General features: G+C 40.7%; 1 protein-coding gene across 2 annotated transcripts; it reads right to left on the bottom strand.

Moving 5' to 3' along the window:
- Positions 1–3448: 3448 nt before the first annotated feature.
- Positions 3449–44138, bottom strand: Sp1 (Sp1 transcription factor). Of its 2 annotated transcripts, none has more exons than XM_026398719.2 (6): positions 44091–44138; positions 42884–43047; positions 40952–42320; positions 14184–14352; positions 8418–8617; positions 3449–7391 (listed from the first exon to the last, which is right to left on the bottom strand). In XM_026398719.2, the coding sequence occupies exons 1-6, from the start codon at positions 44095–44097 to the stop codon at positions 7078–7080; spliced, it is 2223 nt and encodes a 740-aa protein (XP_026254504.1). In that variant the 5' UTR covers positions 44098–44138; the 3' UTR covers positions 3449–7077. The 2 variants fall into 2 exon arrangements, with proteins under 2 accessions (XP_026254504.1, XP_026254503.1); XM_026398718.2 differs by having other exon boundaries at positions 40952–42464.
- Between the last annotated feature and the right edge of the window lie 16049 nt (positions 44139–60187).

Below are 60187 nucleotides of genomic sequence, written 5' to 3' on the forward strand. Positions count from 1 at the left end.
CAGGGTACAAGAAATGCAAAGTATATCAGGTCTAGATCTTGGTTTCCAAATGACATTCTCCAATACAAGGAACCTTAGAGGATTAGGTGATCAGAAGGCAGGGGCAGGAAAAATACAAGATAAGCCTGAAGCATCTTATGTATCTGAAAGCAATAAAGTGGCAGGCAATGTGGCACACACCTATAATCTCAACAACTCTGTAGGCTGAGGCATGAGAATCCCAAATTCAAAGCCAACCTCAGCAACTTAGTGAGGCCCTGTCTCTAAATAAAATATAAAAAAGGGTTGAGGATGAGGCTTAGTGGTTAAGTGCCCCTGGGTTCAATCCCTGGTACAAAAAAATAAAAAGGAAAGGGAATGTAGCTCAGTGGTAAAACAACCTTCAATTCAATCCCCAGTGCCCCCCCCCCCAAAAAAAGCAATAAAATTAAAAAAAAATTGTTTACAAAAAAATATGATCAACATGAATTCCCAGAGGCCAAAGTTGGGTTAATTGAGAAATTAAGTAATGTAGTATTAAATTATAATCCAAGTATAAGATAAATATACATGAATCCACACTAATATAAATGATGGTCTAATAAAAGAAGATGAAAATTCCTTACAGAATTCCAAATAACAGATACAGATAATGCCCCCTCTGAGGTAAAGCTTAATTTCCACCAACCCATTCAAGTTGGGCTAGTCTTAGTGATTCACTTACTAAGAGTAGGCAGAGAAAAAAGTTAACTTTATCATGCAGAAATCTGGCAAATATTAACATTGGTAATGTTACTTGCATACCATAGACACTATCATTGTGTTATGAGAATGGTATTTTACCTGTGGTATTCATTCAAAAACCATAAACTGGGGCTGGGATTGTGGCTCAGTGATAGAGCACTTGCCTAGCACATGTGAAACACTAGGTTTAATCTCAGTACCACATAAAAAAATAGCTATTGTGTCCATCAACAACTAAAACCAACCAACCAACCCCCATAAGCTAACAATGAGCAAAACATCAGACAAACCCAGATTGGGGGCTACATATAGGCTATCTGGCCAATATTTCTCAAGACAGACCAAGTTATGAAAAACAAGGAAAGACTGTCACAGAGGATACAAAGGATATGTGATAAGTAAATGCAATGTGTTACCCTAGAATGGATCCTGGAATAGAAAGAGGATATCAGTGGAAAAACTAATGAAACCCATAGTAAGAAGTTCAGTTCACATAATGTACCAATGTTAGCGTCTAAGTTTTGACAACATACCATGGTAAAATATCAGGAGGAGGAAAACTGGATAAGGGTAAAACTCTGTACTCCCTTTGCAACTTTTCTATATTTTTTTATTCTTTCCAATATTGAGGATTTAACCCAGGGACATTTTACCACTGAGCTACAACCCCAGTGCTTTTTATTGAGATAGGGTCTCACTAAATTGCTGAGGCTAGCCTGGAACTTGCAATCTTCCTGCCTCAGCCTCCTCAGCTGCTGGGATTATTGGTGTGCACCACGTTCTGTAAACCTAAAATTACCCCTTTCCCAATGAAAAGAAAATTGTTCCAAAATAAAGACCATATTAAAAAAAAAAAAAAAAAAGAGGAGGAGGAAGAGTTGGGGCTGCCCGTTTCTTTTGGCCAGCCTTGTTTTCCTTTTTTGCTTTTTGGAGTACTGGGATCAAACCCAGGACCTGGCACAGGTGTTAGGCAAGAGCTCTACAACTGAACTATACTCCCAGCCCTTAGTTCTCCACTCTTCTGGGAAGTTGTGGAACAGTGACCTGATCATGAAACTTTACCTGGGATTGAAGTAGGGTAAACTTCACTAATTAACACATTCAGGTACACAACTGTTGTATATCTGGAAACATTTGCAGAGTTCAGAATATGAAGTTGTAACCATATTCTCCCCATTCCCCACCCTCTCAATACACCAGAGACATGGCTTTTTTTATTAAAAAAAACTTTTTTTAATTGGTTTACAAAGGAGCTACAGACTACATTGAAACTAATCTTTGTACAAAAGGAGGGGGAAGAGCCCCAAAACACCCAGACAAAAGGTAGGGGAAAAACAAGAAAGAAGATACAAAAGGAGCAGGAAGAAACTGAAAAACAAGAAATTAGCATCATACATACACAAGAGTAGGCTGGAAAAGAGCAAGATGATAGAGCATTAAAAGTATTCACCCACACAGCCCTGGTGATAATTGGTTTGGAATCAACAACGAACACACAGCATGAGATTATTAAGAAGTTTAAAAGGCAACAGTGGTATGGAGACTGGTTATTGCCAGTGTTAAGAGAGAGAAACTTGTTTTAGGCACCAGAGATTGAAGCACCACCCCTCGCCCCAGGATGATGACAGACTTGGGAAGAGGAGCAGGCCCTGGGACAGCTGCCACTGGTGTATAGAATATCAGATATTCTCCTCATATTCTTTTTTCCCTAGACTGTAGGTAAGGGCCATGCATGGGATGCCACTGGGAGAAAGGGATGATCAGAAATATGAATAGCTGCCCCTGTTGACATTTTTCAAGAGCAGTTAGTTACTGGCAAAGCTGGGTAGAGGAAGCCCAATCCTCCTCTGTGGAGAAGGCACAGAGTGATTCCTGAAGGCAAGAAATAGGAAAGCACACACCCAAAAACAGTGCCAGCTGGGAGGTCCCAAGGGGAGGTATCAACAAAGTCCTCACTACCTGCACCCCCAGCCAAACCCGACTTTTTTATTTTTTATACTGAGCTGGGACTTCAGAGAATTAAAGGACAGATCATGGTTAACTAAATGAAGGATAATCCCTTCATTTAGACAAGGAAAGCTGGGCTGTTTGAAGGAGCAAATGGGAAAATACTCCTTTCTTGCAAATGAATGTTGTGGAGAAAATCTTTTTGGGTTTGTTAAAATCAAAGTGGAGAAGGCCTAGGGGAGGAATGAAGCCAGGAACTTCCCTTCTTTTCCTTTCCTGGTCTTCAATCTAAGGCAAGTGATCCAAGTGTGGAAGAGGGAGTATAAATTTAAGCTTAAGGCTGCTTAATGTCTTCCTGGGGGCTGGTATTTACGGAAGGCAGACAAAGAAAAGAAATAGGTCAACCTCAAAGCTGGTCTGCTCATCCTCCTAGGTCTGCACCCCCGGAGTAGAGCCAAGACAGGCACCAGAAAGAACACAGTCTCCCAAACAAAAGTAATAACATGCCCATATTTTATCAGCAGTTCTAAAAAACAATGTTTTCCGGGGTTGGAGAAGTGCCATATCCTCCTCCCTTCCCCCAAAGCTACTGCTGCCACCTTTCATCATTGCACATAAATTACTGGCTCTCTTCTACGGGAAGATGAACTCTTGAGATTTCACATTTCTCCTCCCAACCCCAAGAGGCTACACAGCTTTGGCTAAGGGGAAGGAAAGTTATGCAAAGAGCCCCTTATCATTTGAGGCAGCCAAACTGTCCTCATTTCCTTGGTACCTGATCTCCAAAACTCTTTTGATCTGATCCCAAGGTCCAAAAGGCATCAGGGTACTTACAACTGAATGAAAACTTTAAGCATATAGCACCAGGGCTCCCCCAAAGCATAATAGGGGCCTGATTAGCACCCCAGGAAAAAAACCTCAAAAAGTGTATAAATTTATTGCGTCCTAGCAAAGATCTGCAGCTTCCAGTATTCACACAATGTGAAGATATTTAACAATACAAAATATATTCTGAAAGTCAAACACCTGCAGTTCATAGTGCTTTCTCAGATTTGTTAAAAAAATACAATGCTTAGTTTCCTATATAGGATATACAAAAGCAAAAAATATATATATATGTATATAGTAGAAATAAATCAGCCATAGTAATTTACAGCTTTTGTCTCCAACCCTCCCCCAATCATAATCTTTACCCCATACTTCAGTCTATACTTTTTGGGATCAAAGGTTCTATTTATTCTGAAACCAGGCTGAGAAATATCCATTAAACTGCATTCTGCATAGCACCCAAAAACAGAGTGCCAGCTGGGAGGTCCCTGAAGGAAGATGGTGTGGGTTGTTACTTCTCTGGGTAAAAAGTGAGACAGTTAAGTGATAAGCAGATCAATGTGAATGGGCAACCTGAAAGAACAAGACAATGCGTGCTTTCATTTTACTAGTCCTGGTCATGCCCAACCCTGCAAGGTTTGGTCATCAAAAAAAAATTTTTTTTTAAATCATGAAAATATGTTCGGAATATGCATGTCAGTTACATTAATTTCTGCTGGCCTAAAGTTCAGGAAAGGGGAATTTTCAATAAAGAGCTCCTGACTCAAGGAATGTAACCACCTAACTTTTCCTGGAAAAGACTAAATGGCTTGCTGCTGCTGGGAGACAGAAGCAGAAGCTAATTCCATTTGTGGGCCAAACAAGATGCTGGATCTGAAGCTTCCTCTGTGGGAAAGGAATAGGATAAGTACAATGAATTGGATATAAATTCACTCATGGTAATGATAATGAACCAGCAACTTTTCACCCAAGAGAGAAACACCATTAAATAACCTCATCTAAAAGCTTGTAGTTCTCAGCATCAGTAAGCTAGTTTGCAACTAATAATTTCATACTGGAGAAGATTCCATTCCTGGAAATGCTCTATGGAGTAAAATACTGTATACTCCAGCATGTTAATTTGTCCCTTTCCTCCAAAAGATGCCAAAGAACATGATTACAGACATAAAATAACTGACTCTAAGTTCTGCCTTTCAGTGGGAATAAAGTGTGTGATGATGAACAGTCATGGATGACTTTTACTTCAGGATTCTTAATCCAATCTGGGTAAAGTTCCTTACAATAGTTCCTGAGGGTTGATAACAGTATTGTCTTCAGAGAAAGGACCAAATGGAGTGAACTATTGTTTAGAGTATTAACAGCTATTATATTTCAATTTAACAACAGCATAAAGTTACCCAAAACTTAATTTGAATGGATTTTATATAAAATGTATAGTAGAATCATAGCATCATCTATTGATAGCCAAGATAAAAAGATTTAAGTACAAGGACTCTGCCATAGAGCTGGATGATGGGTTTCACTTTCACACAAAAATAGTTTCTTCTTTAGAAAGTGCAGAATATCCCCCAGTCATAATTATAACTGATTTAGCAAAAGCAGAGAAATGACTTCAGGAACATACCCAGGTTTTAAGACAGATTTCTAGGTAATGGGCCTGAAAGGCATTTTGATCTGAATTTATTTTCCAACAATTTCAAATATAATTTCTCCTCTGTATGTAGATATATACAGGCACAAACACACAGTCATACACACAGTCATACACAAACACTTCTCTATCAGATCAGGGTAGTTTTTTATTGTAGGTCTCTTTTAATATTGGCTAACAGAAAACCTATCCCCAACCTAACAGATAACACTCATACACACAGCCATTTCCACACTTCCTCACAGTGAAAAGCTCTCTAACAAGATACCAGAAGGTCAAGAGAGACAATGCTTTAATGGCTGGGCTTTGAGGACAATTCTGGTTGCATTTAAATCTCAGTGCCAAATGCACCAAGAGTTCCCTGCCGCTATAATTTTTGGATCAGTCTCTTCTGGAATCAGTCCATGGAGAAAGCAGGATGATTTCTCCCAATCTCTCCTATAAACCACAGTGGTAAGACAAGATTTCTTTTTGTTCTGGGCTATCATTCCCATGATCATGTGCTTCCCTTTCCCTTAGGAACCACCCAAGTACATATAAGGAAGAATTAAGGGAAAAAAATCATAAGAGCCACTGTCTTGCCACTAGCACATGCTCCGGAGTTCTGCAGAATGGAAACCTGAACACATTTATTGGCTGATGTTCTTTAACAACACAAAGGGAAAGAAACTACAGGAATGTTCAGAAGAGGAAGTGTACTTCCTTTCAGAGTATGAACTCAGAAGCCCATACATCAAGGCTTAGAGCTACCTTGGAAGACAATGGTATCAAAGTCCAAATAACTCCCAACTATTCGTCACTTCCTCTTCTGAGCACATCTTTTTCCTATTGGAATTCCCTATTTATTTATTTGACTACTTTTTGACAATTTATATAAACAGATCACAGATTATCCTGTTTAAATGGTCTCTTGTACAATTCCACAGAAAGACTTGCTTGATTCTTGATGCTTAGAGGAGCTAATGAAGGGAGATGCCTTTGACTCTCCAGCACCATGAAGGTGCCTGCATCAGGAGTATTTTGAACATGCCCTCCATAGCTATCTCAAGCATCATACTAGGCTTCAAGGTTTTTCCATTCTGCTGCTGGGACTAAGGCTTTTAAAAGATTGACAGAAGTGCCTCATCCAGGGACCATTACCAAAAACAAAACATGAAGTGATTAGGTGAGAAGGGGAGATAGAAAGGGTTGAGTCAAGAAAGGAGTGCAAGAAGCTGATCCCAAATAAAAAGATAAAATTAAGAAAGGAAAAACATTATGTATGTATATATAAACTAAAAGCAGAGCATATAAATGCTTACTCTGGTGGGAAGCCAAGACAACATCTACAGAAAAGCTTGATGTGTCACAATAAGGCTCAGCCCTAAGGAAATAAGGCAATATATATATATAAAAAAAAAATGACCAAGGTATTTTGGTCACAGAATGGTCTCCTTCCTCCTCCCAGCCAACCCCTGTGAATGCATCTCTATATATCTTTATATATATATGTATATATATATATATATAATATAGAATCTGTTTTTTGTTAAAAAGTATTTCAATGATCATATATATTTATCAAGGCATGATGGCTTTAGGTAAGGGGGGGGATCCATCATGGGAGAGCTGAGAAGGGGAAATGAAGGAATGGGAGACTGGGGTAAGAAGTATAAGAAGAAACTGGGATCAAACAAATGCTCATCAAAGGGTGGCACCAACAGAATTTTCACTGATGTTTCCCACCTATAAGGAGGCACTGATGATACGGGTGGGTGTCAGAACCCCGTCTCTTCTTTGTATACATCCCCAAACTCTTCCCACCACCATGCATTTTAATGCCTCATGGCTCTCTCTCTCCCACATGTCTCTTGGACCCATGCTAACTTGCATCCCGGGGGTTGATGGGTATTATTGGCCCATAGGTCTCTTGCCCCGGGTGCCTGATCTCAGAAGCCATTGCCACTGATATTAATGGACTGCAGATCCGCCACCTGCATGACGTTGATGCCACTGTTGGCAAGACGGGCAATACCCTCAGGACAGATGGCCTCCATGGCTACCATATTGGTGGTAATAAGGGCTGAAGGGGTGGCAGTGCCGCTGCCTTCTGAACCTGCCCCACTGTCCAGGGGCAAAGTGCCCACACTCAGGGCTACACCTGGGCCTCCCTTCTTATTCTGGTGGGTCTTGATATGCTTTGACAGGTGATCACTCCTCATGAAGCGCTTAGGACACTCAGGGCAGGCAAATTTCTTCTCACCTAGATAAAGGAAGAGACAAAAGGTAAGAAGCTGACATGTCAGGAAGTGGAGATATCTTGCCTAATTTACCACCTTCAAATTATATCAGGTGCGGTGGCTCACACCGACAATTCAAGTAACTCAGGGGGCTGAGGCAGGGGGAAGGTCAACCTCAGCAATTCAGGCCCTAAGCAATTTAGCAAAAGCCTGTCTCAAAAAACAAGCTGAGCACGGTAGGGCACACCTGTAATCGCAGGTGCTAGGAAGGCTGAGGCAGAAGGATCCCAGGTTCAAAGCCAGCCTCCATAACAGTGAGACCCTGTCTCTAAAAATACAAAACAGGGCTGGAGATGTGGCTTGGTAGTTGAGTGCCCCTAAGTTCAATACCTAGTACCCATTCCAAAATTAAATAAATAACAAAAGGACTGGAGATGTAGCTGCATGGTAAAATGCTCCTGGGGTGATCCTCAGAACCATAAATATATAAATAAACAAACAGATAAATAAATAATTACATGAGATAGAATAAAGTCAGCCTTGGAAGGTGACAAGAACATGAGCAACCTAGCAAGTATAGATTCCTTTCTTGGGGAAGAAAAATAGATAAAGGTTGGTTAATACTGAGTAAAGCAAGGCAGAACTTAGCAGGAAAGTAGGCAGGACAAAGACCAAGAAGAGCAATGGGGGAGGTTGGGGATGTGGCTCAATGGCAGAGTGCTTGCCTAGCATGCAGGATGCACTGGGTTTGATCCTCAGCCCCACATAGAAATAAAATAAAGATATCATGTTCACCTAAAACTAAAAAATAATTATTAAAAAGAAAAAAAAAAACAAGAGCAATGGGGGGTCAGTGCTTCTCTTCAAAGTCAACTTGAAACCTAGTTTCTTCCATCTTCAAATGTTTTAGATCAATTCCAATTCCATTTATAGTCTACATATTCACTTTCACACATAAGTTGCTTGGAAATTTTAGCTATTTCACAGACATATCTTCTGTCTTTCCATTCTGTCCTATTACTATTTTTTTTCCCTAGGCTCTAGCTTACCTGTGTGAGTGCGTTTATGTCTCTGCAGCTCATCCGAACGTGTAAAACGTTTCCCGCAATATGACCAGGTACACATGAATGGCCTCTCGCCTGTGTGCCAGCGCAAATGTGCCCGTAGGTGTGAGGTCTTGCCATATACTTTGCCACAGCCTTGAATGTGGCAAATATGCTGTTTCTTTTTGCCAGGATCACCAGAACCCCTGAAATTGAGAACACAACTATTATCATTCACTCTGAAGACTGAAATTAAAGAAGCATAAAATATTAACAGCAATAGCTATATTGCAAACCCCTTTTTTTCATTTTCTTTTTTTTTTTTTAAGTATGGGGATTGAACCCAGGGCACTTAACTCCTGAGCCACAACCCCAGCCCATTTTATATTTTATTTAGAGATAGGATTCTGATTAGTTGCTTAGAGCCTTGCTAAATTGCTGAGGCTGGTTTTGAATTCTCAATCCTCCTGCCTCAGCCTTCTGAGCCACTAAGATTATAGGCATGTGCCACCATGCCTAGCCCCAAGCCCTTTTATTTATTTATTTATTTTTATTTCTTTTAATATTTTTTTTTCAAGAGAGAGTGAGAGAGGAGAGAGAGAGAGAGAGAGAGAGAGAGAGAGAATTTTTTAATATTTATTTTTTAGTTCTCAGCGGACACAACATCTTTGTTGGTATGTGGTGCTGAGGATCGAACCCGGGCCGAACACATGCCAGGCGAGCGCGCTACCACTTGAGCCACATCCCCAGCCCTTCTTTTAATATTTATTTTTTAGTTGTAGTTGAACAGATTACCTTTATTTATTTATTTATTTTTATGTGGTGCTGAGGATCAAACCCAGCACCTTACACATGCTAGGCAAGTGCTCTACCACTGAGCCACAACCGCAGCGCCCCTTTTTATTTTTTATTTATTTATTTTTTGGTACCAGGGATTGAACTCAAGGGCACTTAATCACTGAACCACATCCCCAGTCCTTTTTTGTATTTTGTTTTTAGAGACGGGGTCTCACTGAGTTGCTTAGAGCCTTGCTAAATTGCTGAGGCTAGCTTTGAACTTGGGAACCTCCTGCCTCAGCCTCCAGAGCCACTGAGATTATAGGCATTCACCACCATGCCTGGCCCTTTTTATTTTTTGAGATGGGATCTCACTAGGTTGCCCAGGCTGGCCTCAAACTTGTAACCCTCCTGCTTCTGTCTCCAAAGTCCCTGAGGTTATAGGCATGCAACAGGACATCTGGTTTTAACCCAAATTTTTCTTCCTTCCTTCCTTCCTTTCTCTCTTTTGCAGTGCTGGGGCTTGAACCTAGAGCCTCCTGCATGCTCCACAGGTACTTAGTACTGAGCTTTAACCCTAACCTCTAAACTTTTATTTTTAAAAAAGATAAATCTAGACAGGTATAGCAGAGCATGCACGTAATTTTAGTTATTAGGGAGGCTGAGGCAGAAGGATCACAAGTTTAAGACCAGACTGGGCAACCCAAAAAGACCCTATCTCAGGAAAAAAAAAAGGGGGGGGGCGGTGCTGGGGATGTAGTTTAGTGGTAAAGCATGCCTATGTTCAATCTCCAGTATTTAAAAAATAATCAATCTAGCAGATTCTGCTTCTTTTTGTTGTTATTTATTTTTTGGTACTGGAGATTGAAGCCAGAGGTGCTTTACAAATGATCTACATTTCCAGTCCTTTTCTTTTCTTTTTTTTTTTTTAATTTTTTAAATATTTATTTCTTTTTTAGTTCTTGGCAGACACAACATCTTTGTTTGTACATGGTGCTGAGGATCGAACCCGGGCCGCACGCATGCCAGGCAAGCGCGCTACCACTTGAGCCACATCCCCAGCCCCTTATTTTCTTATTTTAAGACAGTGTCTAGCTAAGTTGCTTAGGGCCTCCCTAAGTTGCTGAGTTTGGCCTTGAACTTGTGATCCTCCTGCCTCAGTCCCCTTTAGGAATACAGGTGTGTGCCATCATGTACAGTTGATTCTGGTTCTTCATTGCCAAAATTCAAGTTTCCTCTCTACTGAATATTTGTTCTTTCCTGCTTTCTTGTTCCTTAATCAACTTTGTTGTCTATATTTTTTGAAAGAGATGATCATTTGCTTGATGAAGCTGAGTCAGAAGGATTACAAACTCCAGGCCAGCCTCTATAATTTAATGAGACCCTGTTTCAAAATAGAGTTGGGGGTATAGTTCAGTGGTAGCTCCTAGGTTAAACCCTCAGTACCACCAAAAAAAGAGAGAGAGATGATCACTATTACAGTGATTTGTGATGTCTGAAGACATTTTCTTGTCTTCTAGAACTTAAGTCTCAGACCAAGCATTACCCATGGGAAATATTATTATAGTGGTATTTTTGGTTATGGACTCACCTAATGAGCAAAAAAGGGTCTGCTCATTTAAACACTTGGAGGGAACTTTAAAGAAAATGTATGGTTGGAGGCTGGGGATATAGCTCAGTTGGTAGAGTGCTTGCCTTGCATGCATAAGGGCCTGGGTTCAATCCCCAGAACCATACACAAAAAAAGAAAATGTACAATCGGACACAGTGGCCCACATCTGTCATCCCAACAGTTGGGGAGGCTGAGGCAAAAAGCTGAGGCAAGTTCAAAGCCAGCCTTAACAACTTAGTAAGACCCTATCTCAAAATAAAATACAAAAGTAGAACTAGAGTTGTGACTCAGCGGTTGAGCACCCCTAGGTTCAAACTCCAGTACCAAAAAAAAGTAGTGGGGCTGGAGATGTGGCTCAGCGGTAGCGTGCTCGCCTGGCATGCGTGCGGCCCGGGTTCGATCCTCAGCACCACATACCAACAAGCATGTTGTGTCCGCCGAGAACTAAAAAATAAAATATTAAAAATTCTCTCTCTCACTCTCTCTCCTCTCTCACTCTCTCTTTAAAAAAAAAAAAAAAAAAAAGTAGTATTTTACAATTACAAAATTTTTCTTGTAGAACAGGAATCAAGAGCCAAATGGTAAAAAAATGAAACCCCAAAAAGGTAACACAATATCACAGACTCAGCGGAAAAGGTGGATAGACTGAATAAAAGTTAAAACAGAAGAGAACAGCCAGATGTAGTACCATGTACCTATAGTCTTATCCACTTAGAAGCCTGGAGTAGGAGGCCTGCTTGAGCCCCGAAGTTTGAGGCCAGACTGGGCAATATAAGAAGACCCTATCTTAAAAAAGGGGAGGGCAGGAATAGTGACACACACCTGTAATCCCATTGGCTTGGGAGAGTTCAAAGCAAGCCTCAGTAACTTAGCGAGGCCCTAGCTCTAAACAAAAACTTTAAAAAGGACTGGGGATGTGGCTCTGTGGTTAAACGTCCCTTGTTTCAATCTTTGGTAACAAATAATTAAAATTTTTTTAAAAAAGAGGGGGAGGCATGAGGGATCAATGATCCCAATTAGTGCAATGTATGTTAAAACAAAAATGTAATTTTTCCTCCTATATGAAGTAGATCCCCTGTTCCTCTCAGGAAACAGTTCTGAGGCATTTTTTCCCCAAAATCAATTTATGACATATTCGATCCATTAGTGGGCACTGAGGAGATTTTCAAGAGGGAATTTTCTTGTGTTTTAACAGCACATATTATTACTAACAAAGGAAAAAAAAAATAACAGAAATAAAATCACATTTAGGAGCAAATTAGAGAATTTCCTTCAAAAAATGTAAGTAAGCCATGTGAAACTTTGTTAGAAAACTGTGCTCTACTCATTGTTTCTGACTTAGGCACATATGGCCCACTTTTCTATAATGCAGGATAAACAAGAAAAAACTATTTTCTGTTTTGGTACTTAAAAAAAAAGAAGTTTTATTGCTTTGCTACCAAAGGAGAAACACAGGGACTCCTGTCCCAGAGGCTGTGATTCTCCCCCATCAGGGGCTAACAGATTTTTAATTTGTTAATTTTTTTTTTTTTTTACTTTAATACTAGGGATTGAACCCAGGGGCACTCGAGACCTAAGCCACATCCCTAGCCCTTTTTAATTTTTATTTATTTTTTTTTAAAGAGAGAGTGAGAGAGGTGTGTGAGAGAGAGAGAGAGAGAGAGAGAGAGAGAGAGAGAGAGAGAATTTTTTTTTTTTTTTAGACAGAGTGAGAGAGGAGAGAGAGAGAGAGAGAGAGAGAGAAAGAGAATTTTTAATATTTATTTTTTAGTTCTCGGCGGACACAACATCTTTGTTGGTATGTGGTGCTGAGGATCAAACCCGGGTCGCACACATGCCAGGCAAGCGCGCTACCGCTTGAGCCACATCCCCAGCCCCGAGAGAGAATTTTTTTAATATTTATTTTTTAGTTTTCGGCGGGCACAACATCTTTGTTTGTATGTGGTGCTGAGGATCGAACCCGGGCCACACGCATGTCAGGCCAGCGCGCTACTGCTTGAGCCACATCCCCAGCCCACCCTTTTTATTTTTTATTTTGATGCAGGATCTCACTATATTGCGGAGGCTAGCTTTGAACTTTCGATCTTCCTGCCTCAGCTTTTCAAGCTGCTGAGATTACAGACATGTGCCACCACACCTGGTTGGGAATAGAATTTTAAAGAGCATTTAAAAGATACTACTTTCTGGGCTGGGGTTGTGGCTCAGTGGTAGAGCACTCGCCTCACACATGCAAGACTCTGGGTTCGATCCTCAGCACCACATAAAAATAAATAAGTGAAATAAAGTTATTGTGTCCAACTATAACTAAAAAATAAATTTAAAAAAAAAAGAGAGATAGATACTACTTTCTGTTCTTTTTCAAAAACAGTGACTTCAAGGAAAAGAATACCAGAGGTAAATAATAGGTGCTACTGATGAAAAAATTTGTCAGAACTTTGCAGGATCTTTTAGATTCCCTGATGGAAGAATTTTCTATCTGAAGTAAGCATTTTTTATTTTCAGTGAAAGCAATAGTCTGGGAATCTCATGATATTCACAAAACCACTGTAAGAAATCATTACAGGGTTGGGGTTGTGGCTCAGTGGCAGAGCGCTTGCCTAGCATGCGTGAGGCACTGGGTTTGAGCCCCCATACTACATAAAAATAAGTAAATAAATAAATAAAGGTACTATATCCATCTACAACTAAAAATGTTTAAAAAAAAAAGAAATCATTACAGAAAGTAGATTTTTCTTTGCTTTTCTACAAGCAATCTTGTTAAAATCATTTTAAAATAGACATTTGATGGTAATTATTATACCAGTTAAATCCATCTGATTTCCTTAACTCTGGGTGGAAGTGGAAACCTTTAAGTCCCTAAATTGTAAGAGTGAAGAATGAAAGATTAGAGCTGGAATCAAAGTCCCATAATATGGCTGGGTGTGATGGCACACACCTGAAATCCCAGAGACTCCGAGACTCAGGAGAATCCCAAATTCAAGGCCAGCCTCAGCAATTCAGAGAGGCCCTAATCAACTTAGTGAGACCCTGTCTCAAATTGTATAAAGGGCTGAGGATGTGGCTCAGTGGTAAAGTGCCCTAGGGCTCATTCCCCAGTACAAAAAAACAAAACAAGGGCTGGGGTTGTGGCTCAGTGGTAGAGCACTTGCCTAGCATGTGTGAGGTCCTGGGTTCCATTCTCAGCACCACATATAAATAAGTAAATAAATAAAGGTCCATCAACAACTAAAAAAATAAATAAATAAAAGGAGAGAGAAAAGAAATCAAATTGTTAAAAAAAAACATTGCTGAGTCTTAAATATTAAAAAATTAACTCTCTTCATTTTACTTTCTAGTCCATTAATTTTTCTTTACATTCAAAAGAGTCAACTGGGTAAACTTACCTTCCTTCACTGTCTTTACAGTAAGGGCAGGTGCATGCTTCTCGCCGGGTCCTCCGACCAGCTTGGGGTTGGGGATCTGGGCTGTTCTCTCCTTCTTCTCCACCTGCTGTGTCATCATGTATCCCATCACCACCAGCCCCATGGAGGCCAAGCTGAGCTCCATGATCACCTGAAATTAAGGGAGACCAGGGTCAACATGGGTAATTGATAGGTAATGACAGACACAGGCATCTCAATGACATCTCACATTCATTCACAACACTGTTTATTCAAGGATTTTTTGTTTTCCACCATTACTGGGGATTGAACCCAGGGACACTTTATCATAAAGCTACATCCTGAACCCTACTATTTTTTTATTTTGAGATAGGGTTTCCCTAAACTGCCCAGGTTGGCCTCAAACTTATGATCCTCAGCCTCCTGAATAGCTGGGACTGAAGGGATACTCCACTAAGCCTGAATCTCTTCAAGGTTTTGTTTTGTCTTCAGTACTGGGAATTAAACTATGATTTCTAAGGTGTGTGTGTATGTATGTGTGCATATGTGTGTGCATGTTTGCATGCTTAGTGCTAGGGTTGACCCCAGAGGTGCTTTATCACTCAGCTACACTGGCAGTCCATTCTGTTTTTTTTATTTTAAGACAGGGTCATACTACGTTGTTGAGGCTGAACTACAACTTATGATCTTCCATTCTCAGCCTCCAAGTTGCTGGAACTGTAGGCATGCACAACTGTGTCCAACTCAAATACAAAAGTTAGGTATGAGAGGCTGGGGCTGTAGCTCAGTGGTAAAGTGCTTGCCTTACATGTGTGAGGCACTGGGTTCAATCCTCAGCACCACATAAAAATAAATAAAGATACTGTGTGTTCATCTACAACTAAATAAATATTTTTTTAAAAAATTGGATATGAGTGCCAGGCAAGGTGGCGCACACCTATAATCCCAGTGGCTTGGGAGGCTGAGACCCTAAGAAACTCGGTGAAATCCTGTCTCTAAATAAAATATAAAAAGGGCTGTGGATGTGACTCAGTGGTTGAGTGCCCCTGAGTTCAATGCCTGGTACCAAAAAAAAAAAAAAAAAAAAAAAAGGGGTATGAGGACTGAGGTTATAGCTCAGTGATAGAGTGTGTGCCTAGTATGTTGAGTCACTGGGTTCAATCCTCAACACCACATAAAAACAAATAAAATAAAGAATGTATGGAGTATGATATTCCCTTTCAAAAAAATTGGGTATGAGGTTAGAAATAATAATTTCAAATTTCATTTAAAAGAGGGGGGGTTGGCATATCATCATGTGTCTGTATTAATCCCAGTGTCTAGGGAGGCTGAGGCAGGAGGATCGAAAGTTCATGACCAGTCTTAGCAACTCAGTAAGACCCTGTCTTAAAATTGAAAATAAAAAGGGTAGAGTGACCCTGGGTTCAATCTCTATTACTTCAAATAAATAAATAAATGTTAATTTCACAAAGCAGGGGCTGGGTATGATGGCTTGTACCTATAGTTCCAGCTACATTGGAGGGCTTAAAGAAAGAGGTTTGCTTGAGCACAGAAGCTGGAGGCGAGCCTGAGTGGCATAGCAAGACCCTAACTCTAAAAAAAGAAAAAATAAATAAAAACATAAGATTCTTAAAGAGAGATGAAATGCCAGCAAAGCTTCAATATCATACCAGAATTTGTTGCTTCCCCTTATTTCATTTTTTCTAGTACTGGGGACTGAACTCAGGACCACTCTACTATTGAGCTACATCCCCAGCCCTTCAGTTTATTTATTTTGAGACAGGGTCTCCCTAAAAATTGCCAGAGTTGGCCTTAAGCTTCATCCTCCCAAATTACTCAGATTACAGGCATGAGCCACCACACAGGGCTTGCCTGTCTTTTTTTTTTTTTTTAAAGAGAGAGTGATAGAGGGAGAGAGAGAGAGAATTTTTTAATATTTATTTATTTTTTTAGTTATCGGCGGACACAATATCTTTGTTTGTATGTGGTGCTGAGGATCCAACCCGGGCCGCACGCACACCAGACGAGTGCGCTACTGCTTGAGCCACATCCTCAGCCCCTTGCCTGTCTTTTTAATAACAGGTTTTTTTTGTTTTTTTTTTTTTTTAGAAAAAGAACAGTTTAATCTTAAAATGTGACATTGGTTAAGTTATGAAATATATTAAAGACTTTACTTTCCAAGATGAAAGTAACTAGAAAATCAGAGGCACAGTTTAATAACAGTCTTGCCCAGGCCAATGATTGCCTCTAGCATCAGTTTCTAAAACAGCCATGGCTGTTAAACACTTCTTTTTCCTCAAAGGGAAGATGTGTGCTGAAGTCATGATCTGGTTCCAAGAAGACCACCATGATAAGTCAAAACCCTAATCTCCTATGAGAAAGAAAGAAAAAAGAAACTTGGGCAATACTAAAATAAACTGAAATAAGGCCTCCTTGGTAACTTTAAAAACAGCTAGTTCTGGGCTGGGGATGTGGCTCAAGTGGTAGCGTGCTTGCCTGGCATGCGTGCGGCCTTGGGTTCAATCCTCAGCACCACATACCAACAAAAGATGTTGTGTCCGCCGAGAACTAAAAAATAAATATTAAAAAAAAAAATTCTCTCTCTCTCTCTCCCGCCCCTCTCTCACTCTTTCTAAAAAAAAAAAAAAAAAAAAAAAACAAAAAAAAACAGCTAGTTCTCATATAGTTACAAAGACACTGTAGGGATTTTCCTTCCCGATTCATATGATCTCTGAAATAATTTTAGGAATGCTGCATTCTATTTATGGATACTGGGGACTGAACCCAGGGGTACATAACCACACAGTCCATCCTCAGCCTTTTTCCTTTTTTTAAACTAAAAAAAGTTTTTTTAGTTGGAGATGGACACAATACCTTTATTTTTATATGGTGCTGAGGATTGAACCCAGTGCCTCACCCACACTAGGCAAGCACTCTATCACTGAGCCACAACCCAGCCCCCACCTTTTATTTTTAAAACTGATGATTTAAAACAGAATCAAGTATTTATTCTTTCTCCTACATTAGCTTTACCTCACAGTAAGCAAGTAGTTGATATTGGGATGAATTTGGAGGCCATTCATGTAGTTTTCTTGGCATTATATTTTATCATTTCTAGTTGTATGTTTCTCAGCAATTAATAGTACAATCTCTTCTATTCTCCCTTTTCCTTTCTAATTTGCTACCTCTAATTTACCTTGACTTTTCAGATTAATAAAATTACTATTATTTAAATAGATAAAGTATTATGTATTATGAAAACATCTGTTTCTGTTACCTAGAAAGGAGACTTTTATTTCCTCATTTGGGGCTATATCCAGATACCTGATGTTTCTCTGGAATAAGTGATATGTTAATCAATATTACCTTTCAGCATGACTGAACACACAAATGCTTCATGATCTGAGATAGATTCATTGGATTAAATCTAATGTGTAAAATGAAACATGTCCAGAAAACAGTGTGTCTTTAATGAGATGTATTTTTCAAATTCAGCTTTACTTTATTAATACTTACTGAATTAATGTTAAAACAATGTTCCTGTGGGGCCTGGTGTGGCACATGCCTGTAATCCCTGCGATTTGGGAGGCTGAGAAAGAAGGACTGCAAGTTTGAGGTCAGCCTTGGCAACTTAGCAAGACTCTGTCTCAACAGCACATAAAACCAAATAAATAAAAATAAAGGCATTGTGTCCAACAGAACTAAAAAAAAATATTTAAAAAAATAAATAAATAAAAGGTTGGTTTCCTAGACTCCTCTAAAGGTGACCAATAAGTTTCCTGAAAAAATCAAGTTTGTTGAGATTTATTTTACATATCCTAAAATTTATCCATTACATAAGTTTAGAGTTCTCAACTGGGGCCATTTTGCTGTCCAGGAGACATCTGGTAGTATCTGAAGTCCTTTTTGATTTTCATGTCTGACATTCAGTGCTGCTAAACATTCTACAATGCTCAAGACTCCCACTCCTCCAATACAACAAAAAATTACCTGGCTTAAAAATGTTGATAATGCTGAGAGAAACCATAGAGTTGAGCAACCACTAATACAAACAAGATAGACGCAAGATAAGACTTTTTGTTGTTGTTGTTGTTACTAGGATTGAACAAAAGAGCTTAACAAACTGCAAACTCTACCACTGAGCTAGATTCCCAACCCTTTTTATTTTAAGACACAGTTCTGCTACATTGCCCAGGCTGGCCTTGAATTTGTAAACTTCCTGCCTCAGTCTCCCAAATCACTGGGATTACAGGTGTCTGCCACCATGCAAAGTGAAGCAATATATAGAATATCTTTTTTTACTTGCATCATTCTGGGGATTGAACCCAGGGCCTCATGCACACTAAGTAAGTACTCAACCACTGAGCCACACATTTCTAGCCCAAAATATAGAACACTTCTATAACTTCAAATAGTTCCCTCATGACTCCTTGTGTCAATTTGTTTTCTTTCTTGTATCAATATGATCCAGATTTAAATTTATTTGATGCTTCCATCCATTGTATTCATCCATGAGTTACTAACCTTATCAGATGCTCAAATTGTTCCACACTTGGTCATAGATACATAAAATTGGCTGTGGAGTTCTTCTGACAAGACATTTCACATTTGATATTTATTATGTACTCTATATCTAGAATTAGGGTTTTGGGGTTTTTTAAAGATTTTGAAAAGAATTTTTTTTTACCTTTATTTATTTATTTTTATGGGACGCTGAGGCTGGAACCTGGTGCTTCACAGGTGTCAAGCAAGCACTCTACCAGTGAGCCACAACCCTAGCCCCAGTTTTTTTTCTTAAGACTGGTTCTTACTATGTTCCCCTGGCTGATCTCTATAATCCCACCTCAGCCTTTCAAGTAGCTTCAATTACAGGTATGCACCACCATACCTAGCTTTTAGAATCAGCTATTTCCTCAAGTATTCCCAATAATCCTAGTTTGTTTTCATAAGAAATTAGTGTTTTGATAACACATTTTCGTTCTGGGGTCATTTTTGTTACCTGATGATCCAGTAGATTCCACAGAACAGTGAACACACCATAGGAACAGTAAACAAATGCTATCTGCTGAATTTTTTTTTTTTGGGGGGGGGAGTGGCAGGGCTGGGGATTGAACCCAGGGCCTTGTATATGTGTGGCAATCACTCTACCAACTGAGCTATATCTCCAGCCCCCTGAATTCTTCCATGTAGATTGTTGGCTAGTATTTAAGTGTCTTATATGTTAATCCAATGACTTTGGCACTTAACAAACTGCCAAAATGTCTCAACATTGATCCATTTTTCCTTTCCTTCCTGATTAGGTTTTTTGTTTGTTTGTTTGTCTGTCCCAGGGGTGCTTAACCACTGAGCTACACTTCCAACCCTTTTTACATTTTATTTTGAGACAAAGTTTTGCTAAACTTCTTAAGGCCTCACTAAGTTGCTGAAGCTGGCTTTGAACTCTTGATCCTCCTGCCTTAGCCTCCCAAATTGCTGGGATTACAGGTGTGTGCCACCACACCAGGCTTGAGTCACATCCCCAGCCCTTCTTATTTTATGAGACAGGAGGGTCTAAGTTGTTTTGGGTCTCAATAAATTGCTGAGACTGGCTTTGAACTTGCAATCTTCCTGCCTCAGCCTCCAGAGCTACTGGGATTACGGGCATTACCCCACTTATTTAATTTTACTGGACTATCTCAGTGTTGGCTGTTTTGGTTAATTTCTGCAGGAACACTTTGGGAAAGTTTTCTTTATCCCATGGTGTTGATTTGATTCCTTGGAGAGACTGTTCATTTGAATTCTAGTTTTTTTGGTTTTTTTTTTGCCTACATTTTTCAATTTTCCCTCTGTTTCTTTTATTTTCAAGCTCCCTTCTCTTCTACTATATGTAAATGTTTTTTCTTTTTATTTTATTGATGCATTATCTGTTTAGTTTCATCTTTAATATAGATACACAGATATCAATATCTACATATTCATATCTATTTCTCTATACATCTATGTCTTTCTATATATAAATTTTTGCAGTACTAGAAACTAAATCCAGGGCTTTGCATACATTAGGGTGCTAGTACTCTACTACAGAGCTATATTCCCCGGATCTTTTTATATTGTATTATGATACATGGGCTTATTAAATTGCAGGCAAGGCTCCAATTTAAAATCCTCCTGACTCAATTCTTTGGAGTAGCTAGGATTACAGGTATGTAACACCATATTCATTAATTTTCATCTTTATAATCAAAATGACTTTTTTTTTTTTTTTCAAACCTTGGGATTAAACCCAGGGATGCTCCACTGCTGAGCTATGTCCCAACCCTTTTTTCTTTTTTTAAGTATTTTTTGTTTTAGTTGTCAATAAACCTTTATTTTATTTATTTATATGAGGTACTGAGAATCGAACCCAGTGCCTCACACCTCACACATACTAGGCAAGCGTACTACCACTGAGCTATAACCTCAGCCCCCCAGCCTTTTTTATTTTTAATTTTTAGAAAGGTCTTGCTTTTGCCCATGCTGACCTTGATCTCGAAAACTTCCTGCCTCAGCCTCCCACGTCAACTGGATTATACACCACTGAAAGTATGACTATACTGGGCCTACCAAATTTTCTTTTCTTTTCCTTTCCTTTCCCTTCCTTCCTTTCCTTCCTTCCTTTCCTCCCTCCCTCCCTCCCTCCCTCCCCCTCCCCCTCTCCCTCCCTCTCTCTCTCTCTCTCTCTCTCTTTCTTTCTTTTTTTTGTGGGGGTCATACCAAGGATTGAATTTAGAAGCATTTAATCATTGAGGCACATCCCCAGCCCTTTTTTGCATTTTATTTATGAGACAGGGTCTCATTGAATTTCTTAGTGCCTTACTTTTTCTGAGCCTGGCTTTGAACTCATGATCCTCCTGCCTCAGCCTTCCAAGCTGCTAGAATTATAGGTGTGTGCTATTGTATGGGACTACCAAACATTCTTTTTTTTAGTTCTTGATGGACCTTTATTTTATTCATTTATTTTTATGCAGTGCTGAACCCAGGGCCTCACACATGCTAGCATTCTACCAATGAGCCACAACTCCAGCCCTGACCAAATATTCTTTTTTGTGTGTGCTGGGAATTGAATCCAGGGCCTTGTGCATGCAAAGCAAGCACTCTACCAAATGAGCTATATCCCCAGCCCTCAACCAAATATTCTTGACTAAGCAGTTTACATCTCAATATGCCCTACTGATATTTGTGTCCTGATGTATGTTGTGTGTGTTTTTCATTTTGTTTGTCCAACTGCCAGAACTATGCTATAAGGAGACAAGCATCTAAAAGAGTCTGATGATAATATTTAAAATCAGACCACATAAGAACAGAGAATGGGTACCAAAGACATTTCCTCTGTTAAACAATGTAAGCCCTTATTCATTAGTGATGCATACGCTATATAAATATATATAACTGGTTTCTAAATTTGCTTCTTGTACATTATTCCTAATTACAGAGAGAATTATCAAAGCATTATATATTACATAGGTAATGTCTTTCTATATTCACATTTCAATAATCTTGGCCCCCTGAAACTAATAACCCTTTAAACCTTATCCCAAACAGCACCCTGTATGATGCGAATTTCATAAATGAAGGCCAGAGAAATACCTGTCAATTATTTACTGACTTTTTCCAGGTACATATACTAGGATCTGAAGTTTCAAATATACCATTCTCACTATCGAAGGGTTTATAGTTTACTAGACAAGAGAAAAACATAAAATCTCAACATAATGTGATAAATATTAACAAAGAAGGTATTCAAAGGATATTCTAGAACTGAAAGGGAAATGTCCCCAGTCAGGATATTTAGAGGCTTCCTAGAGGAGCTGACATTTGGGCCGAACATAGGAGTTAGCTGGATGAAGAATGATGGCAAGGAAAGGATGGTCCAGGCAGAGGGAATATTTTGAGTGGAGTAATGGACTAGGTCTTGTAGGGCATGATGCATAGGGATGCACTTGAAGTAGAAGAAGAAAATGATAACAGAGATGAATGCCAAAGAGTTACCATTAGGGCTAGAGATATAGTTCAGTGGTAGAATGCTAAACCAACATGAGCAAGGCCCTAGGTTCAATTCCTAATGCTACCCCTAAAAAGAAAAAATTAGCAGAAGATAGAAGACAAATAAAGAATTAACCCTTTTTTGGTGGTACTGGAAATTGAACCCAGAGCACTCTACCATTGAACTACATCCCTAGCTTTTTTTTTTTTTTTTTTTTTTTTGGTACTAGGGACCAAACTCAGAGGTACTCAATCACTGAGCCACATCCCTATCCCTATTTTGTATTTTTATTTAGAGACAGGGTCTCATTGAGTTTCTCAGCTCTAATAAAAGAAGCATAAGAAAGGCTGGAGCTGGGATTGTGCCTCAGTGGAAGAGCACCTGCCTAGCATGTTTGAGGGACTGGGTTCAATTCTCAGCACTGCATATAGATAAATAAAATAAAAGTCCACTGGCAATACACACACACACACACACACACACACACACACACGTAAATAACAGAATATTTAAAAAAAAAAAACATAAGAGATGAGGCAGGGGGCAGTGGTTCATGTCTGTAATCCTGAAACACAGGAGGCTGATGCCAGAGAATAGAAAGTTTGAAGCCAGCCTCGACAATTTAGCAAGACCCTGTCTCACAAAAAATTTAAAAGGCCTGGGGGTGTAATTCAGTGGTAGAGCACCTCTGGGCTCAATACTCAGTACTAAAAAAAAAAAAAAAAAAAAAAAAAAAAAAGAAAGAAAAAGAAAACTACACAACAACAGCAAAAATTTACTCTGTGCACCTCCTTTTGGTAAATTAACAGTACTTTATAAATGTAAGAACTGGTTCATGTTGCTATAAAGGAGGGTACTGCCTAGGTCCTTGACAGGTGTAATTCTCATCCAAGTCAAATTTAGTGTTTTGGTTTAAAAAAAAAAGGAAGAAAGAAAGAAAAAGAAAACAACTGGTTCAAAAATGGTTAGTTTTCCTCAAGTACAGGGAAAACAACACAAAGGTAAAAAAGACTCCTACCAGTAGGTGTCAGTGTAACTAAGGGATGGATGCGACTTTTGAAACCCCATTTACTTCCCAGGCAAGAAGTTTAAGACCATACCCCATGCCCAAAAAATTCCTAAATACTTCAGAGGTTGATATAAGAAGATTCCAAGTTCCAGACTAGTTTAGTGAGACCCTGTATCAAAACAGAATAGACTGGGGATGTACTCAGTGGTAAAGTACCCCTGCGTTCAATTATAGGTACCTCACCACAAGAAAAAAACAGAATGAGAGGGACACAAATTTAAAATTTTATTTTTTTTTTTTCAGGCAGACACAGAATCTTTATTTTATTTGTATGTGGTGCTGAGGATCGAACCCAGCACCGCGAGCATGCCAGGCAAGTGTGCTACCGCTTGAGCCACATCCCCAGCCCTTAAATGGTACCATTTAAGAAAGTGTAAGACATTTCAGATGTCTCTCCATGAAAACTAGATTTTTTCCCCCAGTTTTGGTAATGTATCCTTACTAAATAGTATCTACATTTATTATTCATCCTGAAACTAAAGACACAGACTGGTGTGATACAAATTCATTTAAATAAATAAATGCACATACACAAACTACACAGAAAAAAATAGGAGAGGCAAAATAGAAAAATATAGTCATTTTGCTTTAATAAACTCAGTATAGAGTAAAATAAACAGGGAAGTGATAAATATTTTCACACTTCCATTATTTCCCTGAATCAAAGGTGAGATAAAGCCAGGCATAATGGAGCACACCTGTAATCACAGTGGCTTGGGAGGTTGTGGCGGGAAGATCATGAATTCAAAGCCAACCTCAGCAGCTTAGCGAGGCCCTAAGCAACTCAGCAAGACCCTAAGCAACTCAGCAAGACCCTGTCTCTAAATAAAATACAAAAAAGGGATGGGGACAGACCTCAGTGGTTAAGTATCCCTGAGTTCAATCCCTGGTACAAAAAAAAAAAAAAAAAAGAGAGAGAGAGATGAACACAATTAGGGTTTGTTTTTGGTTCTGGGGATTGAACTCAGGAAATTCTACTACTGAGCTACAATCCCTAGTCTTTTTTTTTTTTTTAATTTTAATTTTATTTTTATGTGGTGCTGAGGATCAAACCCAGTGCCTCAGGCATGCTAGACAAGCACTCTGCTTCTTGAGCCACAACCCCAGCCCCTCCCTAGTCCTTTTATTTTTTATTTTGAGACAGGATCTCGGTAAATTGCTGAGACTGGCCTTGAAGTTGGGATCCTTTTGCCTCAGCTTCCTGCACTGCTGGGATTATAGGTTTACTCCACCTCACCTAGCTTTATAAAAAGGTTAATTTAACAAATATCTGGATTGTTCATATCCATCAAGTCACATTTTAAAATTACCAAGAGCCTCTGATGTTTAAAACTAATAATAAGAGAAATTACATATGCTGTAATTAAAATAGCACTATTGGACAAATCTAGGTTTGAACTCTGATTTACTACTTAGCTAAGTAACCTCTCTGAGTTTTAGTTTCCTCATTAGCAAAGAGGATATAATTATATTTCATAATAAAATTAATGTTAGCCAGGTGCAGTGGCCCATGCATGTAATCCCAGTGGCTAGGGAGGCTGAGGCAGTTCAAACTCAGCCTCAGCAAGACCCTGTCAATAAATAAAATACACTGAGGATGTGGCTCAGTGGTCGAGTGCCCCCGAGTTCAATCTCCAGTGCCCCCAAAATAAATAGATAAATAAATAACAAATAAAAATATAAAGGGCTAAGGACCCCTGCATTCAGTCTCCAGTAATGAAAAAGAAACAGCCAGATGCAGTGGCACAAGCCTGTAATCCCAGCTACTAGTGAGGCTGAGAGGCAGGAGGACCACAAGTTCAAGACCAGCCTGGGAAACTTAGATAATCAAAATATAAAGGCCTGGGAAAGTAGCTCAATGGTAAAGCAATCCACTGTCCCACAAATAATAAACAAATAAATAGAAAATTTGACAACTACCTGAATTTTGACAAAGGAGAAACAATAAAATGTGGTAATATGTGTTCTGAGTATACAATGTTGTCTGGAAAAAAGAAGAAAAAATGTAGCTATGCATAGTAACACAGGCCTGTAATTCCAGTGGCCTAGGAGGTTGAGGCAGGAGAATCACAGGTTCAAAGCCAGCTTCATAAATTTAGCAAGGCCCTAAGCAATTTAGCAGAGACCTGTTTCAAAAAAATTAAAAGGTCTGGGGGTGTGGCTCAGTGATTAAACCCCCCTGGGTTCAAAAAATAAAGAAAAAAAATGTAATTAAATTTATGTTTTCAGAGATTTTTTTCAGGATAAAATATAGCAATTAGATGCTGTGTGATTTTAAAAAACGAGAAAATACTGGAGGAAAGTATAGAAGTTCATAATTTTAATTTTATTTTACCATGATTTTAATTTCTATCTTTTATACAAGTTCATAAGAAAGAAAAATATGGACTGGGGATGTAGCTCAAAGGTAAAGTTCTTACCTAGCACACATGAGGCCCTGGGTGGTGGTGGTGGAGGGGTGGAGGGTTAGAGTGGGAGGAAGGGGAGGGAAGGGGAGGAAAGGGGAGGAAAGGGGAGGAAAGGGGAGGAAAGGGAGGAAAGGGAGGAGGGGGGAGGAGGGGGGAGGAGGGGGAGGAGGGGGGAGGAGGGGGGAGGAGGGGGAGGGGGAGGAGGGGGAGGAGGAGGAGGAGGAGGGGGAGGAGGGGGAGGAGGGGGAGGAGGGGGAGGAGGACAAGAAGAAAGAAAAATACTGAAAAACCAAGAATCCTAAGGCTAGGGTTGTGGCTCAGTGGTAGGGTGCTCGCCTAGCATGCGTGAGGCATTGGGTTCGATTCTCAGCACCACAGAAAAAATAAATAAAGCAAAGGTATTATGTCCATCTACAACTAAAAATAATAAAAAACAAAACAAAAAAAACAAGTATCCTACAGATTGCCTCACACTAACAATAGTAAGAAAATTAGTTTCTATAGTAGGGCCTAAAGAAAAATCAAAAATAGCAGCCATCTATGAATAAAGTTCTATGAAGGTTCTCAAAAACATTTAACACTTATTAACATTTATATAAAACAAAATAGAGCAAACAAAATCTATCAATCTAATACATTATCTTTTCATCTTCACTTTGTTTATAATTTGTACACAATAAACTTTAGCTATTTGTATTCATAATAGTTACATCTTCCACAGAAATCTGAATATTAAAGAAGCAATTTTTCCATCCATGCCATCCTGAGACCCACTGAATAGGCACTTAGATGCTGAATACCCCTTGATAATAGGCCTATTTAAGTCTATACATGAGTAATGCCCCTAGAACAATTATATAAACAGATATACAACAGGTGATATTTCAAACCCTAGCTATGTAAATTAGAACTTTTTTTTTTTTGGCATTCGACCACTGAGGCACATCCCCAGCCCTATTTTGTTATTTTTTTTTTAGAGTTAGGGTCTCACTGAGTTGCTTAGTGCCTCCCCATTGCTGAGGCTGGCTTTGAACTTGCAATTCTCCTGTCTCAGCCTCCCAAGCTGCTGGAATTACAGGCGTGGGCCACCACACTGGGCTAGAGGATAACTTTCTTAATGTGAATGCTAAACTTCACTTTGTCTTTTTTTCCTAGTGCTACTGGGGATTGGTCATGCTAAACTCACACTCTACCACTGTTCTATGCCCCCATATTTCATCTAAATTTGTTCATATATTAATACAAAAATACTAAAAGTAGATACTCTCATTCATGCCTAGCACTGCAAAAACATGACTTTAAACTGCCAAGGACAACGTGACAAAAGGATAAATGATGTAAATGCTACTTTAATATATGTATGGGTGCAGCTTGGTGTGGTGGTACACACTGTGATCTCAGCAACTTGGGAGGCTGAGGCAGTAGGACAGAAAGTTGGAGGCCAACCTCGGTAGCTTAGCGCAGTGGCACACACCTACAATACTGGCAGATTGGGAGGCTGAGGCGGAGGAGCCCAAGTTCAAAGCCAGCCTCAGCAACTTAGTGAGGCCCTAAGCAACTTAACGAGATGGAGACCCATTTCAATTAAAAATTAAAAGGGGGTGGGGATGTGGCTTAATGGTTAATCACCCTCTGGGTTCAATCCCTGGTACAAAAAAAAAAAAGAGAATGGGCTGAGAATATAGCTCTATGGCAGAGAACCCTTCAGTTCAATTCCCACTAAGGAAAAAAATATTTTCAGTAATTTAAGTCTGGATGCATCTGAATTTGCTGCACCTTTCCATTAATAATAATACAATGTGGGGCTGGGGTTGTGGCTCAGCAGTAGAGCACTAGCCTAGCACATGTGGGGAACTGGGTTCAATCCTCAGCACCATATTAAAAAAAATAAAATAAAGGTATTGTGTCCAACTACAAGTAAACAAAATATTTTTTAAACAACAACAAAAACAAAAAAAACTCCAATACAATGTAATATGTCAGTATATTTACTAAGACAGCTCTTAGTATTTATTAAGACACCTCTGAGTAGCCATTTGACTAAAGTAGATTAATTGCTACTACACCAAGTTGCTTGGTTGGCTACCTTGCAGTTTCCAAAGCATCTACATGAAGTAGAAATGAAAATATACATTGTCTGGGGTGAAACAACTGTCATTTTCTGAGTTTCAGATTGTCACTGAATAACTCCAACAAAGGGAAACACTCTAAAAACAAGCCAATAAATAAAATAAAGATATGTGCCCAATTACAACTAAAAAATAAATATTTTTTTAAAAAATTTCAACTTTCTAGCTCCATCTTGAGCATATTTTACAATTAGACAAGAAAAGTCACCTGGATATCAGCTATAACAACATACTAATGATTTTGTCCCATTAGGTTAAGAATAGAAGACTCACAAAAAACCTCTTCAAGTAAAAAAACTTAAAATAGCTGGGTGTGGTAGTGGTTCATGCCTGTAATCCTAACAGTTTGGGAGGCTAAGGCAGCAGGATACCAAATTCAAAGCCAACTCCAGGAATTTAGCAAGGTCCTAAGCAATTTAGGGAGACCCTGTGGTAAATTAATAAAAAGGGCTGGGGATGTAGCTCAGTAGTTATGTGCTCCTGGGTTCAATCCCTGGTACCAAGAGAAAGAAAGAAGAAAGAAAAACTTAAATGGTGGCATTTGCCTGCAATTCCAGCTAGTCTGTAATCTAAACTACTGGGGAGGCTAAGACAGTAGAATCACAAATTCTAAGTCCAGTATGCGTGATTTAGCAAGACCCTCTCAAAAAAAAAAAAAAAGATGGGGATCAGGGATCGTGGTTGAAGATGTATTATCTAGTCACAGAGTACTTGCCTACCATGGATAAGGACCTGAGTTTGATCCCCAATAATGGGGGGGGGCAGAGAAGGAAAATTAAATGGATAATGGGAGCTGGGCAGGGCAGTGCATGCCTGTTATCACAGCAACTCAAGAGGATAGCAAATTTGAGGTCAGCCTCAGCAACTTAGTAATACCTTGACTCAAAATGAAAACTCAAAGACCACGGAAGTGAATGTTGCTCAGTGGTAAGGCACTCCTGGGTTTAATCCCCAGTTTAAAAAAAAAAAGAAGCAGCAGCCAGGTGCGGTGGCACACACCTATAATCCCAGCAGCTCAGAAGGCTAAAGCAGGAAGATCTCAAGTTCAAATCCAGCCTCAGCAAAAGGGAGGTGCTAAGCAATTCAGTGAAACTCTGTCTCTAAATAAAATACAAAACAGGATTGTGGATGTGGCTCAGTGGTCGAGTGCCCCTGAGTTCAAACCCTGGTACTGACCCCCCCAAAAAAAAAAATTTAAAGTGGGAGGTGGGGATGCATCTCAGTGATAAGAACCAAGTGCTTAGTCTGAATAAGGCCCTGGGTTCCACATACACATACAAAAAGCTTAAAAATTTAATTTTGACTAAGAACACAATATGAAAACAAGAAGGTTTTTGTTTTGTTTTTTGTTTGTTTTCTTTTGCAGTGCTGAGGATGGAACCCAGGGCTTCATGCATGCTAAGGCAAGCACTCTACCACTTAGCTTCACCCTAAGCTCTGGGATACATTTTTAAAGATATCAGAAATATAGTGGGGGGACTGGGGATGTGGCTCAAGTGGTATCGCGCTCGCCTGGCATGTGTGTGGCCCAGGTTCGATCCTCAGCACCACATACAAACAAAAATGTTGTGTCTGCTGAAAACTAAAAAAAAAGAAATATTTAAAAAAAAATTCTCTCTCTCTCACTCTCTTTATAAAAAAAAAAAAAAAAGAAAGAAAGAAAGAAAATAAATATAGTGGGTAGGGAAGGTAGGCACTGAAGGCAATTTCCAGTAAAACATGGAAAAAAAGATGAGAATAAAAAGAGAATCAAATTTGCTATTACAATATCTCAAACTGGGTTTGATCCTCAGCACCACATTAAAAAAATAATAATAAAAATAAAAGGTATTGTGTCCAACTACAACAAAATATTTTTAAAAAAGAAAAAAAAACCCACAATGTAACGTCAGTAGATAGCTCTTAGTATTTATTAAGACAGGAACTCTCAGGAAAACAGATTCTATCTTCCTAAGTTTAAAAAAAAAAAGGGGGGGGGGGGAGGTAACCTCCCCCACAGACACCAGATGGCACAAACTGACCTTCAGGTTTTCAAAGTCTGATTATACAATTTTATTTCTCTTTTAACATCTTGCTTCTCTCTTCCTATGTTTTTATGACTCACTAATTAAATACTTCATTTGATTACAAATTAAATAAATTCAAATTGACCAATTTGGCTGTTACAAATTCAAATTCATAAAAAAGTTTATAAAGGGGCTAGGGGGTGGGGGCACACGCCTATAATCCCAGTGGCTGGGGGCACACGCCTATAATCCCAGTGGCTTGAGAGGCTGAGGCAGGAGGATCACGAGTTAAAAGCCAGCCTCAGCAACTTAGCGAGGCCCTAAGTAACTCAGTGAGACCTTGTCTCTAAATAAAATATAAAAAAAGGCTGAGAATGTGGCTCAGTGGTTAAGTGCCCATGGCTTCATTCCCCAGGACCAAAAAAAAAAAAAAAAAATAGTTTATAAAGGGACTGGAATTGTAGCTCAGAGGAAGAGTGCTTGCATAGCACTTGTGAGACACTGTTTTGTTTCTCAGCACTGTATATGAATAATAAATAAATAAAATAAAGGCATTGTGTCCATCTACAACTAAAAAAAAATTTTAAATCCTTACAAAAAATGTTTATAAAGAAGGTGTTGATTAACCTCATCATTTGCGCTTCCTTTTCTTCTTACTTTTTTCAAATATTCATTTTTAGTTATAGATGGATACAATATCTTTATTTTATTTTTTATGTGGTGCTGAAGATCGAACCCAGTGCTTCACGCATGCTAGGCAAGTGCTCTACCTCTGAGCCACAACCCCAGCCCCTTTTCTTACTATCTTAGGCTAAAAATATTAGTAACACTTCAAAATAAATGAACTGTAGTAGACAAAATCTATACGAATACTTGAAAAAGGCCTGATAAAACAGACCAATATAATAATATAAGGATACTGACCCTAAAAGTCAAAAGACCTTTAACTTTTTTTTTTTTGGTAACTGTGGCTTGACCCCAGGGGTACTTTATCACTGAGCTACATCCCAATTTTCACTTTTTTTTTTTTTTTTGACAGTCTCCCTAAATTGCTGAAGCTTGCCTCAAACTCTCAAACTTGCAATTCTTCTGTTGGAGAATTTCTGCCTACAAAACTGCTGAGATTAAGGAGTGAACCACTGTGCCAGGATCTCTTGGAAGCATCAGTGACCTTGTAGGTAGGCTTAATAGTCCATGCTACTCAAGACACTAAGGCAGAAAGACTGCAAACTGGAAGCCAGCCAGGGCATTGTGATGTTGTTCAGTGGTAGAGCACCCGCCCAGCATGTGTAGACCCTATGTTCCAATTCCACTACTGCAAAATAAAAAATATGTTCCCAGGCCCAGTGACACGTCTGTAATCCCAGTGACTCAGCACTGCATATAAATAATAAATAAATAAAATAAAGGTATTGTGTACATCTACAACTAAAAAAAATTTTTTTTTTAAATCCTTAAAAAAATGTGATTTTTAAATCCTTAAAAATTTGTGATCCTCCTGTCTCAGGAGGCTGTCTCAGGAGGCTGAGACAGGAGGATCACAAATTTCAGGCTAGTCTCAGCAACTTGTCAGCACCCTAAACAATTAGGTGAGACCCTATCTCAAAATAAAAAATAAAAAAAGGGGCTGGGGATGTGGCTCAAGCGGTAGCACGCTCGCCTGGCATGAGTGCGTCCCGGGTTTGATCCTCAGCACCACATACAAACAAAGATGTTGTGTCTGCCGAAAACTAAAAACTAAATATTAAAAAAATAAAAAATTTTAAAAAATTAAAAGATAAATAAAAATAAAAATAAAATTAAAAAGGCCTGAAATATAACTCGTATACCTCTGTAACCTAAAGTGGCCCTGGATTTAATCCCCATTACCATACAAAAAAGTAATTGAATTTTTAAAAAGTAATTGAATTTAAAAAGTAATTGAATTTTTCTCTACCTTATGCTCTGTCAAATGAGAATAGTGGAGAGGAGGACTCCTCTAGCTTAGGCAACCTTCACTCTAAGAGCTGTACTACCATGGATGGTCTGGTTGAATTGTACCAAGTTTGCAAAAAAACTTCTTTTTAAAAAAAAAAAAAATTTTAAGTTGTAGATGGACAAAATATCTTTATTTTTATGTGGTGCTGAGGATAGAACCCAGGTCCTCACGTGTGCAAAGCAAGCGCTCTACCACAGAGCTACAATCCCAGTGTGCAAAAAAACTTCTTAAGCCATCAAACCAGGATCACATTCAATGAGAATGCATTGAATAATTTGAGAAGAGCCATCTTAATAGCATTTAACTTAATTTAGATTATTTGTCTTTAAATGTACTTTCCTATGAAAACCAGTGTTGTGCTCTTTTTAATTTTCAGATACTTACAGACTTAACTGTTTCTCTCATCTCTTAAAGGGTCTTGACCTTGGTATTTTATATTTTAACTCCTTCAAAGTAAATATTACTTATTTTGTATATAAGTGGGAGGCAGATCCACAGAAAATGAAACATGCAGATCCAAACTTGTCAAACAAGTAATACTGCTCAGTTTCTATAAGTTGGTCAGAATGCAAACAATGTTGAAGCAAAAGTACAAATTCAAATTACAGTCAGCTTTGCCCCAATTCTAAAAGATTCACTTAAGGGCTGGGGATGTGGCTCAAGCGTTAGCGCGCTTGCCTGGCATGCATGCGGCCAGGGTTCCATCCTCAGCACCACATACAAACAAAGATGTTGTGTCCGCCGATAACTAAAAAGTAAATATTAAAATTCTCTCTCTTGGGCTGGAGATGTGGCTCAGCGGTAGCGCGCTCGCCTGGCATGCGTGCGGCCCGGGTTCGATCCTCAGCACCACATACCAACAAAGATGTTGTGTCCTCGGAGAACTTAAAAATAAATATTAAAAAAAAAAATAATAAATAAATAAATTTCTCTCTCTCTCTCTCTCTCCCTCCCTCCCCCCCCCTTTAAAAAAATAAATAAATAAAAAATAAAAAAATAAAAGATTCACTTAAGGGCTGGGGTTGTGGCTCAGAGGTAGAGCACTTGCCTAGGATGCATGAGGCACTGAGTTCGATTCTCAGGACCACATAAAAATAAAATAAAGGTATTTGTCAACCCACACCTAAAAAATAAATGTTTAAAAAATAAATAAATAAAAGATTTACTTAAAAACTTTCTACAGAACCAGACATAGTACCACACGCCTATATCCCAGCAACTTGGAAGGCTGAGGCACGAAGGATCACAGGTTCAAAGCCAGCCTCAGCAAATTAGCGAGACCCTGTCTCTAAATAAAAATATTAAATAAGGGCTGGGAGGCTGGGGTTGTGGCTCAGTGGTAGAGCACTGGCACGAGTGAGACACTGGGTTCAATCCTCAGCACCACATAAAAATAAATAAAACAAAGGTATTGTCTGTCTACAATTTTAAAAATAAATAAATAAATAAATAAATAAATAGGGAGGGGATGTGGCTCAAGTGGTAGCGTGCTCCCCTGGCATGCGTGCGGCCTGGGTTCAATCCTCCACGCCACATACAAACAAAGATGTTGTATCCGCCGAAAACTAAAAAATATTAAAAAAAAATAAAAATAAATAAATAAATACATAGATAGATTAGGGCTAGGGAAGTGGTTCAGAAGTTAATCACCTCTGGGTTCAATTCCAGATTTTAAAAAAAAACAACTTTCTACAGAAATGTTTTTGAGGGCTTCTAAAGGAACCAATTCTTAAAATCAAGCATAGCATTAACAATATAGTCAATGTATGACTAGATAAATTTTCTTCTTTTTGTGATACTGGGATTGAACCCCTGGCCTAACTGGATTTGAGCATGCTAGACAATTACTCTACCCACTGAGCTATATACATAGCCCTTAAAAAAAAAAAAAAAATTCATTTTGAAACAGTCTCTTTAAGTTGCCTAAGTAGGCCTGGAACTTTCAATCCTGTCCCAGCCTCCTAAATAGCTGGGACTAGAGGTATGAGCCATGGTACCCAGCTAAATAAATATATTTTTAAATAATCCTTCAGCATACCAAGCCCTACTATAAACTGCTAAATGTTAAGAGAAAAGGGAGCTGGAGTTGTGGCTCAGTGGTAGAACATTTGCCTAGCACATGTGAGGCACTGGGTTCAATCCTCAACACCACATTAAACAAATAAATAAATAAAGTTATACAATCAACAAAAAATATATTTTAAAGAGAGAAAAGGATAGCATTATTGTGTCACACTTTCTATAAGAGACATGAAAAACGATGTGCTTATTTTTCAAACAACAAAAGGGAAAAAATCAATTATCTAGTAATGTTGACAGATATGCAATATGTAACTTCCAAAGCATTATATATTACAACCTTTCTACATAAGTTCACCTTACATTTCATAATATTTCCAAGGTGGGAAAGCAAAACAATTAGAAGCAAGGAAAGAACAGAACTAAATTAGTGGCACATTTATATGCTACTTTATAAAACGGAACAATTAAAAGGAAAGGCGATTAAAAAATTGGGGGGGGGGGGGCTGGGGATATAGCTCAGTTGGTAGCATGCTTACCTCACATGCACAAGGCCCTGGGTTCAATCCCCTGCACCACAAAAAAAGAAAAAAAAGGGGTAGCACAGTGTGATGGTACATGCCTACAATCCCAGGTCAGCCTCAGCACCTTACACCCTATCTCAAAAGAAAAAATGAAATGGCCTAGGAATGTAACTCAGAGGTAGAGTGCTCCTGGTTCAATTCAATCTCCAGTATTAAAAAAAAAACAAAAAACAAAAAACGGTGGGATAAGAAGGCTGAGGCCTGAGGATCAGACAAGTTGAGGAGTTACATCCAGGTCAGCCTGAATGATGGAGAGATCCTATCCCCCACCAAAAAAAAAAAAGAAAGAAAGAAAGAAAGAAAAAGGAAATATGAGATCAGAAGATAACTACAGTCTTCTGAAACACTAGGCATCCTTGTACTCTTGTTATTTAATTAAGAACTAAAATGGCCACAGTGCACAAGGCAATGTTATTTAACAATGACGTCATTCAGAAAAAGTCAATGGAATGAATAAATAGGAGCAACTGAAAATGTCTAAAGACTGTCTTCTCATATTCCACTGAATTTTTTTTTTTTTTTTTTTTTTTTTTTTTGGTACGGAGAATTGAACTCAGGGGCACTTAACCACTGAGCTACATCCCCTGTCCTTTTTATTTTTTGAGACAAGGTCTAGTTAAGTTGCTTAGGGCTCACTAAATTGCTCAGGCTGGCCTGGAACTTTTGATCCTCCTGCCTCAGCCTCAGCCTCTGCTCTGTAATTGTGGATTACAGATGTGCTTCACCAATTTTCAAATGAATAGACACCAAGGTTTTAAAAAAAGATGTTTTCTATTTAAACTGAAACTTACCATTTAAAAAACACTACTATCACCCTAAGAAACAAGTATAATATTAGAAAACAAAGAAACATAAAAATTTGATGCTGTATTTATGATAAAGTATATTTCTTTAAAAAACAAAAGTCTCACATGTGACTTTCTGCAATAAAATGATAATTTTGAGTACATTTTAATCATCTAAACCTTACTTATTACTAATGTTCATAAGCACTAGTTTAAAGAACACTTTTTAAAAAATTAGATCCCAGCAATCTGACCCTAAGTTTAGTGACACTGTTGGCAAACCAATCCTGGTATCACATTCAACTTAACTTCTAAGAGAAGACATTTTCCTGACCCCAATAAAACCAAGCAGATGTGAAATTCTTACTTTTAGTGCCTGAAATTTGCTTCTTGAGTGAATTACAGCCACCAAGGAAATATGTTCTAGTCTCCTGCCAAAGCCCAGCCCTTCATTCTTTATTAAGCAGAACTCCCAAGAAGTCATCCAAATTTAAGTCTTTCAAAGCTACCACCCCTCAACCTAGGGCAAAAGTTTTTTAGTACTTCGCAGTGACTGAGGGAAAAAAAATCTAAAGCTTTAAACCCAGGAGAAAGTCTATAAGAGTAAGACTACAAAATGAGAGGAAAGGATGCTAATAAAGAGGAATAGGTGTGTTTTTTTTTTTTAATATTTATTTTTTGGTTGTAACTGAACACAATATCTTTATTTTATTTATTTATTTTTTTATGTGGTGCTGAGGATCGAACCCAGGGCCTCCCATGTGCTAGGTGAGTGCTCTACAGCTGAGCCACAATCCCAGCCCCAAATAGGTGTTTTATTTTTATTTTTTTTTTAAATATATATTTATTTATTTTTTAGTTTTCAGCAGACACAACATCTTTTGTTGGTATGTGGTGCTGAGGATCGAACCTGGGCCGCACGCATGCCAGGCGAGTGCGCTACCGCTTGAGCCACATCCCCAGCCCCCAAATAGGTATTTTTAAAAAAAAAAAAAAAAAAAAAGCCAGATGCGCGGCACACACCTGTAATCTCAGTGGCTCCTGAGGTTGAGGCAGGAGGATAGCAAGTTCAAAGCCAGCCACAGCAAAAGCAAAGTGCTAAATAACTCAGTGAAACCCTGTCTCTAAATAAAATACAAAATAGGGCTGGGGATATGGCTCAGAGATTCCCTGAGTTCAATCCCTGGTACAAGAAAAAAAAAAAAAAAGCTACTGATGACTTAAAAAAAAAAAAAAAATACAACTAAGAGCATAGATCATATCCCTCTCTGGAAACTAAGTTCAGTTAACTAGGTGGTCCTATCCTTACTACCAACCACCAGGGACAAAGCCATGAAAAACACAGGAACACAGAGATAGCTGATTTGTTTTGGTTCTAACTTTGTGCCTTTACTCATGTATTCCACAAACAGAAAACAGGATAAAAGTCAAAAGGAAGGCTTAAAGGTTTTTAAAAGATGATTTCTAAAAATAATAAATGTATCCTCATGCAGTGGCACATGCCTATAATCCCAGCTACATGGGAGGCTGATGCATAAGAATCAAAAAGTTCAAGACCAACCAGGGCAACTTAGATCCTGCCTCAAAATTAAAAAAAAAAAAAAAAAATGTAAACAGACTAACTGAACCCCATATAGGCTGAAGTCTTCTACAACCATATAATAATACCTCATTTTGTAAAGTGATTATCTCATTTCACATTATTTCATATTTCATGTGCCTTTTTTTGTTTTTATTTTTGGGCGGGTACCAGGGATTGAACTCAGGGGCACTCAACCACTGAGCCACATCACCAGGCCTATTTTGTATTTAATTTAGAGACAGGGTCTCTCTGAGTTGCATAGCACTTCATTGTTGCTAAAGCTAGCTTTGAACTTGAGATCCTTCTGCCTCTACCTCCTGAGACACTGGGATTACAGGTGTGCACCCAGCTATTCATGGCCTTTTATTGTCAAGAGATTTAATTTGTCCCTGTAAAATAACAATATATCAGAGAAGTGGGTAAAATGTGATACTTTGTAGCAGTCCAGCAAGAGTAGAAAAGTTTGATTTCAGGGACTTTTTTTTTTTTTCATTAAGAAACAGACATTAGGGGTGGGGCTGGAGCTCAGCAGCAAAGCACTTGCCTGGCAAGTATAAGGCACTAGGTTCGATCCTCAGCACCACATAAAAAAAATAAATAAATAAAATAAAGGTATTATGTCCATCTACAACTAAAACTATTTTAAAAAACTTAAAAAATAAAATAAAAGAATAAATTCATTCCCTGGGGGCTGGGGTTGTGGCTCGGAGGTAGAGCACTTGCCTAGCATGTGTGAGGCACTGGGGTGGATCCTCAGCACCACAAAAAAATAAAATAAAGATATTGGGTCCACCTATAACTAAAAAATAGGAAAAAATAAAAAGAGTAAAAGTCCCTGGGGACTGGGATTGTGGCTCAGTGGCAGAGCACTTGCATAGCATGTGTGAGGTACTAGATTCGATATTCAGCACCACATATAAATAAATAAAATAAAGGCCTGTTGACAACTAAAAAAATTTTTTTAAATAAATAAATAAATAAATAGAATAGAATAGTCCGACAACCACTAGGGAGGCTGAGACAGGAGGATCCTGAGTGCAAAGACTCAGCAAAAGTAAGGTGCTAAGCAATTCAGTGAGACCCTGTCTCAAAATAAAAAGGGCTAGGGGTGTGCCTCAGTAGTTAATCGCCCCAGCATTCAATCCGCAGTACCAAAAAAAAAAGACAAGACAGTTGTAATAGATGAATTCGTAGGTCCCTTTCAGCTCTAACTTTTTTTTTTAATTTTTTTTTTAGAGAGAGAGAATTTTTTTTAAATATTTATTTTTCAGTTATCCGCGGACACAACATCTTTGTTTGTATGTGGTGCTGAGGATCGAACCCGGGCCGCATGCATGCCAGGCGAGCGCAATACCCCTTGAGCCACATCCCCAGCCCCTCAGCTCTAACTTTCTACTCCAAGATCTCCAACTCACTAAGAAAATTTTATTGTCTCATTAAAGCTCAAAATGTAGTCATTTTAAATATACTACATGAACCGAAAAAAGCTAGAGAACTCATGCAGACTTTTCCTCTCAAGAGTTTCCAAAATTACAGCAGACAGGAAACATGATTGCTTAATTTGTTAACCCGACTTATATAAGAACCAATCCTTGAAAAAAAAAAAACGAACCAGTCTAAATGGAACACTATAACAAATACAAACAATTCACAAGCACGCATATATTCCAAAGTAAGTAGAATTTTGGTGGTATTAAACTATTTTCCAAAATAATTTTCATTTATCATAGGAGAATATAAAAATGTATATGGTCTGGGCCGGGGTTGTGGCTCATTGGTAGAGCACTCACCTAGCACATGTGAGGCCCTGGGTTAGTTAGATCCTCAGCACCACATAAAAAATTTAAAAATAAATAAAATAAAGGTATTATGTTCAACTACAACTAAAAAATATATATTTAAAAAAAAGATTCAGTAAAAATATATATGGTCTAAGCCCAGTGCAGTGGCACATACCTATACTCCCAGCTATTTGGGAGGCTGAGGCAGGGTCACAAATGGCCAGCCTAGGCAATTCTCCCGTCTCAAAATAAAACTAAAAAGGGCTCAATGGTAGCTCATAGGTACAGTGCCCCGGAGTTTGATCCTCAATATATTAAAAAAAAAAAAAAAAAAAAAAAGTGGGGAGGGACCTGGATACAGTGGTACATGCCTATAATCCCAGTGACTCAAGAAGCTAAGGCAGGAAGATCACAAGTTCAAGGTCAGCCTCAGCAATTTAGTCAGGCCCTAAGCAACTTATGGAGACCCTGTCTCAAAAATAAAAATCAAAAGGGGGGCGGGGAGGGGCACTGAAAATGTGGCTCTTGGATTACAGGAGTGCACCACAGGGCCCAGTGGTAGAGTGCTTGCATGGTAAGAATGAGGTCCTGGGTTTGATCCCAAGCACCACAAAAAAGAAAGAAAAAGATAAATTCTCAATAGACTTTAATCTTACTTTGTGTGTATGTTTTTAATTTCAAACTAACCAACAGTGCAACAATTCAAAATGAAAAGACTTAACTATTAAACCAGGTGCAGTGGTACACACCTGTAACCCCAATGACTCTTTAAAGTAGAAGAATTGCAAATTCAAGGTAAGCCTCAAGGATTTAGCAAGGTCCTAAGCAACTTAGTGAGACCTTATCTCAAAATTTAAAAAAGGCCTGGAAATGTAGCCTTACGTTCAATCCCCAGTACCAAAAGATAAAATGGAAAGACTAAATATTGTGGTCAACTGATTTAATATACATTACAAAATATATCTCTTTCTTTTAATGCTGTTATTCCTAACCCCTCTCAACCCTACCTCCCTACTCCATTCCTGACCTCACTCCTTTTCTTTCTCCTCCCTCTCCAAACATACATGGTATTTTCAAAGCAGTCTAAGAAATTATTCCCTATCTAGGAAATTAGCAGATTAAATCTAGGAAGCTTATTTAAAATATATTTTAGTGTGAGGAGAGACAGTTCTTTTTGTTGTTTTGGTATGAAGGATTTAACTCAGAGGCACTCACCACTGAGCCACATCCCCAGCTCTATTTTGAATTTTTTTAGAGACAGGGTCTCACTAAATTGCTTACTGCCTCACTTTTGCCAAGGCTGGCTTTGAACTTGCAAACCTCCTGCCTCAGCCTCCCAAGCCACTGTGATTACAGGTGTGCGCCACTGCACGTGGTCCCAGCCTTTTTTTATTTTTACTTTGAGATAAGTCTTACTAAATTGCATAGGGCCTCACTAAATTGCTGAGGCTGGCTTCTAACTTTTGATCCTCCTGACTCAAGTCTCCCCTAGTCTCTTGGATTACAGGAATGCACCACAGGGCCCAGACATTGTTACTTTTCTAATTCATTTGCCTAAATGATTAGTCCTTGAGAAAGTGTCACCCCCAAAAGGTTCTATTCTCCCCCTACCTTTTTTTTTTTTGGTACCAGGGACTGAACCCAGGGGTGCTTAACCACTAAACAATATACACAGCCTTTTTGTTTACTTTGTATTTGGAGATAAGGTTCTTGATAAATTGCTTAGGATGTCACAAAGCTAACACTGGCTTTGAATTGGCTATCCTCCTGCCTCAGCCTCCCAAACCGCTGGGATCACAAGTGTGCATCACTGCTCCTGGATTCTATTCCCTTCTTTAACTCAACAGTTTCAATTAAGCCGAGAATTACTTCCTAATAAGTGCAAAAGATTGCCTGGCATAGTGATACATGCCTACAATCTCAGCTACTCAGGAGATTGAGGCAGGAGAATCACAAGTTTGAGGTCCGCATGGGTAACTTGGTAAGTTTGTCTCAAATGAAAAATAAAAAGGAGAGTTGGGGGTGTAGCTCAGTGGTAAAGTGCTTGCCTAGCCTGCACAAGGCTCTAGACTCAACCCCTAGCACTACAAAAGTAAATAAATAAGTTAGAGTGGTTTTTCAAGGCCACCATCACCTATAGCCCTTGTAATGGTCCTTAGTTGGGTACAACAGTGCATACCTTAAGCCCATCAAGACCCCCAGTAATGTTATCCAGACCCTGTTTCAAAATAAAAAATAAGTATTTTTACCACTGGGATATAGCCCAGTGGTAAAGTGCCCAAGGTTTAATCCCCAATACCAACAAGAAAAAATAAAATGAAAATAAAAAGGGCTGGGCATGCAGCTCAATGGTAGAATGCCCCTGGGTTCAATTCCAAGTGACACAAAAACAGATAGACAGATGAACGCAAAAGACTGAAAACCTTACCTGGGGCATTTGCTATAGCCAATGGCAGGCCTGGAAGTTGGTGCACTTGAATTCCTGAAGTACCCAGTGCACTGAGGTTAATGGTTTGGAGGCCCGGCATGGAGGACAGCTGAGCAGCATTCACAGTGACAGTGCCGGCAGGGATGGAGGCAGCTGAGGCAATGGGTGTAAGGGTGGTGTTGCTGCTGCTGGTCTGCCCCAAGGAAACACCCTGCATTGGGGCCAAAGTGATTGTCTGGGCCTGTGGGTTCTGAACTTGGAGATTCTGCAGCTGAAGAGTTTGCCAACTGACCTGTCCATTGGGCCCCACTGTTGGTGTCCTGATGATGATGGGGCCAGAGTTTGGAACAGCCTGAAGCTGGAGGTTCTGGAGGGTTTCCTGGGAGATAGCTTGAGTTGTAAAGGTCTGCCCTGACAATGGTGCTGCTTGGAGGGCCTGAAGAGCCTGTCCCCCTTGAACTAACTGAGGCTGAATAAGAATTTGTTGTTGCTGTGTCTGCTGGTTTTGTTCTCCCTCTTTTTGCTGACTTGCTTGCAGTGAGCCTCCAGATGTCTGGTTCTGTTGGATATTCAAGGCATCAGATCCCTGTAGCCCACTAACCCTCTGGGGTGTCTGGCCTTGAGAATTGGTCCCGGATGATCCGCTGGTGGTAAAGTTCATAATTCCCATGTTGCTGGTGGTAGTAGTTGTTGAGTAGCTATTGGCATTGGTAAAAAAGGAGCTGGAACTGGCTTGTGATGACACCAAGCTGGCAGAACTGATGGCAGTCCCTGAGGTGACAGGCTGTGAGCCACTCTCCTGGGACCCAGAGCTGCTAATCGTGACGGCCTGAGAGCTGGGAGTCAAGGTAGCTGCAGAAACACTGTTGACAGGTAGCAAGGTGATATTTCCATTCAAGGCCACTGGTACATTGGTCACATACTGAGTCTGTCCTGAGAGCACATTATTAGCCAGGCCTTGGAGGGGTACAGCCTGCTGGAGTAAGTTTGGCATAGCAGCAATTATGTTGCCTCCACTTCCTCGATTTGTGATGATCTGCTGGTTTGCACCTGGTATGATCTGTATTTGACCAGAACCATCCTGCTGCACTTGTGCCCCTGTTGCAGCAAATTGCAGCTGCTGCCCATCAACGGTTTGGAACTGTGGGATTACTTGATATTGAATGTTAGGCATCACTCCAGGTAGTCCTGTCAGAACTTGCTGGTTCTGTAAGTTGGAGGTGGCAGCCACAACATACTGCCCACCAGAAACCGTGCGATTCTTGGAAGACTCACTGCCACCGCTGCCATTGGTATTGTTTCCACTCTGTTCCTTTGAGGTAGGAGTAGCCCCAGAGGAGGAAGAGATGATCTGCCAGCCATTGGCACCCTGTGAAAGTTGTGTGGCTGTGAGGTCAAGCTCACCTGTGCCCCCTGACTGGCTTGGACCCTGGGAGTTGTTGCTGTTTTCATTGGGTGACTCAATTCTGCTGCAGGTTGCTGCCAGCAGAGCCAAAGGGGATGGCTGGGATTCCTGGCCAGAAAATAGAGGAGAGGAAAGGAGTTAGTGACACCTAGCTGCTAGCCTAGGGGGCAATATACAAAAAATAAACAGCAATGCAGCGTAATATTAAAAAAAAAAAAAAAAAAAACTGGCCTATATTTGGGGATGGGGGTATAGTTCAGTGGTAGATTGCATGCCCAGCATGTCTGAGGCCCTGGATTCAATCCCAGCAATGCAAAAAAAGAAAAAAGAAAAAAATCCAAAAAACCCTGACCTATAGGTATTTCTAAAATTCTCATCCTTAGGGAATCTCCAACTCACTTTCCTCCCTAAGCTTACTTCTTTCTATAAAATTAGTTTTTTTCCTAAAATGTTTTCTATGAAGATTAAAGCAATATCTAAGAATATTTAGATCCCCTCAATACCTTCCCCATTTGATGATCACTCACCTGCCCTCCTCCTCCTCCTCCTCCACTGCTGCTGCTACTGCCTGTGCTGCTGCTTCGAGTCTGAGAAAAGGCACCACCACTATTTCCATTGCCCCCATTATTGCCACCAACTCCTTTTTCAATCTTCACCACTGCTGTCATTTCATCCATGGAGTGATCTTGATCTAAAGATAAAAGATAAAAAACTTAAAGTGGGGAGAGGGAATAAAGAAGGGTAAAGCCTATTAAACTATGATGAAATCAGTAATGACTAATAGGAAGATGAAAGTCACCAGTACAAATAAAACAGATCTGGAAAGGGGAATCCTAGAGCCTACAGGACATGAACTAGGTTCAGTGATGCCAAAAGCAAGTCTCAATTTCCCCATGAACAAAATTAAACTCAGAAAATACTCATAAAGTGCTTTGGGGATGGGAAATGTGAAGAGTGGTAGACGATGCTGAAAGAGTTTCAAAATAATAAAAAGTATCCTGGGGAAAAAAGGAGGATAGGTAAGGCAAAAATCAATATGTGGGTGGATGGAAAGCTTGCTAAAATTAGAGTTAAAAGAGATGGAGAAAGAAAAATACAAGTATAAAAAGTAAGAGGGGAAAAAGGAAAAGTGGGAAAGAGGAGGCAAAAACTCCAAGTGGGGAAACATTTGTGAATACTAGCAATGGGCTAAAGGGGTCTAAGGGTTAGAAATCAGAAGGTTTCAGGACTAGAGGGCGGACCCTAGAAAAAAAGGGCGGTTTCGGGGTGAGGGGCGTGGAAAGGGCGGGACCGCGAGGGGGGGAGGGGAACTTACCGGGTGTGGGGGGGAGGGCCTTGGGGCAGGCAGCGACCAGAGGGCGGACCAGGGAGGCGGTTGGCTCGGGCGGGGCCTGCACTGCTCGGGCCGCCCCCGCGGCGCCAGCCCCTGGCGGGAGGAGCCTCAGGCGGGCGGCCCAGAAGTGGGGGGTAAAGCCCGTCCCCCGTGGCCGGGGCGGGCAGGGGGCGGGCGAGGCCACGCTGCCCCCTCCCCCGGGGCGGGCGGCCCATCCCCCTCCTCCTCGGAGGCCCCGCCACTGCCCCTTCTCCCTCCCTTCCCTCCGCCCCGGGCGGGACCAAGGCCGCCGCCGCCGCCTCCCGCCCGCCCCCCCTCACGGCGGGGACCGCCCGGTCGGCCCTCGCGCGCGCCCCCTCACTACCCTTCCACCCCTAAGCTTGGAGTGGACTCATCCTTACCGCTCATGGTGGCAGCTGAGGGGCGAGCTCAAGGGGGTCCTGTCCGGGGGGGTGGGGGGGGCCAGGAAAAACGCGGACGCTGACGAGGCAAGCGAACCTGGACCGGACAGGGAGGGGGGGGGTAAAGAGGAGGGAGTAGCGCGCCACAAGCCCGGCCTTGGCCCCGCCCCTTCGGTACTGCCCCGCCCAATGAGGGAGGGGGAAGGGAGGGACTAGCAGAAGAAAGGCGGGCAGATTCCCCAATGGTAAGACTCGTTCCTTCTCTAAGGCGTGTAAGACAAAGTTGCGTGCCTGGTGTCCGCCCAAAAGAACCGCCCCCTCAGTTTGAAAAACCAATGAAAGAGGCAGGAAGTGAGGATGGGTGGAAGCTAGAGATGATAGGCTTAGAAAGAAACCAGTTAAATACCAGGCGGGCTCCCTGAGAGATAGGGATAGGGAGAGCATTGATAGAAATGACAGAATAACGACCAACCAGAATCTTGGACGTGCCTGGGCAAAGTCCTGGTTGGGAGGAGAGTAAAAAGTAGGTAGCAATAGCACAGGATGGAGCTGATCTAAACCAATCAGAAATCAGGCGGGCAGTCAGGACTGTTATGATTGGATTAACACTGAAAAGAGACGGAATACGACGCATATTGACATAAACTAAAAACCAATTGAAAGCCGAATCAACTCTGAGGGTAGGAACTTGGAAAGAGCAAAGGAGAATTGGCCTCTCCCTCAGTTATTCAGCCCAATGAAGGAGCAAAGTAAGTCTGGTACCGCCTCCAAAAGGCCTAATGGGCGTTACTAGAGACGCCCATCATGAGGGAGGGAACAGGGCTGTGCCAAGAGGATCCCGTCGCCATATTGACTCTCCTTAAGGGAAGTCTTTACAGTCATAATGTGGTACCCTTCACCAGGGTTCTGCAACTCAACAAGTGTCAGAGCCTAGACCTTCGGCGCGCGCAGTCCTGCTTCACCGCTCTGGCTCGTTTAAGTATTCACTTAACCGCTCTCAAAAAGTACCTCTCGAGTCTTAACCTCCTCCTCGGGTAGGCAGACAGGCTGGCAGATACCTTTCAATGTGGGTATAAGCCCTGCGATTGCGGGCGGGATCAGATGTGGTGACAGCGCTCACAAACTGAGTTAATACTGAAATGCCTGGTATGCAAGGTTATTGTAAGACTCCAACTAACGCCATTTTATTTAGCTCTCCCAGACTACAGGCGCTAAACACTAAACTTCTCGCTACTTAACTTTTCAAGAGCTTGTGTTTGAGGCTACAGTGCATTGGAGAACCTCCTGGAGTCAAGATCTCCTGAGCCACTTCCTCCCCCACCCCTAGTTGCAAATACCGCCTAAGTATGAAGCAACAGAACCCGAGTTCCTGCTTTTTGCAATCACAGAGGTTAAAGGAGATTTTGCCCGAGGCACCTGAATCTCTGGTTTCCATCTTGCCTCCTTTATGCTTGTTTTAGTGGAGGCAGCCTTGAAGTCTTGTCAAATGACAGTGCCACTCCCATTACCATTTGTACCTTATATGCTGTCCCTTCATTACCTACAGTTCGCTTCATTATATGTTCTCATGTTTTAAAATCTGGATTTCCTTCTAAAACTTTTTATAACCCTTTGAAGGTAGGAACTGAGACCTCTGCCTCTTTGGGCAGGGCCTAGAAAAAATTAAGTGAAGCCAGCACAATGGTGCACACCAGCAACCCCAGCAACTAGGGAAGTCAAGGCAGGAGGATCCCAAATTCCAGCTCTAGCTGAGCAATTTAGTAGGACCCTGACTCAAAATTAAAAGATAAAAATAGCCAGGCACAGCGCCTATAATCCCACCCTCCCGGAAGACAGAGGCAGGAAGGTCACAAGTTCAATTCCAGCCTCAGCAATTTAGCCAGACCCTGTGACATTATGCAAAATAAAAAAGGCTGAGCATTTAGCTCAGTGGTAAATCTCCTCAGTGTTCAATCCCCAGGACTGGGGGAAAACTCAATTTCTTAGACTCCCACCCCAAACCTAATAAATCAATCAAAAACTGGGGTGGGGCTTGAGAATATACATTTTTAAGTAGCCCAAGTGATTAGTCCTTAAGCAAGTTTAAGAAACACTAGGGAAGAAACTGGAGAAAAGAAACTTCCTGCAAAGAAGAAACTGTATTACTCATCTTTGTAAACCAAGCTTTGAAGATACTAACAGCTGTTGGTGTATTCAGCAATAGACCACACCTAAACTTGCTAGGGGGTGTAGGGGAAAGGAGCCAACTCTGGAATAGTACTCTAAAACATTTTTTATATATTGTCTAACTTAATTCTTTCTACAGATTTAGGAGATTTATGAGACTGGGAATATAGCTAAGTAGTAGAGAACTCACTTGCCTAGCGTGTACAAAGCCTTCTATTCAATCCCCATTGCAAACAACAACAAATGGGGTGGGGGGGTCATCCCCTTGTACAGAGGAGAAAATAGGCTAGACACTTTAAACTATGATTGATCTATATTTATTTCCAAAGCTTGTAATTTTTCTATGGTTCAGTGCTAGTCTATGACTGAATAGGAACTATAGTTTTGATTTTATTCCAGGTACTGAGAAAAAAGCCTAGATTTAGACTAAAAAATTCAATAGCCATCGTCCTATTTACAATCCTTTCCCTTCACTCCTTCAGAAAAAGAATTCAGCCCCTGACCACTGAAGGATATCCTACACATTGGCTAACTTATTGATAGGCCATGAGAGCATATGAATAACATGCTCTCTCTTGCTCAGTTCTTCTGTAAAAACCTGAACAAGAGCTGGGCACAGTGGCACACAGCTGTACCAGCGGCATGAGAGGCTGAAATAGGAGGATCAAGAGTTCAAAGCCAGCCTCAGCAACAGGCACTAAGCAACTCAGTGGGACCCTATCTCTAAATAAAATACAAAATGCCAATAACATTTTCATTTTGTATTCTCAAAGCCTGGCATATAGTTGATACTCAGTAAATACTTGCTTTTTGGTTTTTGTTTTGTGATGCTGGAGATTTAACCCATGGCTTCACACAAGCTAGGCAAACACTACTGCTGAGCCATAACCCCAGTCCTCTCCACTCCCAGTAAACACTGCTACCATTCAAAGGAAAGCCTAGTCTTAACATTCCTGAATAGGTCTGCAGGTATTACAATACTAACAACTGATTCTCAGCATTCATTTGATTGCATATACAAGTTAAATATTCCTAATTCCTAACTTTGAAGCCTTTCTTCAGCTGTCATCACTTTCCCGGTTAGCAATCTGATAAATTAGCATATACTGAGAAGGTTGAGGTAGGATCACTGCTTGAGCCCAGGAGTTCAAGACCAGTCTAGATAATATAACAAGACTGACCTCACCTCAAAAAAGTGAAAAATAGGACTGGGGCTGTAGCTCAAGGGTAGAGTGCTTGCTTAGCACTTGTGAGGCACTGGGCTCCATCCTCAGCACCGCATAAAAATTAATAAAATAAAAGTATTGTAAAAAAATTATTTTGTAGATGTTGATGGACCTTTATTTTATTCATTTATTTATATGAGGTGCTGAGAATCAAACCCAGTGCCCTACACATGCTAGGCAACTGCTCTACCACTGAGCCACAATCCCAACCCCATGGGAAAAAAAATCTTAAAAAAAGAAAGTAAAATATAAGGGCAGGGGATGTAGATCAGTGGTAATGTTCATCTAGCATGGACAAGAAACTGGGTTCCAGCTGGGCACACTGGCCCATGCCTGTAATTTCTCCGGAGGCTGGGGCAGGAGGATCACAAATTCAAAGCCAGCCTCAGCAATGGCAGGGTGCTTCGCAATTCAGTGAGTCCCTGTCTCTAAATAATATATAAAAAAAAGGACTAGGGATTTGGCGCAGTGATTAAGCAACCCTGAATTCATTCTCCAGTACCAAAAATAGGAAGAACCTGGATTTCATTCCCAGCATCACAAAAATAAATAAATTGTAAAAAATAAAAATATAATAAAATATACAAATGATCATCCCAAACCCTTCTACACTGTCATTCTCATCATTGTAATCTTTCTTGTTCATAAACTCTCCACTACAGCTATTAAGTCCAAAGTAGACTGAAATTTCTTATCTGTCCTACTTACTATAGGATAAAGGAGGTTAGAAAAGAAAATCCTTTTTTTTTTTTAAAGAGAGAGAGAGAGAGAGAGAGAGGGAGGAGAGAAAGAATTTTAACATTTATTTTTTAGTGTTCGGTGGACACAACATCTTTGTTTGTATGTGGTGCTGAGGATCCACATTCGATGGACACAACATCTTTGTTTGTATGTGGTGCTGAGGATCGAACCCGGGCGGCACGCATGCCAGGCGAACGCGCTACCACTTGAACCACATCCCCAGCCCCAGAAAAAGTCCTTAAAAAAAAAGAAAAAGAAAAGAAAGTCCTTGCAGAAGCAGTGGTGCACTGCCTGCAATCCCAGCTAATCAAAAGGCTGAGGTAGAATTCAAGGCCAGCCTGGGTAATTTAGACTCTGTCTCCAAATAAAAAGGCTGGGGATATAGCTCAATGGTAGTGCACCATGGTCTTAATCACCAGTATGGCAAAAAAAAAAAAAAAAAAAAAAAATTGAAGGGAGGCCAGGGCACACACCTGTAATCTCAGCAGCTCTAGAGGCCTGGAGGCTGAGACAGGAGGATCACAAGTTCAAAGCCAGCCATCAGCAATGGCAAAGTGCTTAGCAACTCAGTGAGACCCTGTCTCTAAATACAATACAAAATTGGGCTGCTGATGTGGCTCAGTGGTTGAGTGCCCCTGAGTTCAATCCCCAGTACCAAAACAAACAAACAAAAAAACCTGAAGCAATCTGAGTTTCTTTCTATTTGAGAAGCCCAGAACTTGTGAGGAAATCCAGGACTTGGGGCAGATAGTCTTTATAACTTTTATTTATTTATTTTGTGCCAAGAATTAAATACAGGGGCACTTAACCACTGAGCCACATCTCTAGCCTGTTTTTTTTTTTAATTTAATTAATTTATTTTTTTGTGTGTTGCTGGGAGATTATGTGTTTGCCTTATGCACATAAGGCAAGTACTCTATCATCATGAGCTATATCCCCAGCCCGTTTTTTTTTTTTTTTTTTAAAGAGAGAGAGAGAAAGAGAGAGAGAGAATTTTTCAATATTTATTTATTTTTTTTTTTTAGTTATCGGCAGACACAACATCTTTGTTGGTATGTGGTGCTGAGGATCCAACCCGGGCCGCACGCATGCCAGGGAGCGCGCTACCGCTGGAGCCACATCCCCAGCACCCGGGTTTTTTTTTTTTTAATTTTGAGACAGGGTCTCCCTAAATTATAGAGGCTGGCTTTGAATTTGCAATCCTCCTCCCTCAGTCTTGGGAGTTGCTAGGATTACAGGGAAGCCTCACAGCGCCTGGCTATAATATATAAATATATAGCATTTTAAGTTGTTGATGGGCTTTATTTTATTAATTTATTTTTATGTGGTGCTGACAATCGAACTCAGTGCCTCACACATGCTAGGCAAGCACTCTACCACTGAGCCACAACCCCAGCCCCCTGGCTATAACTTTTGTGTGTGTGGCTAGGGATTTGAGCTAGCCCCCAGCCCTTTTTCCTTTTTATTTGGAAACAGTGTATGGCTAACCTGCGGAAGCTGGCCTTGAACTTGTGCTCCCTCTGGTATCAGTCTCCCAAGTCACTGGAATAACAGGTGTGCACCACTGGGCTACAGTGGCTGGAATAGTCTTTATAATTATTATCATTATATAAGTGACTCAGTTGGTACTTTTGTTTCCTTATCTGAGAATACATTGTGATTTATGCCTGCCTAGACTCTACCTAGCACTAGAAAGGCATTCCATTCTTCTGTAACCAGCTTGTGGCTCTGGTAAACTTGAAGTTCCCAGAGGAAGAAAAAGGTGGGAGAGTAGGGCACTGTTGTGCAGGCCTATAATCCCAGTGGCTCCAGAGGCTGAGGGAGAAGGATCTTGAGTTCAAAGCCAGCCTCTGCAAAAAGCAAAACAGTAAGCAACTGAGACCCTGTCTCTAAATAAAATACAAAATAGAATACAACCAGAGATATGAAAAAGTGTGCTCTATATGTGTAATATGAATTGTAATGCATTCCACTGTCATATAAATTTTAAAAATTAATAAGCTTTCTTTAAAAAGAAAAAAATACAAAATAGGGCTGGGGATGTGTCTCAGAGGTGAAGTGTCCCTGAGTTTCATCCCTAGTACCCCCCACCCCCCCCCCAAAAAAAAAGGTGGGAGAGGGGGAATAAGAGTTGGGTTTATTTATTTATTTATTTATTTATTTATGGTGCCAGGGATTGAACCTTATGCAAGGCAAGCACTCTATCAACTGAGCTATATCCCCACCCCAAATTAGAGGTTTTGTGTGAAGACTGGGTAGCATGGTCTAGAACACAATTTAGAAAAAATAAAAATAAAAATAAAAACACAATTTAGTTATTGTGGGAGATTAACTGTGACCCAAAATTCTCGAATATTCTCTCTTCTGAAGAGGGATGTCCAGGGGCTAGGGATGTGTCTCAAGTGGTAGCGCGCTCACCTGGCTTGCCTGCGGCCTGGGTTTGATCCTCAGCACCACATACAAAGATGTTGTGTCCGCTGAAAAAATATTAAAATTCTCTCTCTCTTAAAAAAAAAAAAAAAAAAAGTCTGTCCTGACTATAAACCCAACCAAATCTTCCAAGCTTGAAGACCCTTTGCCTAATAAAAGCAAGGGTAGTCTAAGGCAGGTGAGAAAGAAATTTGGGGGTTCCACTGTCTGCGTTCTTGAGAACTAGGAAAGACAAGCTCAAGGAATCTGGCCTAGGCCCCCAACAGAGCAAAATGAGAACTTCTCTGAACATTTAAATCTGACTCCTAGGGATTCCAGTTTGGAACAAATACATAAACAAAACATTTCTCTTCCCCAAACACCCAACCCCCACCCCCCACCCCCGCAGGCTCCTCAGGGGTCGCCAGCTCACCACACCTGGGAGGAAAGGGGTGCTTAATGTCAATTTAACCCTCACCGCACACGCACCCGGACTCCCACACCCCAAGGGTGACCGGGTTCCTAACTAGGAAACCTAGTTAAAAAAAAAAAAAAAAAATCTTTTAACCAAAGTTGAAGCAGTTTGTTTCTCCTGCCCCTCCCGAGACAAGTAGCCCTGAGTCCTCCCCAGATCCCAGAGTTGACAGAACGAACGACACCATCCCAACTCCCAATTCCCACTAAAGGAGAAAGGCCCCCACAGGTCTGGACACCCACGGCACAGGTTGCAGGCAGAATGACAAGAGCAGTCGCCGGGGGCCTGGTTTCCCTCTCCTCCCGGGCCACCCTGGGGGCGGGCGGAGGGCCGTGCTGCGGGAGGAGGGAGCCGGATTCGTAAACAAACCCGCCCGGGCCACGAGGTGCCTAGAGGAATGGGGTGGGGTTTGCCCGCCTCTGAGGCCCAGCGGGAGCTGGATGACGAGGGTAGGCTGGGCCCCGCCTCTCCACCCCCAGTTTCCGGTCGGGGTGGGCCATCTGGCTGTCCCCAACCGCAAACCCCTCCTTCCTGCTTTTGCCCTCCCTTGCTGGAGCCCGGGAAGCCAGCTAAACTTCGTAGAGGCCTGACACCTGACTTTTCATCTCTTCTTCCTCTCACTGCCCCGGGGAGAAAGGCTGGGCGGGTGGGTGGTTCCTCTGAGGGAAAGGCCTTGAAACACCACCTCGATTTCGGTTTGGAAGCTGGTGGAGAGAGAAAGGTGGGAGAGGGCAGGAGCTTCACAGACTTAGGCGACCCAGAGACACCGGGTTTCCCGGCGGTGCCTCTGCCTAGATTGTTGAGAGAGGTGACTCTCCCTGCCGGCTTGCTGGGCGCTCAGCTCCCTTCCCCGCAGCTGCTGCCAGAGGTGCTGGACAAAGGTCCCTGGGATTCTTCCAGAAAGACTGGCTCACTGACAAGACCAATAACCAATGCCTGTAAACATTATGTCATCCTCTTCTTATGATTAGGAAATAAATTCGGAATTTACGAAGTGTGCCCGAACAAGATCTCAAGACTTCCCGCCTCCATTCCTTCTCTATGGTATTTCCCCAAGTGTGGGGCACACACCATCGTTAGAATTGGAATATTTCTGATGTGTAGTGTTTGTGTATATTTGTGTGTGTGTGTGTGTGTGTGTGTGCGCGCACACACTGTTTGATTTTGTTTTCCTGGCCCAGGGGATCTCCAAACTAAAGCCTCACACATAGTAGACAAGCTCTCAGTTACTGACCTACACCCCCAGCCCTTGTTTTGTAATGTTTTAGGAGCCAGGCTCTTGTTATGTTGTCCAGGCTGGCCTTAAAGTCCTTCATGGCCACACTGTGACCATTCAAGTTCTCTTCAACCAGAGCTCAAGGAATCTTCATGCCTCAGACTCCAGAGTAGGTGGAACTTCAGGCACTGGCCACTGTACCCAGCATGTTTGTGTTCTTTCAATTACTTTTAAAAATAGAACTACATATTCAACCTGTAATTTTACAGAGATTATTGTTAGGATGAAGAAAAATAATAGTATACTATGGAACAAGCTGATATGGTAAAGAAAAAATTATGAAGACAGAAAGTGAATGATTAAACTTTGAGGAACTACCACACTACACCCTCTTATATGTCATTAAGTCTCAGAAAGGATGAGAGGGAAGGAAAATTCCTCCATGAGGGACCTAATCTTGAAGTTCCTTTCTGCTCTAACATTTGGAAGTTTTAGAACAATCAAAAAGTATTTTGAGGGAGAGAAAAGGGAAATTGCATGGAAATGAAGGGAGACCCTCATTGTTATACAAAATTACATATAAGATGTTGTGAGGGGAATGGGAAAATAAACAAGGAGAGAAATGAATTACAGTAGATGGGGTAGAGAGAGAAGATGGGAGGGGAGGGGAGGGGGGATAGTAGAGGATAGGAAAGGTAGCAGAATACAACAGTTACTAATAGGGCATTATGTAAAAATGTGGATGTGTAACTGTGCTGAGAGCCATTGCCAAGTAGGAATGACGCATCGAAATTTCCTTGCCAGTGTACCCCATGTTGCTTAGAGGAAGGACTCGTGGAAATGGACATTTGAAGTGACATTGCATGTATGTTTGAGAAAGGTGACCCTGCTCAAGGACCAGGGTGGATCCGGGTTTAAGGAGGATCCTACTGGATTAGGGCGGATCAGGTTTTAGGGAGTATCCCGCTCCTTGAGTTTAGGGCGTTCCCAGTTTAGAACAATCTGGGTTTAGGGCGGTTCCAGGTTTAAGGTTATTCCTGCTGGGAATAGGGCCTATCCTGCTGCCTGAGTTCCCGTTGAGTTCTCCTGGGATTCAGAAAGTATTTGGGATTCAAAGCCTGGTGGAGTACGTGAATTTTGGGGAAGAACTTGGATTTCCCCAGAACGTGTTTGTAGAGGGCCGGTGTGAGTTCGGGAATAAAGAATTGCTGTTTGAATCTACAAGGTGTGTGGTGGCTCGTGATTCTGTGCCCAGCCAGACTGCGGCATAACCGATGTGATTCTGCAATCTGTATTTGGGGTAAAAATGGGAGTTCATAACCCACTTGAATCTAATGTATGAAATATGATATGTCAAGAGCTTTGTAATGTTTTGAACAACCAATAATTAAAAAAAAGTATTTTGAGGGGCTGGAGATGTGGCTCAAGCGGTAGTACGCTCGCCTGGCATGCGTGCGGCCCTGGTTCGATCCTCAGCACCACATACAAATAAAGATGTTGTATCCGCAGAGAACTAAAAAAAATAAATACTAAAAAATTCTCTCTCGAAAAAAAAAAAAGTATTTTGAGCCGGTTACAGTAGCCAACACCAGTAATTCCAGCAGCTGGGGAGGCTGAGGCAGGAGGATCATGAGTTCAAAGCTAGCTTCAGCAAGGTATTATGCAACTCAGTGAGATCCTGTCTCTAAACAAAATACAAAACAGGGCTGGGGATGTGGCACAGTGGTCAAGAGCCCCTGAGTTCAAAAAATTAAATAGCTGGGTGCAGTAATACACTCCTGTAATCCCAGCAGCTTGGGAGGCTGAGGCAGGAGGATCACAAGCTCAAAGCCAGCCTCAGCAATCGAGAAGCACTAAGCAACTCAGTGAGACCCTGTTTCTAAATAATACACAAAATTGGACTGGGGATGTGACTCAGTGGTTGAATGTTCCTTAGTTCAATCCCTGGTACCAAAAAAAAAAAGAAAAAAAAAGTATTTTGGTGGGGTGTAGCTCAGCCCTTTTTGCCCAGCAAGGCAAAAAACAAAAATAAGATTTTAAAGTGGGAACCAGAAGCCAGAGAACAAGAAAAACAATTCATAGAGAATATTCCCCATCCCATACTATAACCAGAAACACAAGATCCAGAGGTGAAGAGGAAAGCATCTTGCTTTCTACAGTGGAAAGTTCAGGATAGGGTGAACAGGTCTAGTAAGGGTGTCCCCCCCACCCCACCCCCAACTCCCTACCCCAATCTAGGTACTGAACCAGCAGGATTAAAGGAGGACTCACCTTTTTCCACCCTGCACCACCCTATGGATAGAGATAATTGGTATCTCTATCCCTAGGACTCTGCTCAATCCTGCCCAGAATCTGAACCAGTCCACACTGTGGACATCAAGTTCTTTCAACTAATACTTTTCTGAATGCTGACCTCAACCCTAACCTCAGCCCACTCTTTCCTACAAAAGCCAGCAGTATCAGAAGTCAGATGAAGTTAGAGCTCCACTTCCAGGCTCATAGGTGGTTGCTGTGTAGGCCCCTCAGTCTTAACCTCCTCCACAGCTTCAGAAACTGAATCAGACAACCTGACATTATATGTATTATGTGGTCCTGATGCAGTACAATAGGAAGAACACTGCCTCCCTCACCTGACAAATGTTCTTTCCAAAAATATTGAGCCTAAATCTAGGCAAGTCTTTAGATCTAATAGCCAGTTTTCAGAAAATACAGGGACCAGAGGAACAAGATAAGTGAAAACACAGAGGCAAATCAGAAAAATCTGAAAGGTGGAAGATTCTACAGGGAAACTGCCTGTTTCTTCAACAAATCAATAGCATGGAAAAAGGGAAGGAAGAACTGTCCTCATTTGTAGTGGGGGAGGTGTGGAGGGCAGTACTGGGGTTGGAACCCAGGGATCTTTACAGTAAACTGTATCCCCAGGATTTTTATTTTTTATTTTGAGACAGGATCATGTTAACTTGCTCAATTGGCCTCAAACTTGGATCTTTCTGCCTCTGCCTCCCAAAAAAAAAAAATCAAAAAATCTGTTTGATTTTACAGGCAAACACCACTGCTCACATTTTTGTTATTTCCATACTGGGGATTGAGCCCAGGATCTCACATATGGTAAGAGCTACATCCCCAACTCACACTCACTCTCTCTCTCTCTCTCTCTCTCTTTAGTTATTGATTTGTTGATGGAACTTTATCTTATTTATTTATATATGGTGATGAGAACTGAACCCAGTGTCTCACACATGCTAGGCAAGTGATCTTCCATTGAACTAGGACCCCAGCCCTTTTTCTTTTCTTTCTTTCTTTTTTCTTTTTCTTTTTTGTTTTGTTTTGTTTTTGGAGGGGGGGATGTACCAGGGATTGAAATCAGGGGCACTCAAATCACTGAGCCATATCCCCCAGCCCTATTTTGACTCTTTTTAGAGACAGGGTCTCACTGAGTTGCTTAGCACCTCGCCTTTGCTGAGGCTGGCTTTGAACTTACCATACTCTTCTCTCAGCTGGGATTACAGGAGTGAGCCACCACACAGGACCTCAGTTCTTTTTATTTTATTATGAGAGAAAATCTCCCTAAATTGCCCAACTGGCCCATGAATTTGAGATCTCCTGCCTCAGCCTCCAGAATAGCTGGGACTACAGGTGTGCACCACCACCTTCCTGTAGCTCTGTGGTAGAACACTTGCCAGGTATTTGTGAGGCCCTAGGTTTGATCTGTAGCACTGTAAAAATAAATAAGACATAAGAGATAAAATAATCACATGAATTTTAATCCCATTTTGAACAAACAGATTGTAAAAAAACTTTTGAGACAGTGGAAAAATGTGAACACAAAATGGGTATTAGATGATATTAATAAATTATTGTTGGCTGGGTGCAGTGGCACACATGTAATCCCAGCAGTTTAGGAAGCTGAGGCAGGAGAATTGCAAGTTCAAAGCCAGCCTCAGCAACTTAGCAAGGCCCTACCTAAGCAACTTAGTGAGACCCTGTCTCTAAACAAAAAATAAAAAGGGCTGGGGATGTGGCACAGTGGATAAGCAGCCCTGGGTTCTATAGCACCAAAGGTGCTGTGTCAGAAACAAACTTCGTGGATTAGCTCTGCATAGCTTTTTTTTTTTTTTTTAAAAGAGAGAGTGAGAGAGGAGAGAGAGAGAGAATTTTTAATATTTATTTTTTAGTTCTCGGCGGACACAACATCTTTGTTGGTATGTGGTGCTGAGGATCGAACCCGGGTCGCACGCATGCCAGGCGAGCGCGCTACCACTTGAGCCACATCCCCAGCCCAGCTCTGCATAGCTTTTCATTCAAGAACAAAGTGATGCTTCTGATGGACCCACTTTCCTGGTGGAAAATGAGCCTCTGGCCAAAGGAGAAGTATGGGCTTATATAGGTTACACTGAGAGGTGACTTAATTAATGAGCGTGTCAGTATGGGCACTAAGGAATTTGGGGTCTGTTTTATTGGGCAAGATGGGAAGAGGTCTGGGGTCAGTGGTCAGTATCTGGGATTTATCTTACTGGGCCAGATGGAGGGCCTGGGGGTCAGTGGTCAGTATCTGGGATTTATCTTTTACAGATCCAGATGGAGGGTCTGGGGTCAGTGGTTGGTATCTAGGGAATGGATTTGTTTAGAGAAGGATCAATGCTTTGGTCTCTTCACAGAAACTGTCATTTTAGACTTGATGGATATCTCCTCCCTGGGGGCCTGTTTTGTCACTGGGAAAGAATGTACTGGGAAAGAATACATGTATTGCCTTCTCCCTCATTCCCTCTCCTGGGCCACACTATTTTGGGGTTTGTTATTTTTCATATCCAATAGGTTCAATTCTTGGTACAAAAAAAAAAAAAAAGAAAGAAAGAAAGAAAGAAAGAAGGAAAAAAGAAAAGGAAAGAAAGGAATTATTGTTAATACAGGGAGCATAATAGTATTGATACTATATAAGAAGATGTTTTTCTTATTAATACATATTAAAACATTTAGGGCTGGGATTGTGGCTCAGAGGTAGAGCACTCGCCTAGAAGGTGTGAGGCCTTAGGATGGATCCTCAGCATTACATAAAAATAAAATAAATATATTGTGTCCACCTATAACTAAAAAACAAATAATTTTTTTAAAAATTAATTTTTATGTCATAATGTCTGTAAATTATTTTTAAATACTTCAGAAAAGAATAACTGACCTAAACATGGCATACAATAATAACTGTTAAGTCTAGTTGATAGGCATTTCAGGTTCATTTTCTCATCAGGATATATTGGGAGGTGATAACCAGGGACTTCACTTAACAATTTTTTTTTTTTTTTTTTGGCGGTGCTGGGGATTGAACCCAGGGCCTTGTGCATGTGAGGCAATCACTCTACAAACTGAGCTATATCCCAGCCCCAGTTAACAATTTTTAATTTACAGTTAATAATTTTTAATTTTAACTAATAATTAAAGTTCCCACCAGCTCCATTCTTCTTCCACACCCCCATTGTGAGGCCTATGGGCTCCTTCCTTTCTGCTGAAATTCAGCTCCTTCTCAGATTCTTTCCTCTTTCCTCTTGCCACATCAGCCTTTGGCACAATGCCAAAGACATGCCACTTCTTGCCCTACATTTTAAGGTTTGGTGGTTCGAGGAGGGAAGTAGAAGCTGGCTTCGCCTCCACAGTGCCTTTTATTTTATTTTTGTCTGTTTCACCCAGGACGGGCGGGCTCTTCATTATTTTTTTCCACTTTTTATTGGTGCATAATAGTTGTACATATGGATGGGATTTGCTGTCACATATTTGTACATGCACACAATATAACAATATAATTTGTCCAATATCACTCCCCAGCACATCCACCTTCCTACTTGCCTCCAACCCCTTGGTCCCTTTCCTCTACTGATCTCCCTTTGATTTCCATTAGATCCACCCCCACCTTCCTTTTCCTTTTTCTTCTCTAGCTTCTGCATATGAGAGAAAACATAAGACCTTTAAACTTGGGCTGGAGATGTGGCTCAGCGGTAGCGCGCTCGCCTGGCATGCGTGCGGCCCGGGTTCGATCCTCAGCACCACATACCAACAAAGATGTTGTGTCCGCCGAGAACTAAAAAATAAATATTAAAAAAAAAAAAAAGACCTTTAAACTTAAAAGTTTGAGGCCTGGGGTTGTGGCTCAGCGGTAGAGTGCTCCCCTGCATGTGGGAGGCCCTGGGTTCAATCCTCAGCACACATAAAAGTGAATAAATCAAGTAAAGGTATTGTGTCCAACCACAACTAAAAAATAAATATTAAAAAAAGGCTTAAGTCTGACTTTATTTCACTTAACATGAGAGTCTCTAGTTCTATGCATTTTCTTGCAAATGCCATAATTTCATTTTTCTTTATCACTGAATAAAACTCTATTGTGTATAATACCACATTTTCGGTGTCCATTCATCCATTGATGGACACTTAGGCTGGTTCCATTGTGAATTGGGATGCTATAAACATGGGTATGTAGATATCACTGTAGTAAGATTCTTCAGAGTAAATACCAAAAAGAACATAGCTAGGTCATATGGTGTTGGTGTTTCCATGCCTAGTTGTGTTTTTGTTGTTGTTGTTGTTGTTGTTGTTTTTGTATTTGTGGTACTGGGATTGAGCCCAGGGGCACTTAACCATTGAGCCACATCCCTAGCATTTTTGAATTTTATTTAGAGACAGGTCTCTGAATTGCTTAGGGCCTGCTAAATTGCTGAGGCTGACTTTGAACTCTCATCCTCCTGCCCAGGGGCACTTAACCATTGAGCCACATCTCTAGCCCTTTTTTGTATTTTACTTAGAGACAGATCTCACTGAATTGCTTAGGGCCTTGCTAAATTGCTGAGGCTGACTTTGAACTCTCAACCTTCTGCCTTAGCCTCTGGAGCCATCTTTTTTTTTTTTTTTTAATATCTGTAGTGCTGAGGATGAACCCAGTGCCTCAGGCATGCAAGGCAAGCACTCTACTACTGGGCTATAACCCCAGCCCCCATGCCTAATCTTTTAAGGAGCCTCCAATTGATTTCCATAGTGGTTGTACTAATTTAGATTCCCATCCAGTGTAAAAGTTTCCTTTTCTCCACATCCTCTCCAGCACTTATTATTATTTGTATTCTTTTTTGTTTGTTTTTTGAATTTTTTTGGTGCCAGGGATAAAACCCAGTGGGGATTAGCCACTGAGCCACATTCCCAGCCTTTTTTATTTTGAGAGAATCTTACTAAATTGCTTAGGGATTCACTAAGTTGCCATGGCTGGCTTTATTGTTTTGTTTTTTTTGTACTAGGGATGAACACAGGGGCATTTAACAACTGAGCTACATTCCCAATCCTTTTTATTTTTTATTTTGAGACAGAATCTTGCTAAATTGCTTAGGTCCTCCCTAAATTGCTTAGGCTGGCTTCAAAGGTTCCTCCTGCCTCAGCCTCCCCAAAACGGCTGGGATTACAGACATGCACCACTAGTGTCACCCAGTTTAGTATACTTGATGACTGACATTCTTTTTTTTTTGTACCTGGGATTGAATTCAGGGGTACTCACTGTTACCGCTGTTGACCGGTGACGAGTTCTTGCTCCCCGATGTTGAAGAATAACACCAAAGAAGCACGCCGAGGCAAGGTCAGAGTAGAAATTAGAAATTTATTAAAGGACAGAAGAAAAGACTTCTCCCGGAGGAAGAAGGGGACCCAAAAGGTGGAATCCAGTTAGCGGGCAATGTGTTCCCCTTTTTATAGGTTTGGTGATGTAATGTAGGTGGGAAGGGTTTGGGACAAAGGAGTAATCTGGTCATTTCAGAGTCAAGTTTGCTGTTCATTAGCACTTCTTTGGGATGAGCTATCTCCAAATCTGTTGGGGGCTGTATCCTGGGCTTCATTAACA

The sequence above is a fragment of the Urocitellus parryii genome, chromosome 5 (assembly GCF_045843805.1).
Source record: "Urocitellus parryii isolate mUroPar1 chromosome 5, mUroPar1.hap1, whole genome shotgun sequence".
NCBI classification, from domain to species: domain Eukaryota; kingdom Metazoa; phylum Chordata; class Mammalia; order Rodentia; family Sciuridae; genus Urocitellus; species Urocitellus parryii.

Bases quoted from the DNA above. Each gene is read 5' to 3' on its own strand.
- Sp1 (XM_026398718.2), bottom strand. The intron at 14,353-40,951 runs GTAAGGTTTTCA...CCTTAATTTCAG, and splicing joins GGCTATAGCAAATGCCCCAG to GTGATCATGGAGCTCAGCTT. The intron at 8,618-14,183 runs GTAAGTTTACCC...TCTCAATTTCAG, and splicing joins TGTAAAGACAGTGAAGGAAG to GGGTTCTGGTGATCCTGGCA.